We start from the raw sequence: 72,089 nt of genomic DNA, 5'->3' as shown, positions 1-72,089 counted from the left end.
TTTTCCTTCCCCTTAATATATTCAATTTTAAATTAATATTCACTTAGAAATTCTAACCACCTCTTGTCTAGTATTTAAGTGGGGTTGGGTAAAAATGTACTTTAACCCTTGGTTGTGTGATTTTAACTCAAAGGGCTTCCCAAGTAATAAGTATCTCCATTTTTGTAGGGCATGCACAATTGTTGCTAACTCTAAGTCATGGGGTGAATAATTAACTTCATGAGTCTTCAACTTCCTAGATTCGTAAGCCACTACCCCTTCATCTCGGATAAGTACTCCTCCTAAACCTTCAATAGAAGCATATGTTACAACTGTGAAGTGTCCATTTGGATCTGGAACCCTTAAGATAGGTGTTGTAGTTAGTTTTTCTTTCAAAATTTGAAATGCCTTATCACTTTTCTCTGTCCACACAAAATTTTTACCTTTCCTTTGCAATGATGTGATAGGGTTTGCTATCTTAGAGAATCCTTCCACAAACCTACTATAGTACCCTACTAACCCCATAAAGCTTCTTACCTCTGAAATATTTTTAGGGATCGGTCATTCTACTATTTCCTTTATCTTATCTGGATCAACTGCTATTCCTTCCTTTGATACGATATGCCCAAGGTTGGGGCGTTGGTTACACCAAAAGGTACTATTGTGAATTCATAATGCCCATATCTAGTTCTAAAAGTTGTCTTTGGAATGTCTTCTTCCTTAATTCTGAGTTGATGATATCCTGATCAAAGGTCTATCTTTGAAAACATTGTTGCTCCTTTCATTTGGTCAAAAAGATCCTCTATTCGAGGTAAGGGATACCTGTTCTTTATTGTGACCTTGTTCAACATCCTATAGTCAATGCATAGTCTTAAGGTCACATCCTTCTTCTTAACAAATAAGATTTGCGCTCCCCATGGTGATACACTTGGCCTTATTAGCCCCTTTGCTAAGAGTTCCTCCAATTGCATTTGAGTTCTTGTAAAATTCAGTTGTATTCATTCGGTAAGGTGCCCTTGATACTGGTTCAGCTCCTAGTAGTATGTCAATAGAAAAGTCAAACTTCCTTTTAGGGGGTAAGCCTAGTAATTCTTCTATAAATACATCCTTGAATTCTTGTAAGAAGGGGGTATTTTCAAAGGTTGGGGTATTTTCCTCTTGTCCTTCATTAAATCCAACCATATAGATTAGGCCTCATCTTCTTCTTTCCTTCTTAAATTGCATGGTTGATATGGTTTCTATGTTAATGGGTTTAAACTTTCCTTGAATTTTGACCCTTCTTCCCTCATCATCCAAACACTCGACCACTTTGTTGTAGCAATCCACACTAGCTTGATGATTTTTTAGCCAACTCATTCCAATAATTATGTCATATAACCCTAGGGGTGTCACATAGAGATCTACCCTTGTTTCAAATTCGGGAAATCATACCCTTGCTTTTGATAAACACTTGGTTACTTCCCACATTGCCTTATCCATGATGACTCCATTTGTTTAATTCTTAATGCAAATTACTTACTAATTCAGGTGAAATGAAACATTCAGATGACCTAGTGTCAATTAGAAATGAAATTAGTTGTTCAAATAGTGTACTTGTAATTTCCACGGGAACATTATGAAATCTTGTTCTTCGGTTTCTAACTGCAGCATGAATCCTTTGTTGAGGTCCTTGTTGTGGTTGATTGGCCCTGATCTGACCTTGCATTCTGGGGCATTCTCTAGCAAAATGGTTTCCTCCACACATAAAACACCCACCTGGTGGTCCCCGCCTTACTTGATTCCTGGGAGGATCATTCCTTGTTTCATTGGTCCTTTGTGGATAAGTTATCCTGTTGTGCTGGTCATTCCTCTTATAATTGCCCCTATTATAATTGTCCCTATTATTATTGTTATTATTTCCATTCCTCAGATATTGATTAGGGGGTGGCATTCTCTTAAAAGAATTATTCCTTTGACTTTCATTGAAGTTGGTGTTCCCCTTGAATTCCTGCTTCCTTTTAAATGAATGATTCCCATTAAAGTTCTGCCTTACTGCTGCTAGGGCTTGAATCTTTCTTTCCTACTTCAAGGACTTCTCAAGTACGTCATTCATGTTTTTAGGTCCATGCATGTCAACTTCTACCCCTATGTTGGTGTTTAGCTCCAAAATGAATTTCCTAGCCTGACCCTTCTCATCCTTCCGATACATGGATACATACTTAAGCAATTTAGCAAACTTATCCCAATATTGTTCGACTAATAAGGACCCTTGTTGAAGATTATGAAATTATGTTACCTCTTCATCAAAGAACAATTGTGGTAACCACTTTTTACGGAAATGTGAACAAATTGATCACATGTGATCGTATCCCTGCTATACCCATTTTGCTCCTTTGTGTTAGTCCACCAACTAGTTGCCTCTCCTATGAGTTGATAGGAACCCCATAAGGCCTTGTTTGTTTCACTAAAGTCTCTTAGTTTGAAGTAATTTTCCATTTCATTTAACAAATTTTCAGCTCCACCAATTTTCTTTCCATCAAACTTAGGTGGGGTGATTTTCTTCAAATCCTTAGAAAGCTCCAACATGTTGTTTTCCCTCCTATTGTCTATCTCATTCCCTCAATTGTTGCCAAGGTTCCCATTTTCAATTACACTTCTATTTTCGATGTCATTCTGTCTTGTCCTAAGTTCATGCATTGATTGATCCAAGAAGTTGATCTTATCCCTTTGTACGGTTAGCAAGTTGATTATAGCTTCAACCCCATCGTCATTATTCCCTTGGTCTTGATGATGGTTTCCTTCATGCTTTTCTTCATGGTTAGGTTCCCTTTGTCTCCTAGTGGTAGCGCGTCTTCCATTTCCTAATCCGCTTCCGCTTCCTCTTCCTCTTCCTCTTCCTCTTCCTCTTCCTCTAGCCATCTAGGGTTTACCTGGAATTTAAATTATATAGTTAGTTCTTGATTTAAGATTTTACAGTTTAATCTCTACCATTACAAGATACTCCCCTACTTGTGTAAGTTGAAGTGACATCAAGGCCTAGATTTCAACCTTCACTCTGATACCACATGAAATAACACTCTCTACTTAACCCAAGAATTTTCGACCATTTTTTTTTCAATTATTTCATTATTCATTTATGCTTGATTCAATCGCACACTTTGGGCATCTATCCAATTGGATTAGGCATTCATCCATCCGGGATGAGCATCTAACCATGCGGGTTAGGCATCTGTCCATATGGGACAGGAGGTTTCCTCTATCCAATACGAGATATGCATCTACGCAACTTGGGATAGAAAGTGCTCTGGTCAAAGACTTGGACTCATCGAAACCATCTGGGTCTTAAGTCACTCTCTAAGAACTACACTCCTCTAATAGGACTGTACCGAGGTCATCGTCCTTGGGAGTATATAAAATAACATAATACAAGCTTTAATTTCACCTCGGAATTTGGCCTAAAGCCTCTAGAAGTCAAGCGAATCCATACGGGATTCCTTCCGAGTATGCATTGAATTATCCCTTAAACTTTCAATTATTAAAAGTATCCCCTTTGATTGGGAATCCTAGAAACTTCGCAATCCATCTACTTGTCTTAACCAAAATCCTAGACCCCATCCCTGAACACATGAGTACTAGGGACAACTCCATCCCTAGACTGCCTACATACTCATTTCGGCACAGGATCAAGGCATAAAATATATAGTTTTGTTTTCTAATCTATGGTTTAATGTAAATTGTTTTGGTGGGTACGCAACCCTTTCTAGGGTCAATGTCCCAGACAATTTCTCTGTGGTTGCTACCCAGGATGGTAGCATTAAGCAAAGGCTCAAGATGGCCTAATGCTTGTGGCCTAAAACAACTAGGTCCTATTTCCTATCATAAGTGTCACCCTTGACCCATTATCAATCGTCAAAACAATCATCAAGATAAAATATAATTCTATAGCAGCTTACTCCACCAACCCTAAAGGGGTTTTCTAAGGTTTAATTGAGCGGATGTAAATTCATTCAAAGATTATCTTATTAGATAGTCAATCCAAAGGGGATTACCCGCCCCTTGGATTTTAACTTCCATGTGACCCTTATTACTCCTCGACGATTTATAGGGACGATGCCACAGACGTCGTTGATGCAGCTTTATTAGGCATTAAGTGCATTAGTTCAACACGGTGGTATTACCCGTAAGTGTGACCCAAAGGCACCGTAAATACCGAACGCTGCTAGGTTTTTGTTTTCATCACCTCTTGTTTGGTTATCTATCTAAGCAATTATGAGAGCTTAACATTGCTAAGCTTATAACTAAAATTAACTTCATCTTATTGCAACAATAAAAGGGTTTAGACCATTATTAAACAACTGAAAATAACTAATTTTATCAAAGTAGAGTATCTCAAAAACAACATTGTTTTACTTCTTTGCAGATTTACCATCAAATGAGAAGTATTATTATCTATAGTTTTTTTTTTCTAAATTCGCTTGATAATAATAAAAGAGTAACTTGCATGAAAAAAATAAATGTGTAGCTTGCATGATAACAACTAAGAATAACAAAGTTTGTTCCTTAAATAAGGTGAATTAGAAATTAAGTATTGCATCATTTCCTTGAACTGACGATTAGTTAAGGGGACTATGAATCATAACTTGATTACTATTAGATAATTGATCAATAAGTTAACTTAACTTGCGATAAAATAAAATAAAACACCATCCAAATAAGTCTTAAGCCATTAGAAGAGACTAAGTTGTAAAGGCTAGTTACAAATCAATCTACAAAATTAGTTACTACTTCAAAATAAAAATAAAAATTACTTTTATCGTTTGAAAGCTCACATTCCCCAATTAATTTAAGTTTGATGATCATATTTATATTATTAAAATGAGTCATAATAACATCTATATTTTATTTCACTATTATTATTACCATTTTTTTTTTCAATACAAGTCAAGTAATTTTCTTCTAAAATTTACTCCTTTCCTTGAAAGAATGAAACCCCAAAATAATCTTAAATTTAATAAATTTGATATTATTCACATAAATCTAAATCAATTAACACAATTATTTACTTTTATTTTTATCTATATATATATATATATTCGTTTTCTATTAAAAATAGGGGAGGGATAAATATATAATAATAATTTGTTATTCTATTAAAGTTCAGAGAATGAAATATAATATATAAATAATTTGTATTATGTTTTTAAATTCCAGAGAGATTATAGTTTGTGAAAGAACATGGGGAGATGGAAAAAATATATATTTCATAGTTTGTATTCTGTTTGAAGTACAGAGAGGTGACAAAACAAAGTTTAATGCAGGAAAAAAAAAAAAAAACCATTCATAGAGGAATTTATTTTGTTATTAGAGATAGACTTCACGGTGAGAAAAAAAAAAAAAAAACATCGGATTGCCTTTTAGACCACAGAGACAAATAATTGGTCTCGGAGGCAATAAAACTAGATATTTGATGAAAACACAGGGTATACTTCGTAAAACAAATTCACAGAGAGAAGATATTTCTAAGAAATATGAGTTTCACAAGCAATCTAGGAAAAGGTTTTCACGGAGAAGAAGATTTCTCAGAGAGATGGACAATATAAAATGCTAATCTTTTTCCAAGGATCTGATTTTTTTATCTTTTTCCTTAAATTTTCCAGAAAGACAAAAAGTAAAACAAAATCCTTCCAATACATGGGTACATACTTAAGCAATTTAGCAAACATCCCAATATTGTTCGACTAATAAGGACCCTTATTGATGATTATGAAATTATGTTGCCTCCTCATCAAAGAACAATTGTGGTAACCACTTTTTATGGAAATGGTGAACAAATTGATCACATGTGATCGTATCCCTGCTATACACATTTTACTCTTTTGTGTTAGTCCACCAACTAGTTGCCTCTCATATGAGTTGATAGGAACCCCATAAGGCCTTGGTTGTTACGCTAAAGTCCCTTAGTTTGAAGTACTTTTCCATTTCATTTAACAAATTTTCAGCTCCACCAATTTGCTTTCCATCAAACTTAGGTGGGGTGAGTTTCTTCAAATCCTTAGAAAGCTCCAACATGTTGTTTACCCTCCTATTGTCTATCTCATTCCCTCGATTGTTGCCAAGGTTCCCATTTTCAATTCCACTTCTATTTTCGATGTCATTTTGCCTTGTCCTAAGGTCATGCATTGATTAATCCAAGAAGTTGATCTTATCCCTTTGTTCGGTTAGCAAGTTGATTATAGCTTCAACCCCATCGTCACTATTCCCTTGGTCTTGATGATGGTTTCCTTCATGGTTTTCTTCTTGGTTTCTTCATGGTTTTCTTCATGGTTAGGTTCCCTTTGTCTCCTAGTGATAGCACGTCTTCCTCTTCCTCTTCCTCTTCCTCTTCCTCTAGCCATCTAGGGTTTACCTGGAATTTAAACTATATAGTTAGTTCATGATTTAAGATTCTACAATTTAATCTCTACCATTACAAGACAGTCCCCTACTTGTGTAAGTTGAAGTGAGCTCAAGGCCTAGATTTCAACCTTTGCTCTGATACCACATGTAATAACACTCTCTACTTAACCCAAGAATTTTCAACCATTTTTTTTTCAATTATTTCATTATTCATTTGTGTTTGATTCAATAGCACACTCTGGGCATCTATCCAATTGGATTAGGCATTCATCAATTCGGGATGAGCATCTAACCATGCGGGTTAGGCATCTATCCATACGGGACAGGAGGTTTCATCTATCCAATACGGGATAGGCATATACCCAACTTGGGATAGAAAGTGCTCTGGCCAGAGACTTAGACTCATCGAAACCATCTGGGTCCTGAGTCACTCTCTTAGAACTACACTCCTCTAATAGGAGTGCACTGAGGTCACCGTCCTTAGGAGTATATAAAATAACATATTGCAAGCTTGAATTCCACCTCGGAATTTGGCCTAAAGCCTCCGGAAGTCAAGCGAATCCATACGGGATTCCTTCCGAGTATGCGTTGAATTACCCCTTAAACTTTCAATTATTAAAAGTATCCCCTTTGATTGGGAATCCTGGAAACTTCACAATCCATCTACTTGTCTTAACCAAAATCCTAGACCCCATCCCCGAACACCTAAATACTAGGGACAACTCCATCCCTAGACTGCCTACATACTCGTTTCGGCACGGGAACAAGGCGTAAAATATATAGTTTTGTTTTCTAATCTATGATTTAATGTAAAATGTTTCAGTGGGTACGCAACCCTTTCTAGGGTCAATGTCCCAGAAAATTTCTCTGCGGTTGCTACCCAGTATGGTAGCATTAAGCAAAGGCTCAAGGTGGCCTAATGTTTGTGGCCTAAAAGAACTAGGTCCTATTTCCTATCATAAGCGTCACCCTTGACCCATTATCAATCGTCAAAACAATCACCAAGATAAAATATAATTCTAAAGCATCTTACTCCACCAACCCTAAAGGGGTTTTCTAAGGTTTAACTGAGCGGATGTAAATTCATTCAAAGATTATCTTATTAGATAGTCAATCCAAAGGGGATTACCCGCCCCTTGGATTTTAACTTCCATGTGACCCTTATTACTCCTCGACGATTTATAGGGACGATGTCACAGACGTCGTTGATGTAGCTTTATTAGGCGTTAAGTTCATTAGTTCAACATGACGTCATTACCCATAAGTGTGACCCAGAGGCACCATAAATACCGAACGCTGCTAGGTTTTTGTTTCCATCACCTCTTGCTTGGTTATCTATCTAAGCAATTATGAGAGCTTAACATTGCTAAGCTTATAACTAAAATTAACTTCATCTTATTGCAACAATAAAAGGGTTTAGACCATTATTAAACAACTAAAAATAACCAATTTCATGAAAGTAGGGTATCTCAAAAAAAACATTATTTTAGTTCTTTGAAGATTTACCATCAAATGAGAAGGATTATTATCTCTAGTTTTTTTTTTCTAAATTCACTTGATAATAATAAAAGAGTAACTTGCATGAAAACAATAAATGCGTAGCTTGCATCATAACAACTAAGAATGACAAAGTTTGTTCCTTAAATAAGGGGAATTAGAAATTAATTATTGCATCATTTCCTTGAACTGTCGATTAGTTAAGGGGACTATCAATCATAATGTGATTACTATTAGATAATTGATCAATAAGTTAACTTGCGATAAAATAAAATAAAACACCATCCAAATAAGTCTTAAGCCATTAGAAGAGACTAAGTTGTAAAGGCTAGTTACAAATCGCTCTACAAATTTAGTTACTTCTTCAAAATAAAAATAAAAATTACTTCTATCGTTTAAAAGATCACATTCCCCAATTAATTTAAGTTTGATGATCATATTTATATTATTAAAATGACTCATAATATTAAAATTACTCGTTTCGGCATAGGATCAAGGCGTAAAATATATAGTTTTGTTTTCTAATCTATGGTTTAATGAAAATTGTTTCGATGGGTACGCAACCCTTTCTAGGGTCAATGTGCCAGACAATTTCTCTGTGGTTGCTACCCAGGATGGTAGCATTAAGCAAAGGCTCAAGATGGCCTAATGCTTTTGGCCTAAAACAACCAAGTCCTATTTCCTATCATAAGCGTCACCCTTGACCCATTATCAATCGTCAAAACAATCATCAAGATAAAATATAATTCTAAAGCAGCTTACTCCACCAACCCTAAAGGGGTTTTCTAAGGTTTAACTGAGCGGATGTAAATTCATTCAAAGATTATCTTATTAGATAGTCAATCCAAAGGGGATTACCCGCCCCTTGGATTTTAACTTCCATGTGACCCTTATTACTCCTCGACGATTTATAGGGACGATGCCACAGACGTCGTTGATGCAGCTTTATTAGGCGTTAAGTGCATTAGTTCAACACGACGGTATTACCCGTAAGTGTGACCCAGAGGCACCGTAAATACCGAACGCTGCTAGGTTTTTGTTTTCATCACCTCTTGTTTGGTTATCTATCTAAGCAATTATGAGAGCTTAACATTGCTAAGCTTATAACTAAAATTAACTTCATCTTATTGCAACAATAAAAGGGTTTAGACCATTATTAAACAACTGAAAATAACTAATTTCATCAAAGTAGAGTATCTCAAAAAAAACGTTGTTTTACTTCTTTGCAGATTTACCATCAAATGAGAAGGATTATTATCTATAGTTTTTTTTTTCTAAATTCGCTTGATAATAATAAAAGAGTAACTTGCATGAAAACAATAAATGCGTACCTTGCATGATAACAACTAAGAATAACAAAGTTTGTTCCTTAAATAAGGGGAATCAGAAATTAAGTATTGCATCATTTCCTTGAACTGACGATTAGTTAAGGGGACTATGAATCATAACGTGATTACTATTAGATAATTGATCAATAAGTTAACTTAACTTGCGATAAAATAAAATAAAACACCATCCAAATAAGTCTTAAGCCATTAGAAGAGACTAAGTTGTAAAGGCTGGTTACAAATCGATCTACAAAATTAGTTACTTCTTCAAAATAAAAATAAAAATTACTTTTATCGTTTGAAAGCTCACATTCCCCAATTAATTTAAGTTTGATGATCATATTTATATTATTAAAATGAGTCATAATACCATCTATATTTTATTTCACTATTATTATTATTACCATTATTTTTTTCAATACAAGTCAAGTAATTTTCTTCTAAAATTTACTCCTTTCCTTGAAAGAATGAAACCCCAAAATAGTTGTAAATTTAATAATAAATTTTATGTTATTCACATAAATCTAAATCAATTAACACAATTAATTACTTCTATTTTTATCTAGATCATATATATATTTTTACAAATCAAAAATGTAAATTAAATTCGATTTTTTTTTTAAATGTTAAAATCCTAGCAAAAGTCGTTTTCTCTTTTTATCCAAACCCGAACAATGGGGGAGGGGAGAGAGTGGGGGCCACGGGTCCCTCCACCCCTACAGACCTGCAGGTGCAGGCCCACAGTGGTGGGAGTCGCAGGCCCTCCACTCCCTCTACAGCAACTGTCATAGCAGTGAGGGGTATCGCTCCCCACACTCATCATAAAAACAAATGCAGTTGACAGTTTTTTTTTTGTTTCGTCGTGACGGAATTTAATTCGTAAGGAAATTGACCTCGATATTCGACAAATATAAAAGTATTATATATATATATATATATATATATATATATATATATATATATATATATATATATATATATATATAGCTTAAGTTGGCCTTTATATATATATAGCTTAAGTTGGCCTAGTGGTAGAGAATTTGTGCTCTTGAAAGAGAGGTCACAAGTTCAAATCCCACAAGGGGGTAAGGTATGTACGCCTTGTTTGTAGTTCAAATCTCACAAGGGGGTAAGGGATTAGGTACCTCCCGCAAGGAGTATGAGGTAGTCCCATATTGCTCTAACCCATCTTTAGACCCATACATGGATGGTTGGCATTGTGGACTATAAAAGACCCTTTCCTTTCCTATATATATATATATATATATATATAAATAATTCGTTTTCTATTAAAAATAGGGGAGGGATAAATATATAATAATAATTTGTTATTCTATTAAAGTGCAGAGAGATTATAGTTAGTGAAAGCACAGAGGGAGATGGAAAAAAAACATATATCATAATTTGTATTATGTTTGAAGTACATAGAGGTGGAAAAAAAAAGTTTAATGGAGGAAGAGAAAATAAAAACCATTCATAGAGGAGTGTATTTTGTTATTAGAGATAGACTTCAAAGTGAGAAAAAAAACTCATTGGATTGCTTTTTAGACCACAGAGACAAATAATTGGTCTCAGAGGCAATAAAATTAGATATTTGATGAAAACCCAAGGTATACTTTATAAAAAAAATTCACAAAGAGAAGATGTTTCTCAGAAACATGAGTTTCACAAGCATTCCAGGAAAAAGTTTTCACATAGAAGAAGATTTCTCAAAGAGATGGATAATATAAAATGCTCATTTTTTCCAAGGATCTGATTTTTTTATCTTTTTCCTTAAAATTTCCAGAAAGACAAAAAAATAAGAGAAAATCTAATTTTCTTTCTTTTCTCTAAAATAGATTAAATAAAATAAAAATAAATCTGCATATACATAATTGAAAGAACTATTAACAATGTTTTTCTCGAAAATAGATTTCCTTATTGATTAATCTAAATGAATAAAAGATGGTTCCTTGAAGCAAATTTATCATATAAAATAACAATCTGAGAGATAAAAAAAATATTCCCTTTGTAAATTAAAATCCTCACATGCAAATAAACAAATGCAAGAGGGAAACCTAGTTCAATGAAGCTCTCTTGATGTTGAATCGTCTGGAGTTTCCAGCCAACCTCCTCAACCTTCCTCGTAGCTCGAAGAGAATTTCTTGAAGAACTTAACAATTCTATAATGAAATGTGACAACAAAATCCTACTACAACCCACAAGCATCTACAAGAACTTGAAAAATAACATACTTTCATCAAAATCCCCAAAAAGAATGGACTCCCTTCTTGAAGTTCATCATGCATTATATAGAGAAGATGCACCAATTCCACTAAAGAGAATTAATTGAAAAATGGAGATTTTTTTCCAATATTGGTTCCACGCAAAATTGATTGATAACTTAGTGGGGGAGTTACATGCAACAAAAAAGAAATTGAAGATTCCCTCTAGAAGCTTGCAATTTCTCCTACGACATGTGCTTATTTGAAATTGAGTAATTAAATAATTTTCCAAAATTATGTTTTCAAGTGTGTTTGTGTGTCCATTATTTAATCCCATTTATTATAATAGTTTTTCAACCATATTCAATAAATTCATTTCTAAAATAACCACAAAATGATATAATAATAATAATAATAATAATAATAATAATAATAATAATAACAATAACAATAGTAGCAGCAAATTTTATCCAAAATGGAGAAGGAGGGTTATGACAGAAATTGTCCTGGCTAAAACTTGTGGTGTGTTTAGACTTAAATAAGTATTTAGCTCATTGTTTTCTATTAAATAAGTGGGAAACAAGGGTCCTGACCCTTTACAAATACTATCAAAAGGCAAGGCAAAGAAAACCCAAGCTAGCCAAGAACAAAACGACCAAAAGAAATAGGTATAGCTACAACCAAGCTACATAAACAAGAACAAAGTATTGGGACCTCCCAAGGTCCCAACTAGACAATGCCAGTGAGAACAAATTGGTCTTTCACCCAATACTCGCATATGAGTTTGGGAGAGGGAATTACGAAGGCCTTTCTTACTTCTTCCAACAATCCAAAAAACATATTTTGAATTCTCAACACAAGTAAAAGTAGGGTGGGTTTTCCCATAGAGATCTTGTTAGCATGCAAAGAGACAACCAAAGAACAATGAGGCAAAGGGAGACCTTAGGCCACAATAATAGCCTAGGACTGACCTGAAACAATGGGCAAGATGGGTTGTGAGGTCAAGACAAGAGGTTACTCAATAGGGTTTAAAGGACACGTCAAAGCCACAACAGAAGCTAAGGACTCATCATTATCCTACAAGAAGTCATTAGCATTCTTCCACCAAGTAGCAATGCACTTTCGATGTGAGAGAGGGCAATCTGCAGCCGAGTCACAATGGCAAAGCAATGACAACATTTGAAGGGGGGACCCTCATAATCAAGGAGTTGAGTCCAAGGCATACCTCAACCATCAAAACCACATCTCCAAAAAGAGGCTTGGAGATGTCAATGTTCACTAAAATGCAAGCAACGGTAGAGTATGCCATGTAGTATGTAGAATTGTCAACCTTCAAGAAATGAACATAGTATGTAGAATTGTCAACCTTCAAGAAATGAACAATGGAGTTGCCTATGGCCTCATTACATTAAACCTCCCAAAACTAGATAGGGAGGTACAAAATCCTAACCCACATTGGACACACGTTTAGTGACTTAGTGAGATGGTTAAAGGAAGTTGACCACAATCCAAGGCCTACCTCAATCATCAAAAACACATCAACAAAAAGAGGCTTGGAGATGTCAATGTCCACCAAAATGCAAGCAATGGTAGAGTATCCCATGTAGGATGTAGAATCATCAACCTTCAAGAAGTGACCAATGGAGTTGCCTATGGCCTCATTACATTGAACCTCCCAAAACTAGGTAAGGAGGTTCAAAATCCTAACCCACATCGAACACACATTTAGTGACTTAGTGAGATGGTTAAAGGAAGTTGACCATAACTTGAGAGAGAGAGAGAGACGAGCGGGGGGGGAGAGGGGGGGAGAGGCAAAGGAGGCAATGAAAAAACTAGAATAGGAGAAGAGCTCAATCTTACCCACAACACACACACACACACACACACAAGCATCTTAATGTGCTAGAGTTTTATTCTACTTAATCTTTAGACTCATTAACATTAGTAAATTCATTATTCTGGGAAAAAATGAAACTATAATAGCTATTCTTGAGTCCTTGAATAAATATAGAACTTTTAGCCCACCAAGGTTGGATCCTAGCATGTGTGTGGAAAGGAGCTCATTTCAATTGCCACACACAACTAACAATCCACAACCAAAACCACTCTTACAAATGGTTCTATAATAACCATGCATGACACCAATAAAGGCCTTTAACCAATAAATGTTGATTTAAAGATAGCATTCAAAAGATTATAAAGTGTAGAAAACTCAAAATTTCTTAGAAGACTGCCATTAACAAAATATAGAACTGCCAACATTACATGTCACTATAAAAGTCTTCATCTTCACTTTTTAACACTAACACATGATTGGTTATATCTGGATTAATCTCAAGTTCATTAGAATTATAAGACAGAGGTAAGTTATAACTCATTGCATGCTAAAAAAGTTTTACAAATTTAAGAATGTGAGCTAGAGGATGAACTAAGACAACGGTGACTTACCAAGCATCACATGCTCCAAAAATTATTTGTTTTTTTGGCTCATAATTTTTTCCAAGACACGTGAGTGATAAATAAATGCTCACATTTGGGTTATAACAAGATAATTCAAAACACAAATCATTTTTTTTTTCATTTTTTTTTTAAATAATAATGATATATGCTCACGCAAGTCATGAATTCTTACACTAGTACACAATAAAGTTGTGATTTTATGAATTCTTACACTAATACACAATAAAGTTGTGATTTTATGAATTCTTACACTAATACACAATAAAGTTGTGATTTTATCATATATTGGTTAGAATTGTGAGATAAGGGTGACTAACACGCTCTCAAAGCTTTTCCAATGGAGAAGGTAGTTAAGTTGAATGTCTAACATGGTGAATTATACTTCCCTTCTAACAAATAATTGAAGGAACTTATGTATTAGATAGCCCCTTGCCTTGTAAATTATTGCTAAAATATACAAGAAAATGTATCATTTATGTAATGACCACTCATACTAAAAAGCAAAATTAGGTCCAACCCTCTCTTCCCACTCCTCCCCCAACCAAATAATAAAAAAACATTAAATTAAATTTTTTTAAACAATAATTCAATACTAATATTATTCAACATCACAAGAAATAACAAAAACTTGAGCAACGCTTTGGATAGTCTCCATTGTAATGCTGAATACTAATTCAATTTCAATCACATTAACAAGATAAATGTGGAAAACATTTAAGGGAAACTTAAAATTCCTTTTATACATTTTCTTTCTTGAATGATAACTTTCGTCTACTAGATTTTAGATCATACAAGAATATGCTTGAATAATACAAACACAGAATCAAAATAAAATTTGAAGTCAAAGCATTTAAAGGCCATATTCAAAGAACAGGCTACAACTTTGCACCTTACTGGATGTTCCTTGTTAGAAAGTACAAGATTTCATATTTATAATTTTGAAAACAGGATATACTACAAAAGAATCATCTAGAAATACTTGTTGCTTGTTGCTTCACACCTTAAAAAGAAGCAAGAATCAGTATTTAGTTTACCCTAATTTTGACATTAAAATAACTTGGAAGTGCACTAAGAAGTAGAGAATTTACATGAACATTGATTTCAAGGCTTTTTAAAATCTTCTCTTTGAACCCTCCAAGGGCCTTGTTGCTTCACACCTTAAAAAGAAGCCAGATTCAGTATTAGTTTACCCTAATTTTGACATTAAAATAACTTGGAAGTGCACTCAGAAGTAGAGAATTTACATGAACATTGATTTCAAGGCTCTTTAAAATCCTCTCTTTGAACCCTCCAAGGGCCCCCGTAAAATGATGGCTTCATCATTGGAACAGCCTCCCCTGGATGCTCCTCCCAATATTTTTCCTGTTAATTAGAAAATAAAGAATGAATAGCAACAAATTATCAACATTCCAACTTGCAGAACAAATCAAACTAAGCTGGAATCACTAATGCACTTAGATTCTTACAAAGTAAAGCTTCCAATTGTGATGATTAAGGTTAGAGCATATGTCTTCCTTCTGGCTACTTTGGTCTATTGCCATTGCACACTAGATAACACAATCTCTTTTAAGGTACCACTAATGTTCTGAAGTGAAATAAAAAAATTAATACCGTGCAACTCTTGAAGAATTCAAATGTTATTGGTGGCAATCTGCAATGTGAGTACCAAATGGCTCCTCAAAAGAACAGAGCTTTTGGGCAGAACATTAAAAACATTTTGATAGTCCACTGGAGCATAGCTGTTTTAATTGACAATCTTTTTATATAATCTACTGTAGCATAGCTATTCTTGTTGAGACATGGACCAGCTAGGACTCAAACCTAGGACCTTCCATACGCTGCTGGAGTGCTCTACCACTGAGCTACTGGCCCCTCTTGGACAAGTCCATCGTCGGTCCAGGTGTGGCTTATTTCCAACACCAACACCCCCCCTCTTGGACCAGTCCATCGTCGGTCCGAGTGCGGCTTATTTCCAACACCAACACCCCCCCTTAAGCCACACCTCTCGTGTGCTTGGGGCTCCTAGCCTGGACCTGGCTCTGATACCATGTTGAGACATGGAGCCGCTAGGACTCGAACCTAGGACCTTCCATACACTGCTGGATTGCTCTACCACTGAGCTACTGGCCCCTCTTGGACCAGTCCATCGTCGGTCTGGGTGTGGCTTATTTCCAACACCAACAATTCTAAGTTACAATTTTTTTATATATGATTCATTGTAGCATAGGTGTTTCAATTTATAAATTTTCTGGTATAATCCACTGTAGCATTGAAGGATACTGTCATTCCTTGTATTGAGGATTTCTTCAACAAGTTCCCAAAGTTTCTAAAGCACGAAAACACCAGAGTTGCAACTATCATATGTAGCCAGAAACAGCTAATTTATCTATTAATTTGTCCACCAGATATCCAACTTGGCATCACATACTGGATTTATTTATATGAGGAGCTCTAATCCACAATCCTAACACTTCCATTCATCCTAATAATGGATCACATGGTGATGACGTGAAAAATCCTACACAGTTTTAACTTCAAAAACTTATTCCTTATTGCCACAAATAGTTGTAAATGCATCATCTCCTCAATAGCCCTTAAAAAAGCTGATTTCCCTAGGAATGAGATGCCTTCAAATTTCAAAATTTTGAAGCTAATCCATAAAGTATTCAAATGCAAACAATCAAATATAAATATTACAAACCAAGAAAATTATGCAGTGGACCAGTAACAGTAAATATGAAATGGGAACAAAAAATAAACAGAAACGCAATTGATCTTAATATGTAGGGCAGAAGCCCTGGTCCACTCTAATCATCAGATTTGGAAAAACAATCTACATAAAGAGGATGCCATGTTTAGAGATTTTAACTCAAAACTTTCCTTCATTAAACCTATACCTGGATGTAACTATACTTCCCAAAAGATTGCTCCTAGATGTTTTACAGTCTTGTGTAGCATGTATTTTGCTTTCTCATCTTTGATATACTGAATTTAATGATATTCCCCGATGCCCATACTCTTAAAATAATAAAATCCACAAACAAGAAAATAGGTGTGAAATGTAATAAAGACCACAACTTCCATGAGAATGAAAGAGGAAAAACAAACAGAAAACTAACTGCCCTTGTCTTCAAACACGACTCAACTATCCATTATGTATTCCATGAAGCACATGAAATTCATATATGAGGAAAATATTACAAATAAACTTACAACTTCATAAACAAAACCCTCTATTCGTCACTATTACTAGCGAGGACTAACAATCTAGTGCCAACAAAACAAATATATGTATAGACCGATGTAAATCCAACTCATTAAAAATTAAACACGTTTTTTTTATATTTCCTCCCAATAATTATAATTATTGAGCTTTTAATATATTCAAGCCTTCACCAATGAGAACGTCATTTTTTTCTGCTTCCAAAAGCAACATGGAAACAAAATTTATTAAAGACATTTGCCTTCATAATATTGATTTCCAAAACAAAATGAATGCTCCCATTTGGGATAGTTTGAAAAAGAATATTTGGTAGTTTAAATCCAGGAGGTATATTAAATTTAAAAATAGCTTCATTTTCATAGAGGCACCATAATGAAAATTATTGGAATTGTCTGATTGTGAGAAGCTTCAACCAGACTTCCACAAATATGGTGATTTGCTCACCATCCCTATTGCAGAGTTATTTCATTATATTGTTCACTCGAAATTCCTCCTTCCCTCCATCCTTCTCCTCCCACTACCTTACCTCTTTATTGTAGATCATACGTTCAATTCATGGTTCAGAGGATTTTTCGAAGTTCCAAATCTAATTAACAGGAAGACTATCATGACAGCAATACATTTGCCAAGCTTTATGCCAAAATATAGGAATGAAGTCTTTGAGCACTTGGAGAGCAATGATCTTAGTGTGAGGCAAGCTTTAGGAGAGACTGCTAGACTATTGATCATTACTGCCATCATTAAACTAATCCCTCTCTCCCTCTTCCTCCCTCCCTCAATTAAGTAGTGATCCCTCTCTCACCAACTAAGCAGTGGTCCCTCCCTCGGAGCAATGATCTTAGTGTGAAGCAATCTTCAGGAGCAACTTCCAGACTATTGATCGTTACTGCCATCATGAAACAGTGATTCCTCTCTCACCAACTAAGCAGTGTTCTCTCCCTCCCTCCCTCAGGACCAAACAGCCAGGAGGTGGGGTGGACAGTCAGATACCCACAGACAACCAAGCCTCCTATGAACATGTTAGCTCCTCAATTTCTGTCTGGGAAGAATTTAAGAAACTTACTCAATCTCCTTGTTCTGAATCTGTTTTGCAATAGCATGGACTACGCAAGATTGGATTTTTTGTCTGTTTGATCGTAATCAGCAATTGCCAATCACATTTCAATCGTGTTGGTACAGATTGTCTGGAATTTTGTCTGCTGATACGATTTGAATGTAAACTAGTATGTGTGTGCTAGACATGGCATCTTACTATTTTGCTTCAGCAGATCATAACACCATTGTAGATCCAAGAAATCACTCCAGTTTGTAGCCTGAAAGCACATACTGAAGTAGATATCATGTCAATCTCTGCACCTGCTTAACTGCATCTGTCTACCCACTCAACTTAAACTTGATTATCTTCACAAATAAGATCAAAGATTTATAATACATTTAATATATCGGGGAGCTTGTTGGTCTGCAATCCAGTGCATTATCTTCATTGTAAACATACATATGGCCTAGTGTGTTCTTTACAGCTTGGTTAGGAAAGTAAAGTAAAGCAGTATAACAGCAGAACATAATAGAAGAGAACAGCAATGATCAACCAACTATGCACACAAATAACTGAGATAAATAGCAATTGATTGGCATAATTGGATCTCGCTTAATGCTTTTGTAGCAGAAAATGATGTAAGCTACATGTATGGTTACCAACTTACCATGAATGGTTGCAAGCAAAACCCTTGATAACATCTTTTCAATATAATAGTATAATCAATTATAATATGTTAATCAACTTTATCAGGCCTAGTTTACTTGTGTTCAAAAATATACTAAATACGGCAAAGCAATCTTTCAGCTGCCACCATTTCCTCTCCCCCTAAAAGTATCCATGTGCTCATTTTGTAGTTGTATCCATTGGGCATTTTGTTGTACTTTTATATGCACATTGGCAATGAAAACAATGAAATTTTCTTAATTTGGGTGATGACTCTTGTCTCATATGGTTCTATATATGATGAATGCCTATAATTTTAATTGCATCCCCTGTCATCACAGAAACCAATTCCTCCATTTCCTGCTCTCCTCATTCTGAAACTCCATGGAACATAGAAATGTCTCCTTCTCAATACAGGAACACACCTGCCAAACAAATCTTAGGCATTGTGTCTGCCTTCTAAAATTATAAGATTGCCTACACAAATGTTGTGTCTCAAATGCATTAAATGTTATAAATGTTTTCTCTGAGAAATTGCTCTTTTCTTGCTCATTACCTCTCAAGATCCAAACATAAAATCAAACCCATTGTTTGACCATTTGACCCAAGCAGGGTTTGTGTCTATTTTTAAATCCTTGAAACAAGTTCTAAATTTTTTAGAAGATAATCAACCTCAGGCCCCACTAGTCCAAGGATTAACCCTTTCACAAATTAGACTCTCTAAATGGCTACCTCCGAATGGTCCAAAAATCATTGATAGCCATGTCACTTAAAGTACTTCCGGATTTAACTGTATAGTGATTTCAAATTTTTAAGCATCAATGTTTCAGATCACTCCATGATCCATCAGTATGAGGAGGAAGAACATGACCATCAAGTCCTTCCTCATCATGATGATGGATCAGCAAGTTCTTCCTCATCCTGATGGTGTATCTCAAAGAGTGATCAAAAAACATTGATGCCAAAAATCATTACACAATCAGTCTAGAAGCATTTTCATTCACTATCATGAACTATGGAAATATTATGTCACTTATTGATAGCCATGTTGCTCACAGTAACTTTTATATCTAGACATCAGCTTAAGATGTATTTTGGGAGCAAAATCTTGTCAACAACCTTCACAATGTTTCAATAAAAAGACCAAATTTAGAACAATTAAATTAATGATTCGTGTGCAAGACTAACAACTTAAAAATGATTTTTTTTAAATTGTTTTGTAGTTACCTTAAGAGCTCTAAATTCAAGCATTTCTTGAATATAGGCTACGATGAGATATAATTGGACACAAATGTCAATACCAACAGTTTGGCTACTATAATTGATAATAGTACCTTCTCCACATAGTATTTATCCTTAGGCAAAAGATGCAGTGTTCTCTTTCAGGATAATACATCTATACTCTTTGGAGATTCATTAATGCCCTTCACCATCTGCTCCCAACATGGCGATATCATCAAATTAAAAGAAAGGCTTATCAACTTGCTCCCTTACCTCTATTTTCAATGCACTTCACAAGAACCTACAATCCATAAACTCTATGGTTATTCCATTGGCACCAACACAGATCCATTCATTTACACCTTGATGCCCACAAGTACTATGCTTTACTAAAAACCATTAAAGGTTGCAAAATAAGATGTTATTACAACAAATAAAGTTGATTTATTTTACAACATACACCCATTAATGGAGAAAGACACATATGCACATCTACTAGCTCTAACGAATGTTGCAATTTAGCAAATCTTGTACTGCATCTTTTAGCATACCAATCTTCCAGCTCTTGAATTAGGGAAATTTGAAGCTAGGACCCACAACAATAATTGCATCAACCACTAGCATGGAGCAATCATCCTTTATGTTGGAGACCTAGTAACATTGCATGGAATGTTAGAATAGTACCAGAAATTTGCTCTTGCCTACTTGTGAACACTCTTCTATCGCCCTATGCTCTCCAGAAATGGTTAAACTTCAGGCTTTGATATGAGACCCAAATAAATAATCCACATTGCCTCCACCTGTAACAAGTTTTTTTGATGTGCAAGCTGTAGAAATATCTGCGCAAGGCTAATGTGGAGGTTCATCCTCATTCAAATGTCCAACTCTTTCTTCAATAAACAAAAATCCAGGACTTACCCTTGCCCTCTTAATGTTTCTTTCCACAAAGGCCTCAAGAGACAACAAAGCTTGGTGGATGACATCGTCAAGGCATTTTTTGCAAGACTTATGTCATAATGTAACAATGTTTACAAATGACATTTGAAACAATGAATGCCCCCACCACATTCATTTCCAAGAAAATTGTTAAGGCCCAGACTTTTGCAGCTCTAGTTGTACTCTTCTTGCTTAGCGAATTTTAAGCTATTAGCTAGCTTTAGACATTGTATGTTAATTTTCTAACCCTCATTTTTCTTCTCTTATTATGATGTTAGTTGCTGTTAAACTGTTTTGTAGGTAACGCTGTGATTTTAGTTTCTTGTGTTGATAATCGTTATTGGTTATAATTAGCCCTAATGTGTGATTTGGATGGTGATGATCTACTTCCTTATGTTGTGATTGTGTTATAATTTTCATAATTATGAATTTACAAGTGAGCATCAGTATGTTGGAAATTACAACCCTTGCATGCTTCCTTTCATTGATTGATTTGTAGGATTTGAGAAAGTGCTGCTAAGATTGGTGATCTACTGGTTAGCTTGAGTGCTCGTGTGAGACTTGTCAACATCCTTGATGTAGTTTCAAGGAGTCACACAAATGGTTTATGTTAGTGATGTTCCTTGGATGTTTATATGAGGCTCTTGGGGTATTGTGTATTATGACTAGGTTCTATGCTTATTTTGAAAAGTTAATTCTCTAGATTTTAATGTGCAGTTACTTACCTAACCTTGTAGCATTTAATTATGAGGTTGACATGGATATTGATAAAGAGATTTAATAAAATATTAAAGTGTTCAGTGTTAGGTTTTGTATGGATTAAGATGCATAGTTTAATATTAGTAATGTTGTTATGTTAACAATCGAAATATGGATCTTGTTGATGTTGTTAATGTTATTTGGAAAATAAATTTGCAAATTGTGTGTATGAATTGAATTAAATTCTGATATGCTACTATGATGCATAGGTTTGGTGTAGGTTAAATTGTGCATACAATGCTCAATGTTTTATCATGTTTTCAGTTTCTGCTGATAGATAGTCTGTCTATATGTATATGCAATAGATTCATTAAGTAAAATGGATTTGATAATTTATAGCGTATCACTATCTTTTTACTAATGTACAATGGATGACAAAAAGTTTGTATGTTTTTAAGCTCAGTGTTGGTTATGATTGGTGCAGGAATGTGTCAAAAATGTTATATTGGAACAGATTCCAGCACATGTGAAGTGAGAATATTATATATGATTGGACATCAAAGTTGGTCCCGACTAGCATAGGAATATGCCTAAAATGTTACACCAGAAAGCTTCTATATCACACGCTTTAGTGATAATATTTTCCCAGAGTAGAGCAAGCTCATCAGTTCAAACTATTTTTCTTTTACTCGGAGCAATTTTTTGGTTTTACCACATATATGGAAACTGAAAAATGCATGGGTAGTTTCCAGGAAAGAAAGTGGTTTGTTTATTTAATATTATGAAATAGCCTTTCTTTCATACTTGTTTCGTGTGCAAGGATTATTGCCTGTAATTGCTCTAAGATTTATTATCAGAAAAATATCACAAAAAGAATCCAAGATAAAGGGACTTAAAAGAAGCAGGAAAATTCATGACAAGGTTATGATTGTGAACCTGAACAAGTAATCAACATACAGAATTTTCCAAAAACATACTAGCTCATCTTTTACATTTCTAGAGAAGTTTTCAGAGAAGTCTTTCATAAGTTAGAATTAGAAAGGGTTCAGTACATCAGCTAAGTTTTATGACTGTCCATGTTCAGGGTACAATTTTTATTATTATTTGTGCCATAGTTTGCAGACTCAGACTTGGAGAGTATTTGGCAAGCCCAAAATTTTCAACTCGGCAACTTGGAAAGTACTCAAATTTAAAATATCTTAAAGAAACATATTTTTTTTGTAAAATACAATTATAAAATGTATTAAATTAAAAATTGACATCTCGAAAGAGAAAATGCAGGGCTTTATAGCAAAAACATGTGAAAAATGCATTTTGACCAGCGTTTTAAGTGCGTCGACATTTTTACCCATGTTTTTTTTGTGTCTATTAAAATGGGAGAATTAAACTTTGTGAAAACTTGCCGAGCAAAAAAAATAGAGTACTTGGCAACTCAGGGAGTTCGCAGAGTTTGCAAACTATAATTTGTGCTGTTAATAAATTGAATTTCACATGAAACAAGCCAGAGTCCAAGGCTTCTTTTCATGATTGCATTTCCAATTATATGCTCATACATAGATAGCTAAAACATTTTGCTAAACTTTTGATTAAGCATAGCTATAGAAAACTATTTTCCTAAATTAGGCAGTACCATGAATGAAGATGGACAAAAAGGAATTAAAAAATAGAAACAATAAACAGTGGTGCTTTCATTACCCACTTACAGTCAATCTTGCAAATAAATCGAAGTGTAAAAAATAGATTGTGGGGACTCGGCAATGTTAACCCACAAATTGCTATAGAGAAGATTGGCTTTTACATACAGATCAGCATATTCCCTTCCTTGCACAGGTTTCTATCTGCTCATTTATCAATTTGAATTTTGGAACTTTCTTTGTAATCAGTGGCAGACATGAGTGGTGCTCGCCAATGTTGCATTTCCCTGGATTCTGCTGTAAGCCCTTCTCGTGGTGGATTTCCTCTGCCTTTGTCCTCTCCTCAGACACCCATTATATCTTCACCTCCCCCCTCAGTACCCACTACATCTCTGCCACCTCCTTCCATCAAGCCCCTCACACTTACTATTTGGTAAGTAAATCTTAGAATCTAATTCATCAAATCAATCTCCCATCAACGTAATTGAAGATCCACTACAGAAATGAAGTTAAAAGAAACACAATTTTTGTTACCTACTAAAAAATGGTAGTAATGGTTTCTGATTGTGATACAAGTGTCCTAATTCCACAGGTATTATATTCCAAAGCTCACTGATGGATTGACCAATACATGTTAGAGGCCCGGTGTATTTATCTACACTTTGGGTGGTGATAAAGGGCGGTGGCAGAGAAAGCATGACTGTGGACAGCAACACATGCATTAATGAAATAATCTTGTGAAGGGGGAAATCAAATCTGAAGACATTAATGCATTAAAATCCACGATATTTCCTGAGCCACCTCTTCTGGTTGCCACCATGGCTCATATCCATTAAGAGATTAGACATGAGACAAGATTTTTGCACCCTTTTGAACAAAAATATTGGTTGCGAGTTAAAATTTGTTTTCAGGCATCACGCAAGGAATGTTTGAACTGCCTACGCAACTTTCCCAGGGAAAGCTACTACAAAATATAGGCTATCAGCTAATTATCTGCTCCATCTCATTTCCAGTGGTGTAACTGATTTTTTAAAGACTTGAATATGGTTGAACGGTGAGTAAACCTTAAGTTCAAGACTGAAACAGGTTTGCTGACTGCTTTTGGACTTGCAAGTCCACTTAAAGAAAAAGCCTATCAGCTAATCATTTTTAATTTAATTCTTTATTTATAATTTTTATATTTAAACATAAAAATTTAAGTTTAAAATTTATAAACTAATGCATTTATTTTGCATTTTAATATTAAATAAGATTTTATTTTTTAAATCGAATACGATTGTTGCATGTTATCATTTTTTTTGTTTTTTAGTGGATTAATTAAACTTATATTGTAATCTTTTTTCTTTTGGTTCTTATTTATAATTTTATATTTGAAGAATAATAAATTTTAAAAAATAATAAATAATTTATTTACTTAAAATTTAAATATTAAATAAAAAAACATCAATTATTTCTCTTCTTTTTTTTCTGCATTTTTTTGGATTTCCAATATTTTCACAATATTATCCTAAGAAATTGAAAATATTTCTCTTTTGGTTTGCTGAGATATTCCCAAGAAAGATATTTCCTTCTATGTTCTATAAATGTGTCTATATGTATCTTGTCCATGTGTGTGTGTATATGTATTATGTATGTATACATATGTATATATATGTATGATGCATACATATCATATACATATACAGATACATACATATACAGATAGCCACAAAATTGAGATCAAATTTCATGTTTAAAAACCACAATAATAAATATAAAGAAAAAAAAAGTCTGCCTTCGGAAAGAGGATAAGTAATAGGGAGTAAATTGTACAAGGTTGCAAACAATTGACTATAAATTGATAAATTTCTTATACATTGATTATGGGCAAACAAACCTTGTAAAGTTGTTCTTTAATTGCTGCACCTACAACACCTGTGTAGAACGCTGCAATATTTATTGATATAAATGGTATAAAGGATCTCGGCCGCCGGTAAGGTTCTACCAGGATCCACTGGAAATTCTTCTGCCACTGAGTATGTAGCCTATTTGCATATGCTCGCCAAAGCCATTCTGTCCTAAGCCATCTGTCACAAGAAAAATCATACATATCACAAAATCCAGCTTAGCACAAAACTTCAAATAAACTTGAGTACTATTTTACTCAAAGTCTTGATACAATTATGAATAATAAAAATAAACAACTCCTAAGTACAACAGGTACCAAAATACTTAACGTGAACGATAAGAAATTTTGTACCTTTTGATACGTTCTGGCATGCGTTCAACCTCAGGCATATGTTCTGCCATATTAAAATTCCTTGTTATAGACAAATTCTTTGATATATCAGCATGAACATACTAAGATCTGCCAATGACAAATCATAGACAACAATCATGTAAGAATCTTTGATCCAAAAATTTGATGAAGTTGTTTCTTGTGATTTAAAATTGTTAGCACTGTGTCATTTCATGATATGAATTCAAAACAACCTCATCTGTAACCTTTTCCCATATACATTTTGACACAGCAACAGCAAGCAGCCCTCAATTAAAAGAATTGAAACTAAAGCAAGACATGCAGTTACAAATCCAATTTCATGGTTGGGTTAGGAGCGTCATGGATAGAAAATTTGACGGAGCTCCAATAGAATATTTCTGCAGGTGGTAACAAAGATGAATAGGAAATAGAGTTTGTTAAGTAAAGAACATCTAAGGACTGCACAGATATGAATAGTGCTGACACTTTTACACAAGCAGCAAGTAGAGCTCAGATGAAGGAATCATGATTAACCATTTATGCAAGAGGAGGCAGTTTACTGTCAGAGAACAAACCACACAGATATGTGGATCCATATCAAATATAAAATGTTAAGAGAAACTTGTAAACCATGCCATAGCAGAAGAGGAATGCCTTTGGGAAGGATCAGTTAGGCATAGATAGTAAATGTTTGGAAGAAATATAAGAAGCATAAGAGGATGAAGACACTGTAGAGAGCATGAATGAAGGTGAAGAGTTACAGGCAACATATAATGAGGATCAACCATAAGCTCTTAGAAGAACCCACAGAAAATGCAAAGATCCTCTCAACTCCTGCTATTAAAACCCAACTAGATACTGGGGTGGCAATTAGATGGATGCAACCTAGGCAGTCAAGGATTCAACTGGAAAATCAAGCATAATTAGAAAGCAGACAGCAAAACAGGTTTACTTATATCATGCTTCATGGAAGGGAGAGACATTTTATAAAGGAGTTATGGGATCCCTAAGTTGAAATGTCTTAGGCTTAATAAACTCTCACAAATGGCCATTAATCAGACATCTCATTGAAGAGAAGAAACTGGATACAATGATTCTTCAGGGACCTAATATAAGAGTACGATACTTTCAAAGTAATGCCAATTCAATTTGGAATTGTGTCAATGGAAATTCCTGGATGCAATTGATTCAACAAGAGATCTGGTACTGATTCAAAATCTATAATGTCCCTTGTCAATTCTGATATTTAACTTCTGATTCTCTTGATGGGATATTACGTCAAACACTTGTCTAACCAAGGTTAGCTTGCTGTCCTTAATTTTCAGTATGGTATAAGGGGCATTGCATACTAAATTTTAATGAAGTTCATTCATAAATAACTCAAAAAGTGAAGTGCGATGACCCAGTAATGTAGTGACAGCAGACAATAACAATTAAAGCTCTCAATCAAGGAAAACTATGAACTGACATTTTGTCAAACAGATGATAAGCAACCTCAGAAAATGATTATACAATATGCAGCCACAAACACCTTCTCAAACTTTATTCATATGCCAACCTTATGTGCTATTACATGATCATACATTGACTGATAATAATAACTATGTCTCAGATTTTCTGAGGACAATGGCACTCATGAACTCATGCACAACAACTGAAATGATCAAGAAATAATGGTATCTTATGAACCTCTTATAGATCGCCTAGGAGAGGTGATGATGAGACAAGCTATATCCTCCTACAAATCGTGACTCCTCCTAGATCGGCCTGCAACTGAGAATGGAAATCTGAGATGTCGATGTAGATGGCAGTAAATAAGCTCCAGACTACCTCCTAGCTGATCGGTCCCAATGCTAGATGATAGCGCCTTGCTGAATGGCAAGTTCGGAGGCTCATACAAGTGATTTCACCCAAATCGATGGGTTTCTTCTATGCGTTTCTTCTATGCACAGGTCCGTCTGATCAGACCACTGATTTGAGGTTGTATTCACACAAAAGTTCATTCAAAAATGCCTCCAAGGAATCGCCTTGCTCCCTAACTGAAATCGTTGCCTTCCAACTTGTGATTCAATGCATCAATAATGAGTAATAAGCCAAATCGAGGGTTTGGAGAAGTCTGCACAATTCTGATATAAGTCTGTAACACACTTCGATTTCACCTCTAAGACTCCATATGGCATCACCCTCCTCTATAAACAATAATGCTGATATCAAACAATGAAAACTTGCATCTAACATATCCCCAAGACAAATCGTGGCATAATGAAAGTCTGAAGCAACTCTCCATGTTGAAAATAATAGCTAGTTCGGATACCTGACTATGGCACTTTAATATTGTTAAAGTCAAATGTATTATCTCTCATGTAATTCGAACTATTGGGCTGGACCCAATCATGTAATGTGGTGGCAAATAAATGGGCTGGACCCAAACATGTAACGTGGAGGCAATTAAAATGTAACTTGTAAAATATCAATGCAATTTAAATAAATAAATAAACAAGCAAGCCGACTTGATGTATTAGCGCCAAAGGTTGGATATAAAACCAAATGAAGTCATTATCATCTTAATCAACACATGTAATCTGCTCTCCAATATTTGGCGATCTCTCTCTCTCTCTCTCTTGTGTGAACTCCTCATCCATTGTGTGAAGGCTGGCTGTTAGGTGATGCTATCAAGATCTTGCGAAGTTAATGAAGACTTGCCTTGTGCGAATTTGATGCTGAGGATAAGGGCTGCAATCTCCATTATCATATAAAGAGGAATTCAGATCTGCTAACTTGTTGGTTGAACAGCAATCTAAGAAAAGCACACTTGCCTTGTAATTGCCTACATTTGAGATAATACATATTGTACTTTGTGGCTGAGTTTTTCACCTCCAAGAGGGAGGTTTTCCCAGGGTATTGGTGTGTCTTGTCTTGTGTTTTTATTGCTGTTATTGTTCTGTTATAATCTGATTATTTAAAATTCACATCTGATTGCTTAAAACTAACATGGTATCAGAGCTTTAGGTTCATTCAAAATAATCAAATTATTAGTTGTCCTTCACTTTCAGTTTGCTGTTTTAGTTTTGCAAGATGGTTACAGGTCTGAAAGTAGAGGACAGACTTGAAGGTGCCCTCAATTTTACATCATGGAAGGTTCATGTCCTCCTTGCTCTTGAAGAATAAGAGTTGTTACAGTTTGTGGAAGACAAGGATCTGACTGAACCTTCAGATCTGGAAGAACTAAAGCGATTCGAGAAGAATGCTCTCAAGGCAAAGAAATTCCTTATTGATTCCGTGAAGGATCATCTTGTTCCAGTTATCTCCAAACTGAAGACAGCCCGAGAGATGTTTAAACATCTAGAAGGGATATATGAGATCAACAACATCAGCCGGACACTTACATTGAGGCAGCAACTTCTTCAAGTCAAAATGAGCAAAGGAGATTCAGTCATGTCCTTCTTCATGAAGATTTCAGAATTGAAGGACCAACTCAGTGCCATTGGAAGCGAAGTTGTGGACAAGGATATTGTCATGATTGCTTTGAATGGTCTTCTTGACTCTTGGGATCCTTTCATTCAAAGCATAAGTGGAAGAGCTGAATTCCCTTCCTTCGATCGCCTCCGGTCAGATTGCATTCAAGAGGAGTCACGCCTTGCTGCCAGAGGAATGCATAAAGGCACTCATGGAGGAGATCAACATGTGCTTGCATCTCAACATGTTAGAAGAAAGGGAGGCCATTGGAAGAACGACTTCAAAAGAGATAGAGACTTCAAACCTCCTGCTTACGATTCAAGGAAGAAGCCAAGGGATCTTTCACTTGTCCGTTGCTTCAGATGCGACAAGTTTGGACATTATGCCAAAGAATGTCAAAATCCACCCATGCCAGGAGAGGCCAACCTGAATGAAGTTGCAAACTCAGAAGATAATGAAGACTACATCTCCATCTCTGCCTTGTCCAGCAATGTGCCAACCGATAGTAACACTTGGTTGATAGACAGTGGTGCATCTAGACACATCACAGGATATCGAGAGCATCTCTCAAACTTGATGGAAAAAGAGTCCAACCTTCATGTGGTAATTGGTGATGATGCTCAGTATTCGGTAAGAGGTTTTGGTAGCACTTCTTTAATTTAAGAATCTGGCATGTCCTTGCATCTTAGTGATATTTTATTTGTTCCTGGAATTAAGAGGAATTTAATTTCTATTTCTGCCTTAGAAGATGAAGGTTATCAAATAGCATTTTCTGAGGGTAAAGTACTTGCATGGCCTAAGAAATCTAGTATTAAATCTGCTCGTGTTATTGGAAATAGATATGATAGTTTGTATAAGCTTTCAGCTAACCCCATCCAAGCACTCATTCATGAAGCTTCTGAATCTAGCGAGCTATGGCATAGAAGGCTCGGCCATCTTCACTATCAGGCACTTCCTTCACTTGAAAAGATGGTTAAAGGTATGCCTAAACTTAATCAATTTCATGATGATACTTGCAAAGGGTGTGCATTAGGTAAAAACACTAAAAGTCCATTTCATAAAAGTGAAAGTAGAGCTAAGGAAAAATTAGCACTTGTTCATTCTGATCTGTGTGGACCCATGTCTGTTCCTTCACCTAGCGGATTTCTATACTATGTTACATTTATAGATGATTTTTCTAGAAAGACTTGGATTTACTTTCTAAAATCTAAAGAATCTGATGAAGTGTTAAGTAGGTTTAAAGCATTTAAGGCTCTAGCTGAAAATATGTCTGGTAGAAGGATTAAAGTGTTAAGATTTGACAATGGAGGTGAATACACCTCAAGTGGCTTCAATGACTTTTGTGTAGAAATAGGAATATACTATGTTACAATTTGTTCCATGAAGCTTCTCAACTCGTTGCTCATTTGTTCACTCGTGGTGTAATTTGGTGTAGGACAATGGTGGATGCAAGCTTTTTTCTCTCTCTTTCGAAAGCCCTTTGAGCCCTTTGGCTATATTGCATCAACTACTTCTCACAGGGTGGCAAAATCACTGCTCTGAAACCAATTGTAATGTCCCCTATTAGGATTTAACTTAATTTTCCCTAGAATTCCTAGTTGAAGCCTAGATTAGTGCCTTGATTTAGATCCACAATATCTGATCGTTATGTAACTGCTATGTAATATAAATACACGTGCATATATGTATATAGTACTATATACAAATATATATATATATATATATATCTAGGTTTGTAACTTTGTGTTGGCTTGAGTACTGGTTGATCTTCTTTTCTTCGATGCTACTGATTTGTTGGTCTTTGGATAAATCCGTGTGCTAATTTATGAACTGACATCTTCTTATGAATATCGATCTGCTTCTATTGATTGTTGTACCTATATCTTTGTCTCTTCCTACTCCCTTTATGCCTCCCTTTATTGCTCGGTACAATACTTTTATACTTCTCCATCATGGGTGTAGGGTTGTGAATTTCCTCACGGTGGTGACCTTTTGGGAAGGAATGTGTCCTCTTGACAATCACATAGCTAAACTGCTGCTTCATATTGTGTCTTGTTAATTATTCTTAACTAATAATTTACTCATGTCTTAGAGATCATACTTAATCTCTTAACCACAGATCTTATGATGTTGGGTTTGTAGTGTTCTTGACCATAGAAGATAATTATAAGTGATGAATTTGTGAAATCTGGTCTGCAATATTTCCCCTCATATGAGATAATGGATAGGAGGAAATTGTGAAGTCTTACCAGAGTAAGACAATTTCATACTCTACTTTTGCTGGTCTTAGGTTGGGGTCATGCCATCTTCATAGAACCCCCTGGAAGTCAAAGAGAGTCTTGTTGACATGTTTTTTAGGACAGCGTCTAACACAGAATATAGTTACCAACGGTCACCTTACTCTCTCTTGATCAAGGTTAGGTCGTATGCTAAGATTGCAAAAAGATCACACGGCTAACTCCAAGGTTCCTTTATGCACGGACGTGACTCAGTTGGCTGATGTGTTTACTGGTAATCCAAGGGGCCTTACGTATTCACTCGAAGAGGATTGAACAATTTGTGCAAGTTTGAGGATTCAATGCCAATGATGTAGCTTTGAATAACAATGTTTTTTGGGACTTTTCAGGATTTGGAATAATGTTGAAAGTAAATAAGGGAAGGGTTTAGAGAGCTACGCTAAGTCTAATCTAATCCTAAGAACAAAGAGACGAGATTACTTGCGCAAAATCAAACCACGCTTCGCTTTGCCAACATAGCACAACTACATGAAGGCGGTGCAATCTTCAGGGATTGTGAAATAATTTTTCAGATTACCAATGAATGCCATCAATTCAAACAACATCCACCCGATAAACGAAGTTAAGTCCACACATAAAATAGGCTCAAACTAACCTTACAAAGCAAGCAACAATCAACTGCAAACAAAAGGTGTGAGCTCAGATTTTACAACAAGCAATCCTATCAAATCCCGTTCATCTAATAACTTAATGCAAATCTATTCTAAACAAAGAGAGTGAGACTATGCAAGCCTTAAGGCAACACAAGAATACACCAACAATTGAACAATATATTAAGTGATTTGCTTCAAAACTTACAGCAACAATCTCTGAAATCAAACTCTCCTCCTTTACAAATGAGGGGGGTCACCCCTTTATATAGGCCTCAAACTATGAGGACATGCAAACCCTAATTAGGGGTTCTATCAAAAGATTCCCCACACATGATGCAACAAGGTGGGAATCAACAATTAATGCCCATGAAACCCATATACAATTACTTCAAACATGCCCAAAATAGCATTCATTTGTGCATTAAATGCACCACTTACATCAAGTTTGCCCAACATACAATGAATATTCCCCATGCGGAAATAAATGCCCATCATTCCTCCATGCGACAACGACATGCAGAAGGAACTTATCATAAAATCATAAATATCGTGGCAGCATGCAAAACATTCTTCATGCACTCAACATGCATTGACTGAGCTGCCAATTAGACAAAATATTCCAGCAATAAGTGTGTCGCCACTACTTGATCAAAAGATTCTCGTCCAAGAATGGATGACCATTGTTTCGCTTCCAATTCACCCATAGCGACACTTGGCACACTCTCAATCTGGTACTCCATCAAGGTGATTTCCTCTTCACTTTGGAGAAGTTTTCCCATTCTGCCATCATTTCCTACGCCTACTTCATCGTGCTGGAAAATGAAGAAACATTCTTAAAGTGTTTCTTAGAAAATGACCCTACAAAGAAGAATTCATGCAATTGGGTTCTCAGGAAGTTCGATGTTACTCCATCTTCATTCAGCTTCTTCGCAAACAATGCTTTAATCACGCTAATGATTTCTTCTTGTACCCTTCTAATTGAGTCTTTTAAAGTCAAAGACTCCATGCTAAACCTTTCAAAGATATTCTTTCCAGAGCAAACAACGCAAATTCATCAGGGGAAATCATAGATCTCATTCTCCTGAATCACTTTACCATCAATTAATGCTTGCTTTGGAACTTTCATTAGAGCTCTGAGTCGCGGAATGGTCAAGTCGTGATAGATGTGAACATCCTCCCATAGACCTTTTGCTACTTCCAATCTGTTCAAAAGGGTAACAAGCCTGGAATGAAGATGAGCCAGGTCTTCATGAATTTCCCAACCGCAGCAAAGACATCTTCCACCCATTCTTTAGCGTTTTGGGCTATTCTCCTAATTTTTTCAGCTTCATCAACATCCTCTTGAGGAAGAGAAGGAGGAATGAATGAAGGATCAGCTTCCCCAAGCGGATGCTTAAATCTCTTGACATAGTCGCTCAAGGCCCTGTTTCCACCTTTCAATCTTTTGCGTTTTTCCTTCAATTTCTGCATTTTCTCCCTCATTGGCCAAGAAGACCCTTCGAAATCCTCCACAACCTACGTCGTGGAAGCGCGCCTCAAATCTATTTCCCTAAACACATAATAACTTGCCTCGATTTCATTCCTATCTTTGTCTACCACGGGCTCAGCTAAATGTAGAGTCCTGAATCTGGACTCATTACTCGTGACTCAGGAAAATTTTCGGGCAGCCTTCCTCTCCGCTGACTGATCCATCCTCTTCAAGAGTTCCACCAATTCTCATGCCGGATCAATTTCTTTTTCTGGTTCCTTCCTCAACCTATCCCTCAATCAATCCGAAGCAGTTGCCGGTGTATCCTGTATTTCCATGTGTGCGTGCTCCTATGATATTTCCTCCATCTATGCAAGGATTGTTTTTATATCCAGCCGGGTTCTTCTAAATGGGGAGGAAGTTTCTATCTCCGGTTTCCTGGCTGATTGGGCCTATGTGAAGTGTTGGCGCTAAGAACATCTTGTGATGGAGCGGTGTCAAGAAGGTTGCCTTGAGATAGATTCACCAGATTTTCCTATGTAAACATTTCTACCTCCCTTACACTGGAAGAGCTAGCCGGAGATTGCATCCTTTCCACCCTTGCTCTTTTCTGCAGTGGTTCTTCCTGCTAGACTTCCTTCTTTGTTGTTCTCGGCCTCTTTGGAGCACTCTTTCCTTTGTCAAGCTCGACTCCTTTCTGTCGAACTTCTCCCTCTTCGGCATGGGCTTGTGAAGATCCTTTACTAGCCTCACTATGGGAATCTAGACTTCCCATCAACTGGTATGTCAGGTGGACATTTCCTTGATATACCTATCTACCCAATGTTGTTTGGTGAATTTCAGAACCGGTTTGGCCAAAATGTCCAGATCATCAATTTCAGGCTCTGACCAATTTGGAGGCTGAATGGGTTGATCTTTCACCTTTTCAAATTTAGGTTGCACTAAGTTTGAATCCTACTTTACTTGATCTGGCACCTGCATTATTTCACCTATACTGATTGTATCACGAGGCAATCAGGAAAACATTTTCTTCCTAACCTCAAGATCATCCTTGGCACTTACCCAATAATCTTCAAGGTGAAATTTGTGTACAAACTTCAATCCAGCAACTTTTCTGATCTTACAATATTGATCGTAGTGAGATTTGGATGTGTAGAATGCCAGGCGGTAGAATGCCAATTCCTCTGTTGCCTTCTCAGTTGTTGCTAGATTCGGACACACTTCCACGTAATCATCAAGGACAACTAGGAATTCTATAGACAACTTTCTTTTCTTCTTCAGCATTTGATCATATGTCGTCAATTGTCTCATGAGTTCTAGCAGCACCAATTTGTCGGACGGATACCTCAGCAATTTATATGCCTGGTAAGAGAATCCCTGCATCCTAATATAAGTGAACTTTGGAAATTGCAGGAACGTGCCCCAAATTTTTGAACCAGAGCCCTAGTCTGTGGCAACACTCTTGTGTGGAGCTCATTCTGCATAAGTCTGGTTAGGTACATGGTGAAAGTGTCATTCGCCAAATTGAAGGAATTAGTATTGTAGAGGTGCAGCTAAGGATAACATTCATGAACTTTCATCTATGCTGGTCCACAACCCATGACTCCTTTTCCCAGCAAACCATCGAAGCCACTCGTCCTTGCAAGCATATAAATTACATAGGAGCTCACATAGAAGGATTGGGACTTCTTTTCTTTCAAATCTTTCAGCTGTTAGGGAGTAAAATGTAATGGGAGGTATAAAGGGGTAATGAAAACGTAGAGGGGTGTAGGTTATAATGGGATGGGGTTTAGGCTAGGGGAAGGAAGGTGGGAGAGGATAGGATAGGGGTAGGGGTAAAGTGGTAGGTAAGGGAAAGGGTAGGCTAAGGGAAGTAAGGTGTAGGTAAAGGGAGGTGAAGGCTAAGGAAAGTAGATGGGTAAGGGGGTGTGAGATGGAGGATAGAGGATGTAGGTGTGAGGTTATAGATTGTAGGGAGGTGAATGAGATGGAAGGGGTAACAGAGGTAAAGGCAAAGGTAGTGGTAGGGATAGGTTAAGGATGTGGGATGGGAGTTAGGAAATATAAGGTAGGTTATGTAGGTGAAGGGTAGTGGATGAGCATACTAGGATGGGAAGAGGGTTAGGTAGGTGAGGGTATAGGTGAAGGTAGGGAGGTGAATGAGATGGAAGGGGTAATGGAGGTAAAGGTAAAGGTAGTGTAAGGGGTAGGGTTAAGGATGTGGGATGGAAGTTAGGAAATATAAGGTAGGCTATGTAGGTGAAGAAGGTTAGGATATGGGAATGGATGAAGAAAGGGTAGGTAGAGGATAGAAAGGTAGGTGGGTATAGGATATGGTAAATGGAAGTGAAGCGTGGTAGGGGAGGTGGAAATGGAAGGAAATGGAATGGTGAAATGGTGATGGCGATGATGAGAAATGGAAATGGGAGCAATCGGGCTTGGGCGCCCACTAACAATGTTGGGAGAAGTGGAAGGGATTATGCCTTGGTTGGGCGAATGGAGTGTTGAACCTCACTTCATCCTTACTTGATCAACTTCTGAGCAACTACAAAGGTTAATAGCAAAGACTCGACAACTACAAACAACTAAACTAAGACCACTAACCTAGAAATCAAAAAAAAGTGGGGGTCCCCATTTGAAATTGGGCGATGTGTGAATACCTCACAACAATTTCCTTCCACCTGGACACCATCTTGGATTCCGAAAGGAATTCTTTCATTTCAGCCTTTATCTACACCTACCTGGTAATAGTTGTCGCCTTGCTTGATTCTACCATTTTAGGAATAAATCAGTACTTCCTGCAAACAAAGCCTCCTAAAAAGAATAAAATATTTTCTAAGTCTAACTTTTTCTCTTTCTCTCCAACTTCTCTTTCTCCAAATTCACACGTGAAGAATGAATTGTACTTGTGTGTTTATATAGAATTCTTCCAAAATGCTGCTAAGTTGGCGAAGGTCAATTTGGGCAATTGCCTTAATGATGTGTCATACATTCCTTTCCAACACGCCATGCAAACGAGCTCCATCATCGTAGTTGAGTTCCAAAATGGAATTTTCTCTTAATGCATCGAGTTGTGTGTCATGATTTGGAATATTCCCTTGCCAACTCGCCAACCTTCCATTTTTTGAATTTTGGAGTGATTTTGGAAGATTCACTCGAGATTCACCTCATCCATCCACTTAGCGGAAAACTTTAGAAGAGAGAATCTTTGACACAAGAAGACTCGAAGTTTTCCAACTTTTCACACCTTGGAGGAGATTTCCAACGTTTTTCCACCATCTCCTAGTTTTTAGGAACTTTCCTAAAATTTAGGTCTCGGGTACAAGAGAGAAGGAATTCTCTCATGAGTCCAAATCTGCAAAAAAATTGAAATTTTGATGAGATTTGGTGTCTAAAAATGGATTTTTCTAAAAAAATCCCAAGGGGATTTTCCTGTTCAGGTTCATCCATTCCTGACCTTCAATTTCCTCCCTGAAAAATTCTGAATTCCTTGACTTAAGCGCTAATTCCACTTTGTCAAGGATTTTGGCATTTTTCTCTTTTTCCTTAGCACCTCCGATCTGGAGTCCAACCTCTTCCTTGGGAGTTATTTTCAACTTGAGGAGGAATCTCGCTTTGTGTTCATTTTCCATGGCTCCCCTTGTTTGGCGCTCTCCCTTCATGGTGGAATTCCAACATTTTCCACGCCCTCCTTGTTTCGGCGCCCTTCCTTATGCATGGGCGCCATTTTACTAACATCAAGGAATTTGTGATCTTGCACATTTCCATGGCAAGTCAATTTGAGCGCCCCTCTTTGTCTCCTGGGCGCCAAAACCACTTCATCAAGGAATTTTGTAATTTTGGACTTTTCCATGCTCTGTTCACTTTGGTGCCCTATCCTCCATGTTGGACGCTATTTGCATCATGTCATGGAAAAAATGGATTTTGAACTTTTTCCATGCCTCATCCATTTTGGTGCCTTATGACTGGGGCACTATTTCCACACTGAGAAGGAACTTTGCAATTTTAAATTTTGCTTGGGCATCTCACTTTGGCACCCTATTACTCCACTAGGGCGCTATTTGCCTATGGTGGAGGAATTCCACCATTTTTTGTTTTTCCTTGACCTCTCTCATCTAGTACCCTTCTACTTCATTTGGGCGTTGAACTGACTTGGTGATGGAATTTGACCTTTCGTTCATTTCCAAGCTTAGAGAATTTTGATGTTTCCAAATTCAGGATGCCATTTAGGAATGGAGATGGATTCCAAACTTGATTTTCTTCAGCGTTTCCACATCTAGAGTGAATGCTCATACTTAGCCAATTTTGATCAGCTTTGCCTGCTTCTAACTTTCCGGATTTAGATGAATCTTCAAGAATATTCAGTCTTCAATGTCTGTCTGCGAGAGTCCTGCCATAAATAGACTTTCCAAAAATAGAAAGTGCTTCAAATGTCAAAGTTAGAGCCTAAACAAGACACAGAGACACTATAAATAGAACTTACTAAAAATAGAAATTACTAAAAAATAGTAAGTTTGATTTTTGGTGAAATGAAGACATTACGGGAGGCACTGAAATCCCTAAAAAATAGGAACTTTCTAAAAATGGAAAGTTGCTCAAATTTCACGTGCAAGATCCTTAGAGGGTCCTGACTCCATTGCAACTTTCAGTTTTCAAAAAACCTAAAAGGAAACCCCTAAAATCTAGGACTGAAGAAAAAACCCTAAAATTGATAAAACGAGTCCTAGACTTAGCCAAAATTGCTCAAACGAGTTGCAGGCTTGATCAAACTAACCCCACTCACTTGCAAACTCAAAGAGACCGATGAGACTGCCGCAAAAAGACCCCAGAAACAAAAACAAAAAGACCAAGAGGGCCTAAAAAGTAGGGGGTCCCCATTTTGAATGGGGTGATGTGTGATTAGGTCACAACAAGTCTGAAATACAAATGCCAAACCAATAAATCAAACTTATTCCATTTGTAACTAGGTTATGAACTTTGGATTTTTCAAATTTACAAGGAGTTTCAGTCAAGATTACCCTACAAAGGTAACATGACTAATCTAACATAATACAAGATCTATCACACCCCTTGTCAATCCAATTTAGTCACACAAAATGGGCAAGTTTGTGAAACAAAAAGAAATTTCCCTAAAACCTTCTTGACAAAGAAGGTTGCATAATCCTTATCTTAATATGTTGGAAGCTCACCCTTGCTTCAACTCGAAGAGATATCCATAGGGCCTACCAAATCAGTTTTTGCATACACCATTAATACTATTACAAGATAGCCTTGTTGCTTCTCTCAAAAAGATGAGACAAAACTTGCCTTAAAATTACGAACCTTGTGAATTTCTAAATGCCCTGGATAAGCTATTAGTTGTTGACAATAACATATCCTAGTTCAAATTTGCAACTTGAGATAATATCAGAGTAGTGCAGCGGAAGTAAATTGTGTGATAGATTTTCATAAGAGGTGAAGTAGAAGTTACAAGGACCAAGCCATTTCCAATTGAGGATCATCTTGAGCACTCCCAACTTCGTCATCCCAATTTGAATTTCTTATGGACAAGCAATCTTGGGAAGGCCGGACTGTCATACCCCCGCCTGAGATAAAGATTGCAGCTTTAGTAAATAATAAAAACATAAGCAATTGAATTAATGAAAGGGGGCCGACCCAAAATAGAAATAATTAAAACTGGCTATAACTATTTAAAAAAGGGCCAACTAGATTAAGAGCAATTTTTAAATAATTATAATTTATTTAAGGGAGACGACTAAGATTTGTTAGGACAGCACTCAGCTTTGATGAGTTGTAACTCTTGCCAAGGGAAAGAGGTGTTATGAAGAGGTATGACTCTTTCCAAATAAGAGATATAAACAAAAGAACAATTCATCCACGAAAGGCATGGAAAAATCAAGGAAAATAAGCAAAAAGAATTAAAATCAGAGCTGAAATTGACATTAGCAGCAATTCTAAATAAGAGATAAATCTGATAAATAAATAGAACTATAGATCTATACATATGTGTTCATGCAATAGAGATACTTTCAGAAATTACTGACCTTTGCAAGTAATCTAAATGCTTATCTTTAATATAAATATGTGATAAGGGGTTCATTTAATAATCTATTTTGAATTTGGAGAAAAGGATTGCAAGTGTAGGAAGGATGGCTAGCCTTCCAAGTTCACAAGACCTAAGTACGCCACCTCGAGATGAATGTTATGCTCATGGACCAAGGGGCTTAGTGTGCCCTTGGGCTTGAGATCCCATCAAATACACCACCCTGAGATAAATGATATGCTTGTAGCCAAGGGGCTCAGTGTGCCCTTGGGCTTGAGATCCCATCAAGTACGCCACCCCAAGATAAATGCTATGCTTGTAGGCCAAGGGGCTTAGTGTGCCATTGAGCTTGACATCCCCCATCAAGTACACCACCCCAAAATAGATGCTCGTGGACCAGAGGCTTAGTGTGCCCTTGGGCTTGAACAAGAAAGATGGCCAGCCTCCAAGGTAAACTGGGGCATGGAAGGACAGCCCACCTTCCATGCCCTCACTGTAAAAGGGCAACCAACCTTGAGACTGCAATTTGCAAGTATTTCAACAAATTCTTAATGAGGTTATTATGGGAATCCACATTGGAATGGCTAATGTCTTAATTAGATCTTATTATGAGAATGTTATAGGATTTTATGATGTATACTAATGATTAGACAAATTAGATGCTATCTTGATTAATGATTTAATGTCAATGTCCAAGTGGCTAATTTTGTGTGCAAGCCCTAAACCAGGATTAATCTTGTTAAAAGGCTTTTCAATTGGTAACTTTATGCTCTTAACTATATTACATTTCTAATTTCTAGTTGAAATTGTGATTTTAGGACAAAATATAAGAATATCCCCAAAGGGGACATTAAAATGGGCATTCCTTTATTTAATGACCCATAACCTAGCAAATCTCATAAAACATCTTTCTAGGAAAATTACCTTGTGTGCCCCTCAAATTTGCACTCAATATACCATAGTTCATTAGTTTCATTGTTGGCTTCTTTCTCCTTCAATTCTTTCATCATTTGGAGCATGTCCCTCTACAGTGCTTGTATTGTTCTCGATTAATTGTCACTATTGCCATTCAAACTTCCATCTTCCTCTATTTTTCTCTTACTATACGAGGATGTAAATGTTATTCAAATTTATGTTCAAGTCTGAAGTTGTATAATTTTGTTATTCTTTTACTGATATTTACTGTTGCTTCTTATGTTACAGGTTGCTGTAGATAACATTATTTATTTTCTATGTCTCTACAGCATTTCATATGACATATACTTATAAGCAATGCCCACCGATCAAGGCATGCCTTGATCAGACATGTCTCTTGACATGCCCGATCAAGACATGTCTTGATCGGTGCACAAGCACCGTTTCATTAGAGTGTTATGCCGATAACTATCGGGTCACGCCTAAAGACATTTAACGTAATCAACCGATAAAAAATCGGGTCACGTCAAATGCTATTAAATCTAACAACCGATAACAGATCGGTATAATGCGAGATTAATATGATAACTATTATAGTTATCATATGATAACATCAATCGATGCTATCATATGATAGCTATGATAGTTATCATAAGTCCGATCTGTTCTTATTACAATCACAGCATGTGTAATATGATTATAGCATGATCGATTATGTTTGATAATGATGTTCAAATGTCAAACTGTGCAATCCGATGTTTTGGATAGTGAATGCATATAAAGATGATTATAACAAGTTTATTTATTTAATCATGAAGTCTACCATTAGCTTGTAGTTATATCGATAAGGTAGATGATTGAATGAGAGATAAATGAAGTCTCTCATTCAATCATTTATCTTACCGAAGCTACTAAGTTTCAACAGAGGACATTTTATCTTCCTTTTCTATGTCCATCGCCCGATTGTAGGCTTTAAAATAGGGTAAGATTGGTACTACATCTTTTTTAGTTAATGACGAAAGTAAGCCTTCAATGAACCACCACATTTTTAGACTATCAACTCGTTATGTTTTCAATTTTACCAGCAATTCTTTAAGTCTACAATTATAAGCTCGTATGTTTTCGTGCTTAGCTTGTTTTGTATTGTAAATTTTTGCTAACGTTCCATTATCACAAAGGAATTTAAACTCTTCTTCAAAAGCCTTCTTTAATCTCTCCCAAGCATTTATGGAGGCTTGGTCAATTTTTGTATACCAGTCAATTGCTACGCATTGCAAGGTTGTTGGAAAAGATCGCAGCCAAATTGCTTTATCATCTTGCCCATTTGTTGTCTAGATTGTTTCACAAAGTCTTACAATGGCAATCGGGATCCTCCAAATCATTGCCTATAAACTTGGGCAACTTGTTCTTTTTTCCACTAGGGCTTGCCCTGGTTTTATTCTGATTCAAACCTACAATCTAGAATCTATTTGCTCGGGAGTTTTGGTTCGAGCATTCGGATGCTTTTGTTGCACACTCAGCCACATAGGAATCCTCAACTCTTCCCTCGGCTTTAGCCTTTCAGGTACTTGTTTCATCTTCAAATTTTCTTTTATACACCTTTGGCTCAACTTATTTGCCTTTGATTGACAACCTTTCAATGTCCCAAAGGCTACTCTTATACAATTTTGTGAAGGAACATGACTTCGTCTCCCAGCGTCCCTTGTCTAGAGAAGGTTGTCTTGACTTTTCAACTTGACTACATTCTCAAGAAGGGCTCGAACTTGGGAATCGCCTGGCTGTATTTTACTCAAGTGTTTTTTGTAATCTTATCCTTCATTCCCTTTGCTCGATGTTGTTAATTTTGTAACGTCGGTCGTACTATTTCATGCTTCCGATATATCGATATATATATATATATATATATATATATATATTAATTTGATTACATATACTAATATGTTAACGTTAACTAATGATAAATAAAACCAAAGTTAACTTATCGTGTTTGACCAATGATTACACCGTTCATGGTATCGGGTGGTAAAGCGATTCTCAAACAAGTCACACTCCTTTTGATCGGGTAAGTAAACGGTGACTAGTTTATATACTGTGGTGAAAGGTATGTAGGGAAGAGATGTGTGGGAAGACATATCTCTTCACTACGTAACCCCTCATCCACTTATATAGCATGCTTACATTGAGGAGGATGTACACACCGAAATTGATAAGTGTGGTGCATTTGTAAAACATGCTATAGCAAATAGAATACAACTTTCAAATCATATCTCCATCTCTTCTATTTTGATCACAGAATTTTGAAAGAACTTAACATGGTATCAGAGCGAAGTTAAGGAAGATCATATTAAAATTCTGTAACGATCTCATAAACTTTCACCAAGCTCTTACTAAGATCACATTCTCATAATCCTAATGGCAACCGGAGTTAGGTTTGAAGATAGATTAGATGGAGCATCAAATTTTGTATCTTGGAAATTCGGGATCATGATTGTTTTGAAAGAAAATAAAATTGACTCCCATGTCAAAAGTGAAATTCCTAAACCCTCTGATGATATAGAGAAAATTCAGTGGAGCAAGGACAGTGAGAAGGCCCTTAAGATAATTGTGGATTCAGTAAGAGACCACATTGTACCTGTTATTTCTAAATATGAGACGGCCTTTCAGATGTTCAAAGCACTAGCTGACATTTATGAAATCAACAACACTAGCAGGGCTCTCACCCTAAAGGATCAACTACACCATATAAAGATGAATAAAGGAGAAACAGTTACATCCTATTTCTTGAGGATCACTGAGCTTAGGGATCAACTATCCACTATTAGACATCTAGTAGACAACAAAGAACTTGCTATGATGGCCCTAAATGGACTTCCTACCTCATGGGAATCGTTGATTCAAGGAATCAGTGCTCGTTCTAAATTTCCTAAGTTTGATAGATTGAAAACCGATTGCATTCAAGAGGAATCTCGGCTTGTCACAAGAGGAATAAAACAAGACTATGGTAATGAAGACATTCAAATTCTAAACTCTAATTCCCACAAGAAAGGAAAGAAGAACTTTAAGAGAAAGAGGGACAACAGCTCAAATGGGAAGAGGTCTTCAAAGATGAAGAGAGACATTTCTAAAGTACAATGTTTCAGATGTGACCAATATGGGCACTATGCAATGAAGTGTCCAGACAGGATCAAACAACAAGCTTCAATGGCAAAAATTAAGAAAGGGAGTAATTCCGAGAAGCTAGTCTTCTACTCAGCCCTCTCTAGTCAAGTCACCTCCAATTTCAACACATGGGTGATTGACAGCAGAGCATCTCGACACATCACTGGATTTTGTGAGCACCTAGATACACTTGTGTAAAGTTCAAATGAAGAAGTGAAAATTGGTGATGACTCAAATTATCCAGTTATGGGAATAGGAACCTGCAATATCAACCTAAAGTCAAGCATATCCCTACAGCTGACTGGAGTTCTATTTGTACCTGGTATAAAGAGAAACCTTGTCTCAATTTCTGCACTTGAAGATAAGGGTTACAGATTAACCTTTATGGAAGGAAAGGTACTTGCTTGGCCAAAGAAATCCACCATCAAGAAAGCCCACACCATTGGAGTAAGACAAGGGAACCTCTACAAACTTTGCACCACTCCACCTCTAGCCTTGATTCATGAGACTCCAAATTCGAATGAACTTTGGCACAGAAGATTAGGGCACCTTCATTTCCATGCCCTACCTAAGATAGAAAAGATGGTGATCGGCTTACCCAAGCCAAGTCAAAAATCTAAAGGAGCCTGCAAAGGGTGTGCCTTGGGAAAGAATACTAAAGGGTCTTTTAATTCTAGCAACAATAAATCCAAAAATGTATTAGAATTAGTTCATTCTGATTTATGTGAACCCATGTCTGTACCCTCATTAGGGGGATTTTTTATATTATGTAATATTTGTAGATGATTATTATAGGAAGACCTGGATATATTTTCTGAGGTACAAAGAGTCTGAAGAAATCCTTTCTAAATTTAAGGAATTCAAAGCTCTTGCAAAAAAAATGACAGATAAGAAAATCATAACCTTAAGAACAGACAATGGGGGGGAATACACTTCTGATATGTTTGAAGATTATTGTATAAATGTTGGGATTAAGAGGGAGTTAATTGTACCTTATAACCCACAACAAAATGGGGTAGCTGAAAGAAAGAATAGGACTATAGTAGAAGCTGTTAGGGCTATGTTGTTTGACCAAAATATAGAAACCTCATTTTGGGCTGAAGCATCGAGGACAGCTGTGTACATTCAAAATAGATGTCCTCATTCTCTTCTTGACAATAAAACCCCTGAAGAAGCCTTTACTGGCAACAAACCTGACATAAGTCATTTCCAGATCTTTAGGTGTCCAGTCTATATTCATGTCCCCAAAGAAAAAAGGTCAAAGTTAGAACCTTCTGGAAAGAAAGGAGTATTTGTTGGGTACAATGAAACCTCTAAAGCCTATAGAATATACATACCTGGTCAAAGACAAATTGAACTAAGCAGAGATGTCATCTTTGAGGAAGACATAGCATTCAGGAGATCCAAAAGCTCTAATAAATTAGAACACCAAGATCCTCCTACAAGCTTGGATGAGGATTCCACCCCTAAGATTCAGAGGGAGACCCTTGAAGATGCTGAGCATGAAGTTCAAGGCTTACCTTTAGAAGAAAATTATCCCGAAACTAGGAAGAGACCACTTTGGGCTAAAAAGATGCTTCAAGAAGCTGAAAATTATGCTGCTCCAAAGGGGACCTTCAGAGAAAGTAAGAGACCTAACCTATTTTCCAGTTATACTGCCTTGATGAGTGAGATCATTGATGCAGAACCTTCCTGGGTTGGAGATGCGCTCAAGCATCAAGTTTGGAAAGATGCTATGTCAGAAGAGTATCAGTCAATTCTGAAAAATGATGTCTGGGATATTGTGCCTAGGCCTAAAGGCAAATCTGTGGTATCTTCTAAATGGCTCTTCAAAATCAAACATGCAGCAAATGGCAGCATTAAGAAGCACAAAGCAAGGTTTGTTGCCAGGGGTTTCTCACAGAAAGAAGGTATTGACTATGAAGAGACATTTGCTCTTGTTGCCAGATGGCAGATACACTTATGTCCAAGCAGTTTTGGCTATTGCAGCATCTAAAGGATGGAAAGTCCATCAAATGGATGTCAAGACTGCTTTTCTGAATGGTAAGATTGAAGAAGTTTATTTGGAGCAACCTGAAGGTTTTGTGATTCATAAGGCTGAATCACATGTCTGCAGATTAAAGAAAGCTCTTTATGGACTGAAACAGGCCCCCAGAGCATGGTATGAAAGAATCGATCACTATCTCTTGGAATTAGGGTTTTTTCAAGAATGAAGCAGATCCAAATCTCTACTACAAGGTAATCAATGGTGAATTATTAATTCTTATTCTTTATGTTGATGATCTACTAATCATAGGAGAGGATAATTGTATTTCTCGATGTAAGAAAGAATTAACCTCTGAGTTTGATATGAAAGATTTAGGAATTCTTCACTACTTCCTTGGATTGGAAGTTTGGTAGCAGGCAAATGGTATAATCCTTAATCAAGGAAAATACACCATTGATATACTCAAGAGATTTAGAATGTTGGATTGTAGATCCATGACCACACCTATGGAGACAAATCTGCACAAGCTAAAGGAAATAGCTGCAGAATCAGAGTTTGCAGATCCTACACTCTACAAACAGATTATTGGATCTCTGATGTATTTGGTAAACACAAGACCTGATATATGTTATGCTGTAAATGCACTAAGTCAGTTCATGTGTGAACCCAGGGAAATACATCTTGTTGCTACAAAGCATATTCTGAGATATCTTTGAGGAACTATTGGTTTTGGTTTAAAATATAAACATGTAGAACTTGACCTACGTGGATTCACTGATTCTGATTGGGCTGGAAGCATAGTTGACAGGAAAAGCACATCAGGATGTTGCTTCAGTTTAGGATCAGGAATGATCTCATGGATATGTAGAAAACAGTCTTCAGTTGCTCAGAGTTCTACAGAAGCTGAATACATTGCAGCCTCCATGGGAGCAAGAGAAGTTGTATGGCTCCGGAAATTGCTTGTAGGACTGTCTGGTCAGCCCTTAAATCCTACTATCATCTACTGTGACAATCAGAGTTGCATTAAGCTTTCAATGAATCCAGTATTTCATGACAGGTCTAAACACATTGAGATCTTTATCACTATGTTCGAGATATGGTGGAAAGGAATGTGATCCGACTGAATTATTTTAGTATAGGTGATCAGATTGCAGACATTCTTACCAAGCCTTTCTCCAGGATCAAGATTGAACACTTTAGAGATAAACTTGGTATGGTTGAAAATGTTATTTAATTTTGAGATAGAGTCTCATTTATTCTGATATACTAATATATTTAAAGATGTTTAGTGTGTAAACTCTTTTATTTGTCATGTGTGTGACTCCATGACTGCATGGGCCTTCTGTGAACATTATTGAAGGGTGACGACTTTTCAATAATGAACACTTGTTTCAAATTAATATTGTAAGGTGACGATTTTAAGATTATCAATTTAACTTTCTTGATGGATATCATGTGACTTGATATATGTGGACATGTCATGATAGTATATATATCTCTGAGACATTATGGTAGATATCTGCTGGTTGATATCATTAAATAAACCATAAATATGATAGAGATCTTCATGGTGAATATTATGAACATAATATTCGTGGACATGACATGAAATCATTATCAGTATGGTAGGCATCATGTGACTTGATGCCAATGCACATGCCTTACTTGATAACTATGAGTTATGGTGAGTATCATGAGACTTGATATTCATTGTTGAACCATATCTCTGAATATCACTATGGTGTGATATCTCCTCTCTTCACAATCAATGGATGAATTGTGATGTTTTTTCTAACATGAAATGTGTCCTCCCTAGTTAAGAGGGAGTGTTAATTTTGTAACATTAGTCGTACTATTTCATGCTTCCGATATATATATATATATATATTTGATTACATATACTAATATGTTAACATTAACTAATGAAATAAAACCAAAGTTAACTTATCGTGTTTGACCAACGGTTACACCGTTCATGGTATCGGGTGGTAAAGCAATTCTTAAACAAGTCGCACTCCTTCCGATCGGGTAAGTAAACGGTGACTAGTTTATATACTGTGGTGAGAGGTACATAGGGAAGAGATGTGTCTTCCCACGTGGGAAGACACATCTCTTCACTACGAAATCCCTCATCCACTTATATAGCATGCTTACATTGAGGAGGATGTACACACCGAAATTGATAAGTGTGGTGCATCTTTAAAACACGCTATAGCAGATAAAATACAACTTTCAAATCATATCTCCATCTCTTTTGTTTTGATCACAGAATTTTGAAAGAACTTAACAGATGTTCCTTAATGATCACTTAATCTCATGGTCTTGACCACCTTGTGGCCTCTTCTCCCCTTTATTGGGATCTAAGAGGATGAATCACCCAAATCTGACCCAATTTCTTTTAAGGCAACGATGCCAAATGTTTACTGCTCTATCTGACAAAATAAACACATGAATTAATAATAGCAATGACAATGTATACCAGACATAAAGAGTAAAATATATCTTTATTCGCACATAAAATTATTACAGAATAAGACTAGAGATGATCAACCAAGGATCAGAGTTGATCTAACTAGCTCATACTACTTTCCTTGACAATACACAATCTTTGTAAAGGACCTATCAGTTGCCAAGAAGAACACAACCATCAACCAACCAACACTTATACCTGCTTGAAGCCAACAAACACTTAATAAAAACAATTGATACATAGTTAAATAACCAATACTATCAAAATATAATAATAGACATTGTATATTGACTACACTCTTTATCATTTGAATTAATCTTTTTGAAATTTTAATTTTCTGTAACTTGTTTGCTCTTTCATCTCACCTATTGTGTGTCATAAGATACGTTGATACAGACTCTCCTCGACAAAATGCTTGTACAGTCAAAGCAATCCATTCATAGCAAAGAACCTGATTTTGGATTTTTTTGTGGAGCATATTAGGCCCACCTTGGCATGGAGATGGAAACTATGAACCCACTTCATATGGAAACCTCTACTCTAAATCCCATATGGTATGTAGCTAGGCTTGATAGAGTGCCTCCATCTCACAATGAAGAAGTGAAAGAAAGGTTAAGGCCCATCAAAAAACATATATTAATGAGGATTCTACTTTACTTTGCATGCTAGAGGCGAGGATGGAAGAGCTACATTAGCTCAAACCAACCTTGTTGAATGGTGTGTGTGGCATGGCAAGAATGCACCAGAGTTGAGAATCCTTTTCACTCTTGCCTACTTTGACAACGTATTAGTTCCTTTGTTGCAAAGAGGAATTGGTCCACATACAATATCATATCAATCAACAGGAATAAACCTACCTCTTCACAAGTAAAGAAGTTAGTAACTATGCATAGTGCATTGCTGCTTCAAAATCAACATACTCCTAAATATCGATAGACTTCAACCGCACATTGGGATATTGATCTTAAAGACACCAGATAGTTTGATTAAGATGAGGCACAAGAAGGATTGGTTGGATTTCCAAGATGAGGCAAACCCTTCTAGTGGCAATAACTAAAATTCAAACTTCGATTTAGAGGCAACATTAGCAAATGTCAATTAGGAGCAGCAGCAGATTTTCAATGCCTTTGTTAGTTTGTAGGTGAAACTTGCAACCTTTGGGCATTTCATTGTAATTTTTATATAATATATATGCACACTGACAATGAGAGCAATTGATTTTGTTAATTTGTTTGTCGGGTCTAATGTGAACCAAAATATTTACCAGCTTGATACTAAATTGTGTCTTAGAAATTCTCTCAAGTACACAACAATAAAGCACGCTATGAATTCTCTAGTGTTACAGCGAAAACAGACCTATGCTTGCATAAGGATGAAATTCTCTCTCGATCTTTCTATCATTCCCTTCCCTAGGTGAAACAATAAACTTGTAACATTTTGTATAAAAAATAATCTAAAAAACAAGGCCATGGAATGCATCAATGCTTGGAACACTGTAATATTGCACAACTTTGAGACTAAACTACATATTTAAGAATTTGCACCTAGGACTAGTTCTAATGCTTACAGAACAGGCATGTGCATGCATAACCATGTCGTTATCTCTCTCCTCCTTGCTTATGTGAAAGAGAAGAGTAAGAACAAAAAATCTATACTCGTCCAACAAATTTGAGAACTGGTTATTTGATTATCATCGAACCCCACCAGTTAACACCTTCAAGCTAAATTTTGTCTAGGAAATTCTCTCAAACCCTAGGCCATAAAATGCATTTTAAATACTAAACACTACTGTGTTGAAGACCTTCGAGCCTCAACTACAAGAATTCCAACCTCTCCTTAGTTCGAGGGTTTGTAGAACAAGAATGTAGATGCATAACCATGGCATTATCTCTTCCTTCCTTGTTTAGGCAAAAGAGCAGCGCAACAAGCAAAAATTTACGCTTAACTAACATATTCAACAATTTGAACACATAATTAACATCGAAATCCTCCTGTAAATACCTCCATACTTCACAGTTACTTTGGTGTCAATAATAATCTGAAATTGGGACCAAAAATGCGTTTCAAACACTTGAACGCTACTATATCGCATGTCCCTGAGCCTAAACAATGTATTCAAGACCAAGTCTGTAATATACATATTCGCGTCGTTGTCTCGTTATTTTTTTGTTCATTATCCTCCATCCCTAGGTTAAAGAAGCGAAATTCGTACACTCAGCTGTCGAATTTCACTACAATTACTCGCGTACTTCGCACCAAACGAGGAGCACAAACGATAAACCGGAAATGTTATCAAAGTAATTTCAATACAGCAAAGAACGCTGATACAAAAACTAAATGAAAATCACCATAACGCCGACAGAGAAACGAACACTTCAAAAAAACATCAAAAGAACCGCCATAGAGTTAGGAGATGGCATGATCGGATTTCTTACCTTACAAAAGCTCAGACTAAATCCTCTGAAACAAATTCCCCATACCCTTGAAGAAAAGAAATGCAAAAACCAAGGCTTCAGATCTCTATCATCATAAAATCAATACTTTGATTTTTGAAATACATCAAACCCTTTCTTGGGGGCGAAAGTGCGAATTTAGGCAGATCTGATATAGCGAGGTGGCAGGAAATAAGGATGATGACTCAGCGACCGGACAAGTTACCAGGTGTGATCTGCCCTTAATCTCTAGCCCTAAATTTAATATACCGTTTAAATTTTCGGTACGAAATCAATCCAAAACGCTGCCAACAATGTGTCAAAACCGAGCCCAAACCTTGGCAATAAGCCGAGATCTTTTCTAGAGGCGGTTGCTAAATCTTCTCCTGCAATCGCTTATGGTGCTCGATTCGCCAAACCTGCGCAAAATGAAGTCACAACAAACGGTAAGCATCCTGGGGACCCTTCTGCATTTCATGTAACTCCCAATCCTGAAATGTTGAATGAGATTATTAAGGAAAAAGAAAGGTTGAGTAACACAGCCATTTTCATCTCTGCGGTTGAAATTGATAAAGTGCCTGCCAGAAAATTTTTAGACGACTGGTTTTATAATTATTGGAACTTAAAGCTTGGTTATCAAATCTCGTTTTGTAGCAAATTCAAAAAGGATTATTTGTTGTATTTTTTGTCAATAACGATTCTCAACAGGTCGTGCTAAAAAAAGAGTACTGGACGGTCGGCAACACCATGTTTAGGGCTCTGGCTTGGAATGCAGAGGCTAACCTTGATGAGGTGGTTGCTCTTTCGACTCTGAGATGGGTCCTCATAAAACAAATTCCTCCTTTCTTATGGCGTTTTATACCTCAACTGGTTGAACCTCTAGGGAAATTCCTAAGAATGGATGATTCTGCTCGGTTAGTCCCGCATTTAGATGCAAGGGTTCTTGTTGCTCTGAAACCTGGTCAGGATCTACCCAAATAAATTAACATATCCATTGTTAATGAGCAAATTTTCTACCCTATTGAAACCCTAGGTGGTTTGAATGCGTGTTTTCTATGTAGGAAAGAAGGGCATCTTAGGAAAGATTGCCCGATTATCAGAAATAAAAATCAAAAAATTATTAACCCTTTTAACCTCCCCATTTCTAACCAGTCGATTCCGCCTTCCTCTGCTAAAACTAATCTTGTGCCTTCCCTAAATGCTCCCTCTCAATCTTTCCCCTCTCTGATACAAACAACGGTCTCTCAAAATGTGTCATTTACCAGCATTGTGGATACAGATGGTTTTCAAACTGTTACAAAAAAAGGAAGAATCGGTCGAGCAAAAAGGACTCGGCCCCTAATATGCTTCTTATATCCCCTCCTTCAGCAACTAATATGATTACTAATGATGTTGCCAAACCCTCTGCCTCCCCTCTGACTGTTCCTAAAGCTCCCACCAAACACACTTCCTCAAAACAGAACCCCCTTGTGAAAGATTTTAAAGAGATTACGAATGATTTCATAGTTGAAGTCATTCCGGCAACCCCTGTCGCTAATAATCAGTTTTCGGAGTTGGAGGCTTCCTCCCCTGTTCTGTCAAATAATGAGGACATCCTCACCGCTAGAAGGAAAGGAAGACCTCCAGGATCCAAGAATAAAAACAAGAACAGTAAAAAGCAAAATCAAACAAACTCTGAAGATGCTTCTCCTATGGAGGACATTGTGGGTGCTGAGGCGTCTAATGCTCTAATCATGTCACAATGAATTGTGTTTCTTGGAACATTAGAGGGTTGGAATGTCTTGATAGAAAGTTTATTATCAAGGATTTTATCAAGTCTCGAACTAATATTGATATGATTATGTTGCAAGAAATTAAATCTACTGGATTCAATCTTGAACCCAATCTTAATTTTATTTGGAGAGATGCTATCAAATTCTCCACTAATCACCCTCAGGGTAGGGGTGGTGTGGCGATTCTTCTCAGCCCCAAATGGGGACCTAAGATTAAAAGTTTCGGCTTTTCTCCTTGTAATAGAGCTATTTGGTTAATCTTTAATCATAATGATATGGAATTTGGTGTTTGTTCTGTTTATGCTGCCAATGATTATATGGAAAGAAGCTCATTTTGGACTTGGCTCACCTCGCTTCCTGACATTCCCTGGATGTTTGGAGGTGACTTCAATATGGTTGAGAATCAGGAAGATAAAATGGGAGGTCTGCCTTTTTCTTGGAAAGATCAGGAAAGACTTACCTGGAACAACTTTAAAAGAGCTAAATCCCTTTTTGATCCTTTAAGGGGAAACAAGAATAATAACCTTGGCCTCTGGTTTACTTGGTGTAATTTTCAAAAAGGTCAATACAGAATCTACTCTAGGCTTGATAGATTCTATCTTAATAGCAATTTCTTTTCTGTGATACGTGATAAAAATAATAACTTGGTGCTTGTCTCCCCTACCACCCTTTCGGATCACCACCCTATCTCTATATATGTTAATCTCGGTTGCTCACCTAATTCTAGTAATCATTCTGACCATAAATTCATTCTTAACACTAGCCTTCTTGAGGATAATGACATTCTTGCTGCCATCTCCATTATTAGACTCATCAATGAGTCCCATTTTCCCTCTCTATCCTATATCCATAGGTGGAATCTTGATGTCTCTGCTTGGCAGAATTTTTTAAAAACTATTGGCCAAAAGAAGGCCAAAGATTATAGGTTTAAGGAATCTTGGCTTAATAATAATCTTTATAATGCTGAGAATGATATCCAAAATAATCCGGATGATCCTTATCTCTGTCACCAGCTTGCCCATGCTAAAAATGCTCTCATAAATCATCAACATTATAAAGCTCTTGGTGTGAAAATTCGTTCAAGAGCCCATTGGCTTCAATATGGAGATAGAGGAAGTAAATTTTTCTTTAATCTTATTAAACATAAGCAAGCTAAAGAGTCTATAGATAAACTGCTTATTAACAATCACTTGACTACGGACATAGAGATTATAAAGAATGAATTTGTTGAATTTTATAAAAATCTTTTTACTTCAGAGGATACTCAGGAGGCTAGGGCCCTTAGAGACCAATGTAAGAATCTCATTCCTAATAAGATCTCGGTTGAGGATGCTTCTAATCTTGAGCAGCCCTTGTCTCTAGAGGAAATTGAGAAATCCATCAATTCCCTTAATAATGATAGAGCTCCCGGACCTGACAGGCTGCCTACTGAATTCTACAAGGCCAACATCAAATGGATTAGCAAAGTCTTAATTAATATTTATAATGAAGCCATTGATACCGGAACCCTGGGTAGGGACATTAATTCTGGTATCATTAAGCTTATCCCTGAGGGTGATAAATCCCTTATTAAAAACTGGAGGCCTATAACTCTCTTAAATATTTCTTATAAAATTTTGGCTAAGATTATGTCAAACAGGCTCGAGGCCATTCTCCCCAAATTTGTTTGTCCTACCCAAACTGGATTTGTGAAGGGCAGATATATTTTAGAGAATCTTGTTACCAGCTGGGAAGCTCTTAACTGGGCTAAGCATTCTAATCAAAAGGTTGCTATGTTCTTGCTGGATTTTGAAAAGGCTTATGACAGAATTGAATGGAGCTTTATTAATATGATGCTCCAGGCCTTTGGTTTCCCGTCGTTCTTTTGTGGCATTGTGAATATGTTTCTCAAGGATGCTCATGCTCAAATTGATGTTAATGGTCCCCTGTCTACTTCTTTCCCTTTGGGAAGATCGATTAGACAAGGGTGTCCTCTTGCTCCCGCCCTTTTTGTTATTGCTTCTGAAGCTCTTTTTTATATTCTTAGAGACAACACTTTATCCCTAGCTATTAAAGTTGTCATTCTTCCTAATAATAAAGAGATTATTAACTGTCAGTTTGCCGATGATACTTCTCTGTTTCATGAAACCTCTGAAGACAATTTTGTTGCTATGATTAATAAACTTAATTTCTTCTATAAAATTTCAGGAGCTAGGTTGTCTCATGCCAAATCTATTTGTCTTGGTTGGGATGATCAACCTCCTAATTGGTTTAATAAATTTGTTTTCCAATGGGGTGGCCCCTCTAAAATTGTCAGATATTTGGGTATCCCCTTTTCTGTTGACCCCTCTTTGAAAGAGACGTGGGCTTGGGTTAAGGATAAGATCCATAATAAACTAAACAAGTGGCACAATAGGTCTCTATTTTTTGCTGGAAGGATCCAAGTCTGCCAAAAAAATTTGTCCTCTTACAACATTTATTATGCCTCTGCTTGGATGTTTAATGACTATCAAGTTATGGAAATCCAGAAGGCTATAAGAAATTATCTTTGGTCTAATGGGAAGGGAAATAAAAAGATGCATTCTGTCAATTGGAAGTGGTGTCATGTTGATAAGCTCCTTGGGGGTCTGGGGTTGAAAGACCTGAGACTTAGCGGTCTTGCTTTGGCCTCCAAATGGATCTTTCATGCCTTGGAGGGAGATGAGCCTTGGAAAGTTTTGATTCGTAACAATATCGAGAGGGGATATCCTAAAAGTGCCAAATTCTGGAAAAATCTTCCTCTCACTGATCTCATTTGTGGTGAATTTCCTATTACTGTTCAAGGCTCAACGGTCTTTAAATCCATCTGGAAAGCCTGGAACCATGTTAGGCAATTCATCACTAACAAAGATTTTTTTGATAATAAAACCCTCCATGGTGAAAGGTCCATTTGGTGGAACCTTAAGCTTGGTGATAAACCTCTTGCTCTTACCCAAGGGTGCTCGGCTAAGTATTGGGCTAACCTTGGAATCAAACAATTCATTGATATCTTTGAAATGGACAGACTTATCCTTTGGGATGATCTTAAGAATAAGTTTAAACTTCCTGATTCTCATAAAAAAAGACTTAATAGTATGATTGTTAAAGCTAGTAAAAACATTCCTTTTCTGTGTCATGTGGACTCTAATAGTTATTTAAAGATAAAATGGCCTGATGGTATTATCATTTCTAAGCTTAAGGCTAAGAATATTTATTCTGTTTTAAATTATAATGTTGATGTTATCAATCATGTTAACAATATTTGGAATACTGATTTGGATATTTCTTCTTGGAAAATGTATTTTGATTATCTTTGGAAAAGCTCCATTGATCCTAAAATTAAATGTTTTAAATGGTTACTTATTCTTAATAAGCTTCATGTTAGGAGCTCTTTCTCTAATGTTAACTATTGCACCATTTGCAGAACCTCGGAAATGGGAAATCATATTTTCTTTGAGTGCAGTTTTGCTAAAGAGGTTTGGTAAATGTTCGGTATTTCTATCCCTTCTAATTTCAATTTCTTTGAAGTTATTACTGGGTTTATCTCTAATGCTAAAAAAGATGTTAACATGTTTTGGGATATTACCTCATCTAGCATTTTATGGCAAATTTGGAAGTGCAGAAATGAAGAAAGGTTTCAAAATATCCCCAGAATGCTTACCGAGTCTTTTCAAAGTCTCACATATTTTAAAAAAATTTCACAGATTCAGATCACCATGAAAATTAACAAGGCTAAATTCAAAAGGCTGCTCAAGGACGGTCATGCTACCTTTTTTGCCAATGACGTTAAGAATGGATATTTCTGGAGGTCGCATTTGGATAATATACATGATTTCAATCAAACTTTCAGCAGAATTAGAAAGGAGATTAAAAGAAGACCTCACAATGCTACTAATGAGTCGGTTTACATGCTGAAACAAATTCAAGATCAAAAAAGCCTGGTGTGGATGGATGGCGCTATGGGTTGGCTGGCTTGGGTGGACACCTAGGATGATGTGCTTTACTAGTTGTCGTAATTTAAGTTATATATGCTGCTGGTTCATTGTTAATACTCTTTTTAGATGGTGTGAGGCTTAGCCTCTGTTCTCTAATACTCTGTGATCTCTTGTATTTTTGATCTCCTTATTCTTAATATATAAAAAAATCATCATAAAATCACCATACTTACGAACGCACCAGCGTCGTTAATAGGTTAAACTAATTAATTTGAAATATATAAACAAACATGTGTGTGTGTGTGTATATATATATATATATATATATATATATATAGTACAAAAAGTTTTGAAAATTGGCAGTGTAAAAAAATTGCATCTTCTAATGGTGAAATGTATGTTATCTAGTTTATTATTTTAGAGTCATAAATAATTATAAATGAAATTTTGAGAATTAAATGTGATGGATTTGGATGTATATCTATATAATTACTGATGGAGGGATGAAGTGGTTGATTTGTAAATTTGATATGTTAATTTAAATTTCATTACTTTTGAAAGGATGATTGTTTTTTTATGTAGATTTTGTTAGGGATTTTTAGAAATTTGCAAAAAAAATTGTTTTTCAGGCTCTCTTTTTTATGGTTATCATTTGGTTTGGGGAGGGAATATTTTGTTTTTCCGAAATGGGGATCGACTCTTCACTCACCCCAAATACCTAAGGTAGCCTCTACTTTGTTTGTTGATCTTTTTTCCTTCATTCATAATCTTTTGTCTCAGCCCACAAAATGAAGAAGTTCAATAAATTTTTTATCTTCACTAGCATTTTTGGAAGGTTTAAAACCTCCCTCAATGCTCAAAATACTAATAGCCAATGGATCCCAAAGGAATGTGCTTGTTATGTTTGTTAGAGTTTCATGTTAGTTCGCAAATTGCTTCAAATTCTCAAAACAAGTAAATTGTTGACATCAAATGCCAACATAGAGATGGTTTGCTCTTAGTGTTTCTAAAGTCGTTTGGATGGTTTTGTAACCTGCCCCAAGTGCCAAAGCTTTGAGGTGGTTATAGAACACCCCAAGTTGTCAACAATGGGCTTTTCACCAATGGGAAGGCCAACAAAGGGGAGGTTTATTTTTCAAGTGATCATCGAGGGCGTGGTTTTAGAATGAGCCCAAGCTATTTTATTATCAACAAAGACTGGAAAATAGATATTAATTATAGGTAAGTATAGTATGAGGTGGAGATTTGGCATAGTTCTCTAACCTTAGGTAGTTATCGACAAGGGGAATTTCATTTTCAAGTTTCACTAATGGATGAAGGGATTTTTTTGTGTTTGTTAGAGCTTGTGAAGTTTTTCTAACCTCACCAAAGTCCCAACAAAAACTAATTGTCAAAAAAAATTATCAACATCCAAAAAAGGAAAGAAGAGAAATATATTTGTCAACAAATTATCATGGTTCATGAGCCTTTCCAAAGTGTCGACACATAAAGAGATCAACAAATAAAATATAGTGTCAAGTCAAAGGTTTGCAATGTTTTAATAAACACCTCCAAGACTCAACATAGTTCTAAATTTATCCACAATGTCAATAATCATTTAAAGGCCAATATCCAAGTAAGGAGGAATTTCATAGACCTAATTTGCAAAGGTAAAATACATGCAAAGGGATCCTACAATTATATTAAAAGCATTTTAAAATTTGTTTTCAGTGTTAAATGTACTGGAACTACTTTTACTTGCCCAATTACTCACCATCAATGTAGGGGACATCTCCTATCTACCTTTCCTACCTTATACAACTACCTTTCATCTTAGGTGCCCATGTTGGGTGAGAATGACTCTACTGCATTGATTTTATATTGATATAATACTATAAATTTGGGTTTCATGCTACTACTATTGAATAGGAGGTTTTGGCTCGTTTTGTAGGGATTACATAGTGCAAAAACAAAAGTAGAAATTAGAGAATAATCAAAAGTTTATCCTTGAAAGAAAAAATTAGTTTTCAAATCATCTATAAGGATACAAATATTGTATCAAACTACTACAAAGGCTATTGTGCACTTGTCATTCAATTTTATTTCTCCATTGGTGTATGAACAAACTTAGAAAATATAAATGTGAATTTAAATGTTATTTGGTGAATGAGACAACATTATAAACCTATTACATTTTTTTATAATAGATCATTTCATGTTTACATATGGTTTTCTACAACTTATCAACATATAAATTAGTATGTGAGATTGGTCTAGCACTACATTATGATGCATTTAATGCTTAGGTCAATTTATGTTTGTTACTTTTTCTTATCATTTTCTCCTAATCAGTTATGACTATAGCTCTTGGATCAGTGAGATTGGTCTAGCACTACATTATGATGCATTTAATGCTTAGGTCAATTTATGTTTGTTACTTTTTCTTATCATTTTCTCCTAATCGATTATGACTATAGCTCTTGGATCAACATTGGTCTAACCTATATTGACCTCAAATAGACAAACAAATTAAATATTTAGAAGAACAGATTATTAAACTAGCAATTATAGTTTTAATCCCAACTTTGGTAGTTCATGTTTCCATAAAAAAATAGGGTATAAACTTGTGTGAACCATTATTTATAGCTTACTTTGTGGATCATGTTCATTTCCCCCACCTTTTCCTTATCATAATATATATACAATATCTAACCATTCTTATCTTAATGACAATATCAGGAGTCGAATCAATAAATTTTGTTTATCAAACCTTTAGGAACGACCTCCTATGTTTAATCTAAGCTAAAGTGTATGAAAGAAAACACACCATCCTAGAGTTGTCCTTTAGCCATCCATGGTCAATGGATGAATAGGTTTCACCTTCATTATGACAAACCCTAAAAGTGAGATTTTATTCTAGAAGATGGAGGTGTAGTTTTAGGACCCAATAAATATTAAAAAAATATGATTCAAAACTCAAGTGTCATGGGTTTGACTTTGATTGACAAGGATCAAACATATCATGTGCAAATTTGATTTGTTGAAAAGAAGATTCCTAGCCACAATGTCCCTTGATCTATAATATGTAATGAGTTAATAAGGGTTGTGATGTTTATACACACTATTTTGGAATTTATTGGATAGCTAGGTTCAAGATTTATTAGGTCAATACCCTAAATGATTTGGCTTTACAACTTAGAGTGAATATTCAAAGACTTCGCACTAAAGTGCAAGTAGCCTATATGATTTCAATGTGTAATAGGACATTAAATGTCCTTAAATACAAAATAATATAAATTAGTTGAATAAGCTTTAGGATAATTATCTTGTATTAAAATAACTTACAAGTCTTCATATTGCAACAAGAACTTGAAGAGGATCTTGTACATGTAATTTCACTTGCAAACATTGAGATTTTGTTTAAGATTAAGATATTATGATTCTTCTTGCTAATCTTTTTATGTGTTAATAATTAAACATAGGCAACCACAAGACCAGGACACATGAAAAAATTAGATGGAGAAACTATTAGCAAGCATGAAGATGAGAAAATATCCCCATGGGGAAACATAAGCATAAATCATAAGATGAAATGGAAATAAGTTAGAATAAGGAAGTATAGGTGGATTGGCAAGTTTCACTTAACAATGAACTTCTTTCCTAAATTAAAACTTAGGAATAGAAATTTTTAACAATATATAAGTGAAAACCAATCCCTTTGTGGACCTCAACAAGAGGGTCTCATACATTAAAATGGTGTTACACTTTTTGGCGATCAAGTAAATTGCCTTTTTATCTTTTATGTTGTGATGTGTGAACAAAGAATAAGTGAAAATATTTAAAAATAATGTAATTATCAATTACAAAATCAACGATGTCCATGCTTACAATAGTCATGCAAAATAAAGAAATTATAAAACAAAGATATTTAACTCTTATAAAGGGATTTGTAAAAGAACTTGTATTGAGCCAAAATTAACAATCTTTGAAGAACAAAAACTTGTTTGCAAAGTAGGAACACATGTATGGGGTGAAATAATGAATTTCAAATATAATTTGAAATATTTTTAATTTTTTTTAATAAAGGGGTAAAAAATTTATTAATAATCAGACACAAGCATTACATAAGAAAACCAGAGCCTCAAAGCTCTATAAGAGAACAACAAACCCAAGCAAATATCAACCAGCTTCATAACTATCCATATCCTCAGAAAATATCTTATGCAAGTCCTGGCAATAATCTGGGGAAAGATGCTCCCAACCCTCAACTTTCCAATCATCACCATGTTTTGAGACCCACTTAGCCAAGCAATCAACTTCTCTATTCCATTCACGAGGAATGTGGGTGAAAGACACCTTCTCCATCAAAGCACTAATTTGCAAAATCTGGTGAACAATCCCTACCAACTGCCAATTAATCCCACTCACCTTCTGCTCAATCAACAGATTAACCATAATCTGCGAATCCGATTCGCGAATAACTTTATGCCACCCCAACTCAAATGCACGCTCCAGGGAATAGAAAATTGCTAATCCCTCCATAAAATTATTAGACTGTTGCCCTTTATGCATTGAAAAGAAGAACACAACCTCCCCCATACAATCCCTACCAACACCATCAATCCCAACAGGACCCAGATTACCCCTAAAGGAGCCATCAGTGTTAATCTTAATGGATTCATCCTAAAGGGGCAACCATATTCTCACCCTATGAACCTTCTTCATAGCACGTCTACCTCTCCTGACACAAGCCGAGACAGGAGACATCTCCTCCAAACCCAACCTACTCACTATATCAACCTCTCCTTTGTCCAGAGAAAAATTCACCTCACATTTAGCTTCCACCAACTCCTAGATCATTCCAATGATTCTATTCCACACTTACTGAACTAGCGGTCTGAATTCCCTAAAGATCCCCCTATTCCTCTCTAGCCAAATCTGCCAAAGTATGAAAATGGGTCCAATGTGCCAGACAGTCTGGATAAAAGAGGACAAAATAGGAAGCTTGCCCAAACTGCTCCAAAACTCCACCAAAGAATCCACGTGAACACAAGGGTGCTTCGACAGCCCCCACTAGTAATGCCAAATCAGCAACGAGAAAGGACATCGGAAGAACGGGTGTGAAGAATCCTCCTCCCCATTACCACACAAAACACAGATGGAAGGCCCGTGAAACCCATGCTTGTGAATATTGTTCCATGTTTGACATCTATTCAAATCCAAAGTCCAAGCAAAATAGTTACACTTCGACCAAGAGAAATTGTTTCAAACATATTTCCACTAGTGCACCTCCCTCCCCTCCAATCTATGGGACAACAGCTCTTGGTACACATTGGCAACAGTAAAAAACCCCCTTAGGATTCTGGGACCAAGCAAGTCTATCCCTATCCTAAAGGGAACTATAGTGTCTGCTAGCCAAAATGCCATGAAGCTCAACACAGTCTTCCTCCATACCGAAAATTGGCCATTCATAAGGAACCTTCCACCGCACCATCTCCAATTGCCCACACCTATAAACATACTTAAAGTTGCTCACTCTAGACCACCCTGCCTTTAGGAACCTCTGGCAAAGGTTCACTAAATTAGGAAACTGATAAATAATGGGGGGTAGCCATCCCAAGAGTTGAATAAAAAAAGCACCTTTTCCCCCCTCTTATAGATCCAAAAAAGTCCTTCTTTTACCAGTGCAGCCCCTTTCTTGAGAGTACTCCAAATCGCAGAGCCTTTTCCTGCAAGAGGATATCTTGGGATTTCCTCCTTCGGGATCCTCTGTATATACTTGTAAGACAAAATCCTAGCCCAGCCTCGATCTTGTTCAACGCACCACCTCCAATATAATTTTTCCGCCAAAGCCTCCCCAAATAAGGTAGACTGCCTTAAGCCAAGCCCACCCAACTGTGTCAGGCTACACACCAAGTCCCAATTGACAAGACACCATTTATAGGAGGACAAGTTGCCTACCCATAAGAATTGCCTTGCCAAAGAATCCAAATCCTTCACAAACCACTTTGGGGCCACTTGGAGCATAAACCTATAATTAGGAAGAGCATTAACAAACGAATGGATCGATTGAACCCGCCCAACAAAGGATAACCATCTGTGTGTCTAATGTTCAACCTTCATGTAAAATTTGTCCAGAATACCCTGCTAAGAGTCCCTGGGAGGATTACCAGCAGAGATAGGAATACCCAGGTAAGTCAAGGGAAGAGAACCGACCTAGAATCTCAAGATATGAGAAATCCTCATTTGAATAGTTCCAGGTGTGTTGAAGAAGAGAATGGAAGATTTATCCTCATTTATCAATTGGTTAGAAGCAACAAGATAGGCATCCAAGACTTTACACAAATTTATAGCTTCTTTGATCCTAGCAAGACCCATCAGGGTCGTATCATCCACAAATTGCAAATGGGATTGAGGGGGTATGTCATTACCCCAGCTCCAACCATGAATAATACCCAGTCCCACATTATACTTAATCATTCTCCCCACACCCTCAGCCAAAAGAATGAATAAGTACGAGGAAAGAGGGTCCCCCTAACGAAGACCCATGAACACACCAAACTACTCAGTATGATCTCCATTAATTAGCACAGAGAATGAGGTAGACGAAACACAACTCACTACCCATTGGATCCATTCATCAGCAAAACCAAAAGCCCTAAGAATCTTCTGGAGAAAGGACCAATGGACTCTATTATAAGCCTTTGCCATGTCCATCTTGATAAACATAGCTTTTTCCTTGGAAGCTATCATATAATGAATGGTCTCAGTAGCAATGACCACTCCATTCAAGTTTTGACGACCCTCCACAAACCCACTCTGCTCCTTAGAGATGATACCCCCAAGCCAATTCTTCAAACTTTTCACTATCAACTTATAAATAATCTTATAAACTGCATTACAGAGAGAAATAGGGTGGAACTGGCCTAACCGGTCAACCCCATCACACTTGAGGATGAGCACAATGAAAGTCGCAGTCAAAGCCCGAAGCATCTTCTTATTCCTCTGGGACTCTTGGACCAACTCCAATAAGTCCAATTTGATAGTATCCCAGAATTCTTGATAGAACTCAATCGGAAACCCATCCGGTCTAGGAGCTTTCCCCTTCTTCATGTGGAAAACGATCTTCTCAAATTCTTCCAACAAAATAGGACCCATAAGCTACTCATTCATCTCCCTAGTAACAAGAGAAGGAATACAAGCAAGAACCTGATTCTCCTCTTCTAATCCCCCCTGAGAATCCTCACCAAAAATGGGTCGAAAATACTGCATAAACTCCTGAGAAATCTCCTGCAAGGATAAACACTGCTCACCTCTATCATTAACCATAACAGGGATTGAATTGCCATGTCTTCTTGCTTTCATTGAGTTGAAAAAGAATGCAGCATTCTTATCCCCTACTTGAAGCCAATCAATACGAGCTCTTTGTTTCCAGTAGATTTCCTCCCTAAGCTCCCACTCCTCTAAAACCTTGACTGCCCTAACTTCCTCCCTAAGCAAGGCTTATGACAATCCATGCTCTCTAAGTTCTCTGGTAATGCCATTCAACTCTAATTGAGTAGTTGTCTTAGCATGAAAAATATTACCGAAACGCAGATGATTCCACCGTTTAAGTTGAAACTTAACAAACTGCAGCTGCTTCGCAAAAGTGTACATAGCAGTGCCAAAGGCTGGCCTCCCTTTCTTCCACCACCCCGCAACATGATCTTGCAAAGAAGGATCTCGCAACCACATAAGCTGAAATTTGAATGAAGGAATGCGAGTGACCCAAGCAAAAGAAGACACCAATTTGATGGGCCAGTGGTTCGAACCTCTCCAATCTAAAAGCTCAGAGCATGTGGACCACCCCCCACCAACCCAAAAACTAGAAACCAGAAAGCAATCCAGCCTCTCCGCGATCCAATACTCCCCTATCCTCCTATTGTTCCAAGTGAATAGACCATTACCGAGCTTGATATCAACAAGATTCAAGGTGGATATCATATCCTGAAGAAGGAAGGAAGAAGGCTCCAACCGCATAACACCACCCTTCTCCTCACTCAACTCTAAGATGGCATTGAAATCACCTGCCATAATCTACAGATGAAAAGGAAAAAACCCACGCATAAAATTAATATGAGACCACAAATTTTGCTTACCCTAAAGATCGGTGGGGGCATAAATGTTAGTAAACAAGATATATTCCCCAATCTCAAGACTATAGGCAACCCGGATAAAGATGATCTAGAAGAAACCCACCATATAAGACGAATCCTCAAGGGGTTCCAAAGATAAGTCACACCTCTAGAGGAGCCAAATGACCCAATGCATTGACATTCGCCTCTCCCCCATAGCTTTGGCATCAAACCCAACATACTTTCCATAGATAATTTAGTTTCCTACAAGAAAAGGACATCAGGAGAATGACTCCTTATCAATTCCCGAACAACTTTTTGTCTAGGGCCACTATTCAAGCCCCTCACATTCCATGAAAGCGCAGTCATTTTGGAGGATTAGAAAAATGAGAATCCAAAGTCTTAACTGACCCTAACTCAACCAAATTCTCCCCCATCAATTTGATCTTATCCAAGTCCTTCTTTCTGCCAACCTCCAAAATCTTCTCCGTTGCACCTTTTTTAATGTCTTTCTGAAGAAGAACAAGACGTAAAGAGATCTTATTACTTTTAACCCCAACAGAGTCCAATTTTTGTGTTACAGGAGAAACATCCCCACCAGCCATCTTCACTTCAGCACTAGAGATGGGTCCCATTTGAGCCACTACCTGTTGATTCATATCCATCTGATGACTCTCACCCGCCTGCAGACCCTGGGTAGTAACCAAGTTCACACTATCAAGAATCAACCCTACTACACTGTGATCCAAAGGAATCATCCCCGAAATCACCTCTTGTTGGTTAAGATCATCCAAGGCTTCAAAGTTGTTAAAGGTATCCTCCTCTTGAATCTCCTGTAAAGGCTTCTTTTGACCTCAGTTCCTATTCTTTGTCTTAACCGGGACAAAACCATCAACACCCACAACCCCACTAGACATGGAAGCTTTTTCTTTGTCAACCCCATCAAGGTTACGGGATGGCTGTTGAGGCTGAATTTTAGACGATTTAGACCTAGGGCACTTACGTTGCAAATGACCATACGCATGACATAGATGGCACCGGAATGGTAAAGTCTCATAATCAAGTTGTTGGACCCAAGAGTAAGAGCCTGCACACATATCTATAGCATCTGTCAATGACTTACTAAAATCAATTTCAACATAAATACGAGCAAAAGTCATTACCTTTCTCCCCAAGGTTTTTGTTGAAGATCCAACAAACTTCCCAAGAAATGAAACTAGCATTCGCAACACATCCTCCCAATAACATTCCACCGAAAAACGAGGTAATTGAACTCACACTGGGACCCAATTTGGGAGCTCCTACGAAGGGTTAAATCCCACATGCCAAGGTTTGATGAACAACCTCACCTGGTTATAAAAATATGGGCCTCCCTCAAAGATCATATTGCAATCATCCATGCAATTAAAAGTGACCATGAAGTAATTGTTTGCCAACAACATAACATCCATTTCTGCTTCTGACCCCCAAGTCCTCTGAGCCCAATTCTCCAAAAACTGTAGACAAACCCTCATCCCCAAAAATTTGCAGTATAATGAGTGCTTTGAGAAATATTCAACATCTTCAACAATAATCTTAGGTGGAATTATCAATTTTTGCCTCTCTTTGCATCTCTCAACACAACCATTAATCTTCAAAATCTGAGAGCCATTGGACAAACCTGCCCTAGTAAATCCTGAACCCAAAATAAAAAGATCATTAGTGAAAGTATTGATACCTTGGGATGGGGATTTTGAGCCCAACGCACCTCGAAAATCCATATCGAGAGAGTCCCTTGAGGCTTCTCCCCCAGCAGCTGACATCACAAAGGAGAAGGGTCTGACACAAAGAAAACCCACACCCCAAAACCATACCCACTGAACCCTCCACCCAAGCCGCACACTCCTCCTAAACTCTGTAACAGAGAGAGAATGTCCACAACCCTCCACACCCCTCTAGCTCCTCCCACCATTGTCGCCACACACTAGCCGCCTTGCACACCTCACAAAATTGAAATTCTCCAACTATAAGCAACACCTCTCCTCACTCAAATCGAACCACATTCAGCCCAAGGAAAAAAGTCGCTTCACTCCACCAAACATCATCACCTCGCCTATGGAACTAGCCCCAAGCATGTCTTGCAAACAAATAGAGCCTCCTCGAGAGGCTACCCTCAAAACCACCCCCGATCACTACCACCCACAGCACTAACCCTGGCCTAAACGCTGCAGGCGGACGCCCCAAACTAAACTCTGTGCACCAATGAAATCAACTCAACAAGGAATTGTGAAAAAATACACAAACCAATGCCCCAATGCATACACATCCCCCCTCGTCGCAACAACAAGCAGAGAACAGAAAACAAGCTAGGGCACAGATGCCCTAGCTCGACCCGCAGAGCACGACATTGCCATCTCCCTCATTCGAAGTGCATAATTTGAAATATTCAAAACCACATACATTGAGGATTGAAAAATTAAACCACACCAAAAAGCTTTGAGATATAACATGATAGCTTTGAGAGTGGATTCTTGACCATTTGCTAAAAAAACCCTACATGAGATTTAAAATAAAATAAATGAATGGTTTTGATAAAATTATAACTTGATGTGATATTCATATCATGAAGAGTCATTTATTACCTAACTGACCTAATCATTTGCCAACTCTCCTTCATCACTAGCTGGGAATACAATTATGAGTGTCACATGACTAGCCTAATCAAGTCATTCAAAGGGGATCTCTTTAACAATACATTCAACAGTGACACTAGTCAAATAACCTCCTAGAGATTAATGTGGAGAATAATAAGTGTTAAGATTTTCCTTGCCCTATCCTACATAATTTTAACTATGGCAAATATTCTATGTGTTCTTATGAGAATTTTGGTGTTAGTTTAGGTGTTGATATGCTCAATTGTGTGCCACAAGGTAATCAAAAACCACAATTTTAAAAAAATGACATCTAATGGCGCAACAAGCTAAATCTAGTGAAAACATTAAACAACCATAAAAATAAACATGTTCTATTCGAAATTTTAAAAAGCTCAAATACACTACTAGAAATAGGCAAATTCGTTTTAAATTGAATAAAATTTAAACGCATTGTGAAAGATAATAAAATGTTTGAAAATTATGTCTACCTTATTAAAAAATATGAATTCACATGGAATAATTCTTCAAATGATAAGCATGACAAGATTTTGATCTCTCGCTTTGAACCCTAGGTCACAAAAAAAAATGCCTATCGTAAGTGTGGTTGGTTTTCAACCATTATTTATAGTTGTATACAATGCATATAATGTTGTTATCGGGCTATTGAAATACAAAGACAAAACAAATAATTGAAACCATTTATTGTCATCATTGTAGTGACCATTGTCTTTTTGTTGGACCTTGTGCTCTCTATAATACACAAGAAGGAAATTTTTCTTTGAAAAATCATTCATATATTTAACTTTACTTATACATTAAAAATAAATGCTCTATCTCCCAGTCAAATACAAACATCGCCAATATTTTCATCATTGCAAATATTGCCACTCATGTCGATCAAATATTATCTGATCGTGTTGGGAGATATTTGTTGCGTTTGTAGGCTATCTGTGCTGACATACAATCTCCTCTTGATGCTAAATGATTGTCAAAGGTTGATCATTTGTGTCGCATGAGTGCATGTCTCTCTAGTGATTTATTGGTTCCCTATCTATTTATTTCTTCTGAGTATGGAATCCCTCTTGACTCTGTATCGAGGCGTGAGATGACATTATGGTAGAGATGGTTCTAGAAGCCATGGTGACAGAGCTTCTAAGGGTGACATGAGGAGAGATGAGGGTATTTCAGTAGATCCTACAACCCCTCTGCCCCACATATCAGTTGACCCCACACCTCCTTCTCAGCCTACATAGATTGAGCCTGCTCTCTTTTAACATAATTGTTTTGGATTCATCTCCTAACTTTGTTTGGTATGTCTCATGTTCAAATCTCTTCCACATAGCTTGCATTGAAAGATCAACATTCTCAATTTGTAAAAATTTCTTCAAATATCCACAATCAACACATGTATTTTTTATACACTGTATATTGAACTCATTTGAATCTTCTAATCTTTTACATAAAATAGACTACAGAAATTGTGTTGTACTTGCAGGGATAACTACATTTGGATTAGTTGCTACCACTACCTTTTTATATGAGTACAGGTGGATGAAATTCAACATGATTTCGAAAGCAACAAGTTTTGCGCACCTTATTTATATGTACAAAACATGGTCATAATCCCTCAAACATCCTTTGACAAATCTTCACATCTAAAAATTCTTCCTTGAATGCTTTAAATGATTCACTTTGTGTTGTGTCTATAAAATGTTTTGGATGTGAAATTTGTGTGCCATCTTCATCCCTCATTTGTATAGTGTCTCTTCTATTGGAAGAAACATGAGAGTGACCAGTCCAATATTCAATAAACTATCTTTTTACATCTTCAGAAATTTTGTCTTTTCAAGGAACCCTACAAATATTTACCCAATTATTTTTAATATTTTCGTCCAACTTGTTTCTTTTCCTAATATATCTCTAGACAATTCTTCTAAAGACATTTACTAATTGGGTAATTGTTTGAGTTTGTTTTCTATGTGATAATTTCTTACTAGAAATCAAAATCATTAATGCTCTACGAGCAACACTCAAATTAGCAACTCAACTTGTGGTTTCAATACATTTAGTGCTTCTTGCAAATTTTCAATCACTATTTGATTTACTGATATGTCTGATGATTTTTTCTTGTTATCAACACCCAACAACTCCAAAACAGGATTCATTTCTTTTCTCCTAAATAACTTTGCACTTAATTATGATCTTCTAATTAGCGATTTATCTTGAAAATGGTCATCCAAAAAAAATTTGCAATGTAATTTTAATGTGCTTTCTGGTACCATATCCTCATTTGAAATCTCATTGAAAAGAGAATCTTCATCCATCTCCATAAAATTTTCCATATCATAGAAAAAAAAAATTGATTGACTAGGACCAATTTCTTGTCGTTCTTGAATTGCAACCACTTCATCATCAATGGGTTGCTCTTGAGCAGGTGTTTCATCCCTTTTTTTTGTCTTTTTTATTCAATCATACTTCCTTAATCTAGTCCTTTTATTCCCATTGAGAAAATTGCTAAGTTGAGTTTTAATTTAGGTATGCAGACCCCTATAAACATGCACACATGCACATATATGTCAAGCGAATTGGACCCAACTTTAAATATGCATGTTTAAGATATTCTAAGTCAAGTACATGTAGAAAATGATAACGAATGGTCCACTTAACTCATAATGAGTGGTACATGTACATGTACATGAATGTACTTATACATAATTTATTTCCAAAACAAGGTCTTAGGAGAGTCCTTACGTTGTATGAGAACCATGGTTTATTGGTAATTTATAATGCTCAAGCTTGTATTGGCAACTAGCTTAAATGTAACTGATTTATATTTTGTGTAAACATTTAAAACATATTATTTTGTTGATTGTCATGTCATGTTACACAAAAGCAAATGGTTGAAATATTTATGCAAAATTTGAATTAATTACAAAAGCTAATTGCTAGTACATGCTCATTGCATTATCAAGAAACCATAAATCTCAGGCAACTCATGGACTTTCATCACACCTTGTTTCAAATGGATATGGATCATGCATAAGTATTAGTATGTACTAAATAATAATCTAGAGCTCAATGTTACATACAAATTATGAACAACCTAACATTTTTATATCTAGATAATTATTTATACTTACATGAGAGTACTTATACATGATTCCTATATCCATTTAAATAAGGTGCATGAGGAGAGTTCATAAGCTGCATGAGAACAATGATTTGTTGGTAATACATAATAAGCTCAAGTACTAGTAAAGTTAGCTTATGTAATCGATTCAAATTTTGTGTAAACATTTCAACCATTTGGTTTTGTTGGTCACATTGTCATGTTACACAAAAGCAAATGATTGAAAAGTTTACACAAAATTTGAATCAGTTACAAAAGCTAGTGGCTAGTATATGCTTAAATTGCATTACCAATGAACCATTAATTTCAGGCAACTTATGGATTTTTCCTCACACCTTATTTAAAATTGATATGAATCATGTATAAGTATTCACATGTACTAAATAATCATGTAGATATTTATGTCAGGTAAATTATATATCTAGATGAATATTTAAACTTACATGTGAATACTTATACATGATTCATATATCCAAAATAAGGTGTGAGGAGAGTTCATATGTTGCCTGAGAACCATGGTTTGTTGGTAATGTATTATGGGCTTACAAGTACTAACAACTAGCTTTTGTAATCGATTCAATTTTTTTGTAAATGTTTCAACTATTTGATTTTGTTGGTTATGTCATGTTACACAAAAGCAAATGGTTGAAATATTAACACAAAATTTGTATCAATTGCAAAAGTTAGTTATGCGTACATGGTCATTACACTACCAACAAACCATGTACATATCGAGCAGACAACTTATGGCCTCTCCTTAAACCTTATTTTGGATATGAATTTCATGTATAAGTAAATTCACATGTACTAGAAATAATCATCTTGTTGAATTCGGGGATCACTGAGAGGGGGGGTAAATTAGTGATCTACCAGTTAACAGATTTTCAAACTTAACTTTAAACCACTAGAAGCATACACTTGAAACTAAAATGTAGAAACCTAAAACAATCAACCACAAAATCATAACACCGAATTTTTTACGTGGAAACCCAAATGGGAAAAACCACAATGGGATTTGAACCCACAATATTATTCCACTATGGCCAGTAGGAGAACAATATTACAAAATGAGAATGCACAGGCATTTAGGCACACTGCCTAGAGCTCACTGCTCAAAATACAATAAGGGTTGCAACCCCGGAAGGCTCACTACCTTTCTGATTAATTACAATGATGAATTACAACAAAGTGAACTCTAAGATAGCATCTACAATGTTTGGATGAGTTTGGGTTAAGTGCCAAATATATTGACTGGATCACCTTAGTTGTTCTACTATATTTTGCCCCGTTCTCTATCTTAGTCAACTACTGGATCAAGAATGTGCACAAGAAACTGTGCCAAAATGAATTATCGATCACCACTATCTTGCATACAATCATATCATCCACCAAAAATATCATCTAGACCGGTCTTATATATCTGTAATTACAAAATAGGTCATTTACCATGTCAGCCTACTAGTGTAACGTGTAGTCTCATGTCGTCTTGACCAGATCACAAAGGATAAATGGGGAGCACTAAAATAATAATAAAATGACATCTCTATGTCGGTCCAATCATCCCAAACATGATTCAATACATCGCAATCACCAGAAAGCTTCAGGACCAAAACTGCTCTGAACATCCTGAAATACCAGTTAACACCTACTTCCGATTAAGAAGAATTATGGCTAGTGGATCGAATCTCCATGAAGAGTTGTCATCAATGACAACCCTAAACCAATAATAAACCATCAGAAGCCACCAGATGAGTATCAATTCCCAACATATCTATCTATATCTATGCTAGGTAAAATATGTCACATGTACTAAATAATCATCTAAATATCCATGCTAGGTAAATTATGTTAAATAAGAAGTGTTGTGCATAAATTTCTTCTTGCCAATTCTCAAACACCACAAACAAGAAGACACAATGCTTGTTACAACGTGATTGTCCAAAATTTTACATCAATGTGTATGTCTGTAGGTCAAATTCAACCCAATTTCCACTGGTCTCAACATAATATAAAACACTTCAAACACTTTTTATCCTAAGGTCAAGGCCACATGGTGACGTTAATGGCCCACATCTTGGAATCTTTGTTGACTCAAGTGTCATCACACCTAGATGGGCATGTACACTTTTTTGTCTTTTCGAGAGAGGATGGGTAGGGGCCTCCACTTGACTGGAAGGATGACCCAATCACCCTCTCCCCAGAAAGCTACAAG

General features: G+C 36.4%; 1 protein-coding gene across 4 annotated transcripts; it reads right to left on the bottom strand.

Moving 5' to 3' along the window:
- Positions 1-14,556: 14,556 nt before the first annotated feature.
- On the bottom strand, positions 14,557-50,465 carry LOC131074377 (uncharacterized protein At4g29660). Of its 4 annotated transcripts, XM_058010986.2 has the most exons (6): positions 50,321-50,454; positions 38,788-38,896; positions 25,498-25,540; positions 25,135-25,324; positions 15,088-15,205; positions 14,557-15,000 (listed from the first exon to the last, which is right to left on the bottom strand). In XM_058010986.2, exons 2-5 carry the CDS (start codon positions 38,834-38,836, stop codon positions 15,101-15,103), a joined length of 387 nt encoding a protein of 128 aa, XP_057866969.1. In that variant the 5' UTR covers positions 38,837-38,896; positions 50,321-50,454; the 3' UTR covers positions 14,557-15,000; positions 15,088-15,100. The 4 variants fall into 4 exon arrangements, with proteins under 4 accessions (XP_057866969.1, XP_057866970.1, XP_057866972.1 ...); XM_058010987.2 differs by lacking the exon at positions 38,788-38,896 and having other exon boundaries at positions 25,498-25,605; positions 50,321-50,465; XM_058010989.2 differs by lacking the exon at positions 38,788-38,896 and having other exon boundaries at positions 50,321-50,438.
- Between the last annotated feature and the right edge of the window lie 21,624 nt (positions 50,466-72,089).

The sequence above is a fragment of the Cryptomeria japonica genome, chromosome 3 (genome assembly GCF_030272615.1).
Source record: "Cryptomeria japonica chromosome 3, Sugi_1.0, whole genome shotgun sequence".
In the NCBI taxonomy this organism is placed as follows: Eukaryota; Viridiplantae; Streptophyta; class Pinopsida; order Cupressales; family Cupressaceae; genus Cryptomeria; species Cryptomeria japonica.
This window is presented reverse-complemented; position numbering and strand designations above follow the sequence as displayed.

Excerpts from the sequence above, each read along its gene's own strand:
- LOC131074377 (XM_058010986.2), bottom strand. The coding sequence starts at position 38,836 with ATGACGAAGTTGGGAGTGCTCAAGATGATCCTCAATTGGAAATGGCTT. Across the intron at positions 25,541-38,787 it reads CCTCAATTGGAAATGGCTTG|AACATATGCCTGAGGTTGAA; the intron begins GTCCTTGTAACT and ends TTAATATGGCAG. Across the intron at positions 25,325-25,497 it reads ATGCCAGAACGTATCAAAAG|ATGGCTTAGGACAGAATGGC; the intron begins GTACAAAATTTC and ends TTCTTGTGACAG.